Source organism: Castor canadensis, chromosome 17, assembly GCF_047511655.1.
Source record: "Castor canadensis chromosome 17, mCasCan1.hap1v2, whole genome shotgun sequence".
Classification (NCBI taxonomy): Eukaryota; Metazoa; Chordata; class Mammalia; order Rodentia; family Castoridae; genus Castor; species Castor canadensis.
This window is the reverse complement of record NC_133402.1, coordinates 26,749,625-26,821,713: the sequence shown is the minus strand read 5'-3', so window position 1 is coordinate 26,821,713 and position 72,089 is coordinate 26,749,625.

Sequence of the window (72,089 nt, the reverse complement as noted above, 5' to 3'; positions counted from 1 at the left end):
CACAGGGAATCAACATGCTAGGTGTTGCACATTCTAACATAGAAGGTTTTCTTCGGACAGACACATGTGCTTCATGAACTGAGAAGAATACGCCTAAATGGAAAAAAAAGAGAGCCTATCTGAGCCTTGGAAAACCTAAGTTGCAGGAGGTATTTTTTTCAAAAACTATCTCAATTCTCACAGGGAATCAATGTCCTAGATACTCCTGCTTCTAACACAGACGGATTTCTTTCCAAAGACATGGGTGTGTCTTCCACTCCTCTGAATAGTCCTATTGGAAGAAAGAGAGCCCATCTCCACCTTGAACAGCGTAAGTTGCAGGAAGTATTCCTTTCAAGAACTCACTCAGATCTCACAGGGAAACAAGGTGCTAGACCCTCCTTCTTCCAACGTACATGGTTTTCTTTGGAGAGATATATGTGTTCAAATTAGCTTGATAGGCCTACTTGGGACAAAACGAGCCTTTCTCCACCTTGAAAACTCTGATTGTGAGAAGGTTTTCCTTAGTAAAACCAACTCAGTTCTCAAAAGGAACCAACGTGCTCGATGCTCCTGCTTCTAACACGCATGGTTTTCGATCGAGATACACATGGGTTTCTTCAACTTAGCTGAATAAGTCTATTGGTCACAAACTGAGGCTTTGTCCACCTGGAACACCCTGACTCACAGGAAGTATTTCTATGACAACTCATTCATTTCTAAAAGGGGAACAATGTGCTGGATGATGAAGTTTGCAACATAGTTGGTTTTCTCTAAGAGATACATGTGTTTTTTCAACTCAGCTGAACAGTACTAGTTTGAAAACAGAGAGCATAAATCCACCTGCAAAAACCGAATTACCCGAAGTAAGCCTTGTAAAAACTAACTCAATTCTCAAAGAAAACACTGTGCGAGATGCTGCAGCTTCTAACATAGATGCTATCGTGTAGAGATAAATGTGTTTCTTCAAGTGAGCTGAAAGGGCCTATTTGGAAGAAAGTGATTCCATCTCACCCTAAAGAAGCCTAAGTTGCAGGAGGGAGTCTTTGAAAAACACTTCTTCAATTCCAACAGGGAAACAATGTGCTAGATGGTCGTGCTTCTAACCTGGATAGTTTTCTTTCAGGAGATACCGGTATTTGTTCAAGTAAGCTCAAGATGTCTACTAGAAGCAAAAGGAGCCGATCTCCACCTTGAAAAGCCAATGCTGGAGGATGTATTCCTTTCAAAAACTAACACGATCTCCACCTTGAAAAGCCAATGCTGGAGGATGTATTCCTTTCAAAAACTAACTCAGTTCCCCCAGAAAAGCAATGTGTCTGATGCGACTGCTTCAGACACAAATGGTTTCCTTTTCAGCATTGCATGTGTTTCTTCAACTCTGCTGAAAAGGCCTGTTTGGAAGGAATATAGCCTCTCTACCCCTTGGAAATCCAAAGTTCCAGGAACAATTCCGTCCAAAAGCAAATAAATTCTCACAGGAAATATGTGTGCTGAGTGCTGCACGTTCTCACACAGATGGTTTTCTTTGGACAGACACATATGCTTCATCAGCTGAGCAGAATAGGCCTAATTGGACAAAAGAGAGCCTAACATATCCTTGAAAAACCTAAGTTGCAGGAGATATTTCTTTCCAAAACTACCTCAATTTTCACAGGGAATCAAGGTCCTAGATACTCCTGCTTCGCACACAGATGGATTTCTTTCAAAAGATATGTGTGGGTCTTCTGCTCTGCTGAATAGGCCTGTTTGGAACAGAGAGAGCCCATCTCCACCTTGAACAACCTAAGTTGCAGGGAAGTATTCTTTCAAAAACTTACTCAGATCTCAAAGGGAAAGCATGTGCTAGACCCTTCTGCTTCTAACATACATGCTTTTCTTTGGAGAGATATATGTGCTTCTTCAAATTAGCTGGATAGGCCCATTTGGAAGAAAACGAGTTTCTCCATCTTGAAAACTATGATTGGCAGGAAGATATTCTTCCAAACGCTGTCTCCATTCTACCTGGGATGCAATCTGCTAGATGTTCCTACTTGTAATGGGGAATGTTTTCTTGTAGAGATACATGTGTTTCTTCAACTCAGCAGAATAGGCCTATTTAGAAGAAAGAGGGCCTAAGTCCACTTGGAAAAAGCAAAGTTGCCGGCTGTCTTCTAGCTAATAGGAACTCAATTCTCACATGGAAGCAATGTGCTAGATACTCCTGCTTCAAGGCCAGATGGTGTGCTTGTGAGAGACACATGTGTTTCTTCAACTCAGCTGGACAGGTCTATTTGGACGAAAGGGAGCCGCTCTCAACCTTGAAAACCTAAATTGTAGGAAATAGTCCTCTGAAAAACGAAGTCATTTCTCCCTGGGAGAAAATGTGCTAGGTACTGCAGCTTCTAACATAGATGGTTCTCTTGGAGACATAACTGTGTTTTTCACCTCATCTGAAAGGACATATTTGGAAGAAAGAGATTCTCACTTGATAATGGAAAGCCAAAGCTGCAGGAGGTATTTCATTCAAAAACTAACTCAATTTCAGAGGGAAACAATGTGCTAGATACTCCTACTTCTATGATTCATGGTTTTCTTTGGAGAGATACATGTTTTTCTTCAAATCAGCTGAATAGGCCGACATGAAACAAAGAGGACATATCTCCCTTTGGAAAACTCTGAATGGCAGGACACTTTCCTTTCAAAAACTAATGCAGTTCTCACTTGGAAACATGTGGTAGTTGCTCCTGCTTCTAAACCCGATGGTGTTCTTTCAAGAGACACATGTGTTTCTTCAACTCAGCTGGAAGAAAGGGAGCCTATCTTCTCCTTGAAAAACCTAAATTGACTGAAGTGTTCTTTTTAAGAAGTTGCTCCATTCTCAGAGGGAATCAATGTGCTACATACTGGAGCTTCTAACATACATGGTTTTCTTTTAGAGATACATGTGTTTCTTCAACTAACATGAATGTGCCCACGATAAACAAAGGAAGCCTACCTCATCGTTGATAATCCTAAATTGTACGAATTATTCCTTTGACAAATACACGCAATTCTCACTGTTAAAAATTATGCTGAATGCTCCTGCTTCTAACACACATGCTTTTCTGTCGACATATACATGTGTTCCTTCAACTTGCTGAATAGGCCAATTTTGAACAATATGACCTTTCTCCACCTTGAAATCTCTGATTGTGGGAAGGTTTTCCTTGGTGAAACCTGCTCAGTTTCAAAAGGAAACAATGTGCTCTGTGCTCATGCTTCTAACACACGTGATTTACTTTCGAGATTTACATGGGTTTCTTCAACGTTGCTGGATAAGCCTATTTGTGAGAAAACGAGGCTTTCTCCACCTTGTACACTCTCATTGGCAGGAAGTATTTCTGGGAAAACCCACTCACTTCTAAAAGGGAAACAATGTGCTAGATGCTGAAGTTTGCAACATTAATGGTTTTCTTTAAGACATAAATGTGTTTTTTCAACTCAGCTGAACAGCCCTAGTGGGAAAAGAGAGAACCTAAATCCACCTTGAAAAACCGAATTACCCGAAGTGTACCTTTTAGAAACTAACTCAATTCTCAAAGAAAACAATGTTTTAGATGTGGCAGTTTCCAACACAGATGGTTTCCTGTAGAGATCAATGTGTTTCTTCAAAGTAGCTGAAAAGGCCTATGAGGAAGGAAGTGATTTCATCTCACCCTCAAAAATTCGAACTTGCAGGAAGTAGTCTGTTAAAACACCTATTCAGTTCTCACAGGGATACAATGCGCTAGATGTTCCTCCTTCTAACGTGGATGGTTTTCTTTCAGGAGATACTTGTGTTTGTTCAAATAACCTGAATATGTCTACTAGAAATAAAAAGAGCTAAAGTCCACGGTGAAAAACCAAGGCTGGAGGATGTATTCCTTTCATAAACTAACTCAGTTCTCACAGAAAATCAATATGCCTGATGCCTCTGCTTCAGACACAAATGGTTTTCTTTTGAGAATTGCATGTGTTTCTTCATCTCTGCTGAAAAGGCCTATTTGGAAGGACAATATCCGATCTACCCCTTGGAAACCCTAAGTTCCAGGAACAATTCCTTTCAGAAATTAAGTAAATTCTCACAGGGAATCAACATGCTAGGTGTTGCACATTCTAACATAGAAGGTTTTCTTCGGACAGACACATGTGCTTCATCAACTGAGAAGAATACGCCTAAATGGAAAAAAAAGAGAGCCTATCTGAGCCTTGGAAAACCTAAGTTGCAGGAGGTATTTTTTTCAAAAACTATCTCAATTCTCACAGAGAATCAATGTCCTAGATACTCCTGCTTCTAACACAGACGGATTTCTTTCCAAAGACATGGGTGTGTCTTCCACTCCTCGGAATAGTCCTATTGGAAGAAAGAGAGCCCATCTCCACCTTGAACAACGTAAGTTGCAGGAAGTATTCCTTTCAAGAACTCACTCAGATCTCACAGGGAAACAACGTGCTAGACCCTCCTTCTTCCAACGTACATGGTTTTCTTTGGAGAGATATATGTGTTCAAATTAGCTTGATAGGCCTACTTGGGACAAAACGAGCCTTTCTCCACCTTGAAAACTCTGATTGTGAGAAGGTTTTCCTTAGTAAAACCAACTCAGTTCTCAAAAGGAACCAACGTGCTCGATGCTCCTGCTTCTAACACGCATGGTTTTCGATCGAGACACACATGGGTTTCTTCAACTTAGCTGGATAAGTCTATTGGTCAAAAACTGAGGCTTTGTCCACCTGGAACACCCTGACTCACAGGAAGTATTTCTATGACAACTCATTCATTTCTAAAAGGGGAACAATGTGCTGGATGATGAAGTTTGCAACATAGTTGGTTTTCTCTAAGAGATACATGTGTTTTTTCAACTCAGCTGAACAGTACTAGTTGGAAAACAGAGAGCATAAATCCACCTGCAAAAACCGAATTACCCGAAGTAAGCCTTGTAAAAACTAACTCAATTCTCAAAGAAAACACTGTGTGAGATGCTGCAGCTTCTAACATAGATGCTATCGTGTAGAGATACATGTGTTTCTTCAAGTGAGCTGAAAGGGCCTATTTGGAAGAAAGTGATTCCATCTCACCCTAAAGAAGCCTAAGTTGCAGGAGGGAGTCTTTGAAAAACACTTCTTCAATTCCAACAGGGAAACAATGTGCTAGATGGTCGTGCTTCTAACCTGGATAGTTTTCTTTCAGGAGATACCGGTATTTGTTCAAGTAAGCTCAAGATGTCTACTAGAAGCAAAAGGAGCCGATCTCCACCTTGAAAAGCCAATGCTGGAGGATGTATTCCTTTCAAAAACTAACACGATCTCCACCTTGAAAAGCCAATGCTGGAGGATGTATTCCTTTCAAAAACTAACTCAGTTCCCCCAGAAAAGCAATGTGTCTGATGCTACTGCTTCAGACACAAATGGTTTCCTTTTCAGCATTGCATGTGTTTCTTCAACTCTGCTGAAAAGGCCTGTTTGGAAGGAATATAGCCTCTCTACCCCTTGGAAATCCAAAGTTCCAGGAACAATTCCTTCCAAAAGCAAATAAATTCTCACAGGAAATATGTGTGCTGAGTGCTGCACGTTCTCACACAGATGGTTTTCTTTGGACAGACACATATGCTTCATCAGCTGAGCAGAATAGGCCTAATTGGACAAAAGAGAGCCTAACATATCCTTGAAAAACCTAAGTTGCAGGAGATATTTCTTTCCAAAACTACCTCAATTCTCACGGGGAATCAAGGTCCTAGATACTCCTGCTTCGCACACAGATGGATTTCTTTCAAAAGATACGTGTGGGTCTTCTGCTCTGCTGAATAGGCCTGTTTGGAACAGAGAGAGCCCATCTCCACCTTGAACAACCTAAGTTGCAGGGAAGTATTCTTTCAAAAACTTACTCAGATCTCAAAGGGAAGGCATGTGCTAGACCCTTCTGCTTCTAACATACATGCTTTTCTTTGGAGAGATATATGTGCTTCTTCAAATTAGCTGGATAGGCCCATTTGGAAGAAAACGAGTTTCTCCATCTTGAAAACTATGATTGGCAGGAAGATATTCTTCCAAACGCTGTCTCCATTCTCCCTGGGATGCAATCTGCTAGATGTTCCTACTTGTAATGGGGAATGTTTTCTTGTAGAGATACATGTGTTTCTTCAACTCAGCAGAATAGGCCTATTTAGAAGAAAGAGGGCCTAAGTCCACTTGGAAAAAGCAAAGTTGCCGGCTGTCTTCTAGCTAATAGGAACTCAATTCTCACATGGAAGCAATGTGCTAGATACTCCTGCTTCAAGGCCAGATGGTGTGCTTGTGAGAGACACATGTGTTTCTTCAACTCAGCTGGACAGGTCTATTTGGACGAAAGGGAGCCTCTCTGAACCTTGAAAACCTGAATTGTAGGAAATAGTCCTCTGAAAAACGAAGTCATTTCTCCCTGGGAGAAAATGTGCTAGGTACTGCAGCTTCTAACATAGATGGTTCTCTTGGAGACATAACTGTGTTTTTCACCTCATCTGAAAGGACATATTTGGAAGAAAGAGATTCTCACTTGATAATGGAAAACCAAAGCTGCATGAGGTATTTCATTCAAAAACTAACTCAATTTCAGAGGGAAACAATGTGCTAGATAATCCTACTTCTATGATTCATGGTTTTCTTTGGAGAGATACATGATTTTCTTCAAATCAGCTGAATAGGCCTACATGAAACAAAGAGGACCTATCTCCCTTTGCAAAACTCTGAATGGCAGGACATTTTCCTTTCAAAAACTAATGCAGTTCTCACTTGGAAACATGTGGTAGTTGCTCCTGCTTCTAAACCCGATGGTGTTCTTTCAAGAGACACATGTGTTTCTTCAACTCAGCTGGAAGAAAGGGAGCCTATCTTCTCCTTGAAAAACCTAAATTGACTGAAGTGTTCTTTTTAAGAAGTTGCTCCATTCTCAGAGGGAATCAATGTGCTACATACTGGAGCTTCTAACATACATGGTTTTCTTTTAGAGATACATGTGTTTCTTCAACTAACATGAATGTGCCCACGATAAACAAAGGAAGCCTACCTCATCGTTGATAATCCAAAGTTGTACGAATTATTCCTTTGACAAATACACCCAATTCTCACTGTTAAAAATTATGCTGAATGCTCCTGCTTCTAACACACATGCTTGTCTGTCGACATATACATGTGTTCCTTCAACTTGCTGAATACGCCAATTTTGAACAATATGACCTTTCTCCACCTTGAAATCTCTGATTGTGGGATGGTTTTCCTTGGTGAAACCTGCTCAGTTTCAAAAGGAAACAATGTGCTCTGTGCTCATGCTTCTAACACACGTGATTTACTTTCGAGATTTACGTGGGTTTCTTCATCGTTGCTGGATAAGCCTATTTGTGACAAAACGAGGCTTTCTCCACCTTGTACACTCTCATTGGCAGGAAGTATTTCTGGGGAAACCCACTCACTTCTAAAAGGGAAACAATGTGCTAGATGCTGAAGTTTGCAACATTAATGGTTTTCTTTAAGACATAAATGTGTTTTTTCAACTCGGCTGAACAGCCCTAGTGGGAAAACAAAGAACCTAAATCCACCTTGAAAAACCGAATTACCCGAAGTGTACCTTTTAGAAACTAACTCAATTCTCAAAGAAAACAATGTTTTAGATGTGGCAGTTTCCAACACAGATGGTTTCCTGTAGAGATCAATGTGTTTCTTCAAAGTAGCTGAAAAGGCCTATGAGGAAGGAAGTGATTTCATCTCACCCTCAAAAATTCGAACTTGCAGGAAGTAGTCTGTTAAAACACCTATTCAGTTCTCACAGGGATACAATGCGCTAGATGTTCCTCCTTCTAACGTGGATGGTTTTCTTTCAGGAGATACTTGTGTTTGTTCAAATAACCTGAATATGTCTACTAGAAATAAAAAGAGCTAAAGTCCACGGTGAAAAACCAAGGCTGGAGGATGTATTCCTTTCATAAACTAACTCAGTTCTCACAGAAAATCAATATGCCTGATGCTTCTGCTTCAGACACAAATGGTTTTCTTTTGAGAATTGCATGTGTTTCTTCATCTCTGCTGAAAAGGCCTATTTGGAAGGACAATATCCGATCTACCCCTTGGAAACCCTTTGTTCCAGGAACAATTCCTTTCAGAAATTAAGTAAATTCTCACAGGGAATCAACATGCTAGGTGTTGCACATTCTAACATAGAAGGTTTTCTTCGGACAGACACATGTGCTTCATCAACTGAGAAGAATACGCCTAAATGGAAAAAAATGAGAGCCTATCTGAGCCTTGGAAAACCTAAGTTGCAGGAGGTATTTTTTTCAAAAACTATCTCAATTCTCACAGGGAATCAATGTCCTAGATACTCCTGCTTCTAACACAGACGGATTTCTTTCCAAAGACATGGGTGTGTCTTCCACTCCTCTGAATAGTCCTATTGGAAGAAAGAGAGCCCATCTCCACCTTGAACAACGTAAGTTGCAGGAAGTATTCCTTTCAAGAACTCACTCAGATCTCACAGGGAAACAACGTGCTAGACCCTCCTCCTTCCAACGTACATGGTTTTCTTTGGAGAGATATATGTGTTCAAATTAGCTTGATAGGCCTACTTGGGACAAAACGAGCCTTTCTCCACCTTGAAAACTCTGATTGTGAGAAGGTTTTCCTTAGTAAAACCAACTCAGTTCTCAAAAGGAACCAACGTGCTCGATGCTCCTGCTTCTAACACGCATGGTTTTCGATCGAGATATACATGGGTTTCTTCAACTTAGCTGGATAAGTCTATTGGTCACAAACTGAGGCTTTGTCCACCTGGAACACCCTGACTCACAGGAAGTATTTCTATGACAACTCATTCATTTCTAAAAGGGGAACAATGTGCTGGATGATGAAGTTTGCAACATAGTTGGTTTTCTCTAAGAGATACATGTGTTTTTTCAACTCAGCTGAACACTACTAGTTGGAAAACAGAGAGCATAAATCCACCTGCAAAAACCGAATTACCCGAAGTAAGCCTTGTAAAAACTAACTCAATTCTCAAAGAAAACACTGTGTGAGATGCTGCAGCTTCTAACATAGATGCTATCGTGTAGAGATACATGTGTTTCTTCAAGTGAGATGAAAGGGCCTATTTGGAAGAAAGTGATTCCATCTCACCCTAAAGAAGCCTAAGTTGCAGGAGGGAGTCTTTGAAAAACACTTCTTCAATTCCAACAGGGAAACAATGTGCTAGATGGTCGTGCTTCTAACCTGGATAGTTTTCTTTCAGGAGATAACGGTATTTGTTCAAGTAAGCTCAAGATGTCTACTAGAAGCAAAAGGAGCCGATCTCCACCTTGAAAAGCCAATGCTGGAGGATGTATTCCTTTCAAAAACTAACACGATCTCCACCTTGAAAAGCCAATGCTGGAGGATGTATTCCTTTCAAAAACTAACTCAGGTCCCCCAGAAAAGCAATGTGTCTGATGCTACGGCTTCAGACACAAATGGTTTCCTTTTCAGCATTGCATGTGTTTCTTCAACTCTGCTGAAAAGGCCTGTTTGGAAGGAATATAGCCTCTCTACCCCTTGGAAATCCTAAGTTCCAGGAACAATTCCTTCCAAAAGCAAATAAATTCTCACAGGAAATATGTGTGCTGAGTGCTGCACGTTCTCACACAGATGGTTTTCTTTGGACAGACACATATGCTTCATCAGCTGAGCAGAATAGGCCTAATTGGACAAAAGAGAGCCTAACATATCCTTGAAAAACCTAAGTTGCAGGAGATATTTCTTTCCAAAACTACCTCAATTCTCACGGGGAATCAAGGTCCTAGATACTCCTGCTTCGCACACAGATGGATTTCTTTCAAAAGATACGTGTGGGTCTTCTGCTCTGCTGAATAGGCCTGTTTGGAACAGAGAGAGCCCATCTCCACCTTGAACAACCTAAGTTGCAGGGAAGTATTCTTTCAAAAACTTACTCAGATCTCAAAGGGAAAGCATGTGCTAGACCCTTCTGCTTCTAACATACATGCTTTTCTTTGGAGAGATATATGTGCTTCTTCAAATTAGCTGGATAGGCCCATTTGGAAGAAAACGAGTTTCTCCATCTTGAAAACTATGATTGGCAGGAAGATATTCTTCCAAACGCTGTCTCCATTCTCCCTGGGATGCAATCTGCTAGATGTTCCTACTTGTAATGGGGAATGTTTTCTTGTAGAGATACATGTGTTTCTTCAACTCAGCAGAATAGGCCTATTTAGAAGAAAGAGGGCCTAAGTCCACTTGGAAAAAGCAAAGTTGCCGGCTGTCTTCTAGCTAATAGGAACTCAATTCTCACATGGAAGCAATGTGCTAGATACTCCTGCTTCAAGGCCAGATGGTGTGCTTGTGAGAGACACATGTGTTTCTTCAACTCAGCTGGACAGGTCTATTTGGACGAAAGGGAGCCTCTCTGAACCTTGAAAACCTGAATTGTAGGAAATAGTCCTCTGAAAAACGAAGTCATTTCTCCCTGGGAGAAAATGTGCTAGGTACTGCAGCTTCTAACATAGATGGTTCTCTTGGAGACATAACTGTGTTTTTCACCTCATCTGAAAGGACATATTTGGAAGAAAGAGATTCTCACTTGATAATGGAAAACCAAAGCTGCATGAGGTATTTCATTCAAAAACTAACTCAATTTCAGAGGGAAACAATGTGCTAGATAATCCTACTTCTATGATTCATGGTTTTCTTTGGAGAGATACATGATTTTCTTCAAATCAGCTGAATAGGCCTACATGAAACAAAGAGGACCTATCTCCCTTTGCAAAACTCTGAATGGCAGGACATTTTCCTTTCAAAAACTAATGCAGTTCTCACTTGGAAACATGTGGTAGTTGCTCCTGCTTCTAAACCCGATGGTGTTCTTTCAAGAGACACATGTGTTTCTTCAACTCAGCTGGAAGAAAGGGAGCCTATCTTCTCCTTGAAAAACCTAAATTGACTGAAGTGTTCTTTTTAAGAAGTTGCTCCATTCTCAGAGGGAATCAATGTGCTACATACTGGAGCTTCTAACATACATGGTTTTCTTTTAGAGATACATGTGTTTCTTCAACTAACATGAATGTGCCCACGATAAACAAAGGAAGCCTACCTCATCGTTGATAATCCAAAGTTGTACGAATTATTCCTTTGACAAATACACCCAATTCTCACTGTTAAAAATTATGCTGAATGCTCCTGCTTCTAACACACATGCTTGTCTGTCGACATATACATGTGTTCCTTCAACTTGCTGAATACGCCAATTTTGAACAATATGACCTTTCTCCACCTTGAAATCTCTGATTGTGGGAAGGTTTTCCTTGGTGAAACCTGCTCAGTTTCAAAAGGAAACAATGTGCTCTGTGCTCATGCTTCTAACACACGTGATTTACTTTCGAGATTTACGTGGGTTTCTTCATCGTTGCTGGATAAGCCTATTTGTGACAAAACGAGGCTTTCTCCACCTTGTACACTCTCATTGGCAGGAAGTATTTCTGGGGAAACCCACTCACTTCTAAAAGGGAAACAATGTGCTAGATGCTGAAGTTTGCAACATTAATGGTTTTCTTTAAGACATAAATGTGTTTTTTCAACTCGGCTGAACAGCCCTAGTGGGAAAACAAAGAACCTAAATCCACCTTGAAAAACCGAATTACCCGAAGTGTACCTTTTAGAAACTAACTCAATTCTCAAAGAAAACAATGTTTTAGATGTGGCAGTTTCCAACACAGATGGTTTCCTGTAGAGATCAATGTGTTTCTTCAAAGTAGCTGAAAAGGCCTATGAGGAAGGAAGTGATTTCATCTCACCCTCAAAAATTCGAACTTGCAGGAAGTAGTCTGTTAAAACACCTATTCAGTTCTCACAGGGATACAATGCGCTAGATGTTCCTCCTTCTAACGTGGATGGTTTTCTTTCAGGAGATACTTGTGTTTGTTCAAATAACCTGAATATGTCTACTAGAAATAAAAAGAGCTAAAGTCCACGGTGAAAAACCAAGGCTGGAGGATGTATTCCTTTCATAAACTAACTCAGTTCTCACAGAAAATCAATATGCCTGATGCTTCTGCTTCAGACACAAATGGTTTTCTTTTGAGAATTGCATGTGTTTCTTCATCTCTGCTGAAAAGGCCTATTTGGAAGGACAATATCCGATCTACCCCTTGGAAACCCTTTGTTCCAGGAACAATTCCTTTCAGAAATTAAGTAAATTCTCACAGGGAATCAACATGCTAGGTGTTGCACATTCTAACATAGAAGGTTTTCTTCGGACAGACACATGTGCTTCATCAACTGAGAAGAATACGCCTAAATGGAAAAAAATGAGAGCCTATCTGAGCCTTGGAAAACCTAAGTTGCAGGAGGTATTTTTTTCAAAAACTATCTCAATTCTCACAGGGAATCAATGTCCTAGATACTCCTGCTTCTAACACAGACGGATTTCTTTCCAAAGACATGGGTGTGTCTTCCACTCCTCTGAATAGTCCTATTGGAAGAAAGAGAGCCCATCTCCACCTTGAACAACGTAAGTTGCAGGAAGTATTCCTTTCAAGAACTCACTCAGATCTCACAGGGAAACAACGTGCTAGACCCTCCTCCTTCCAACGTACATGGTTTTCTTTGGAGAGATATATGTGTTCAAATTAGCTTGATAGGCCTACTTGGGACAAAACGAGCCTTTCTCCACCTTGAAAACTCTGATTGTGAGAAGGTTTTCCTTAGTAAAACCAACTCAGTTCTCAAAAGGAACCAACGTGCTCGATGCTCCTGCTTCTAACACGCATGGTTTTCGATCGAGATATACATGGGTTTCTTCAACTTAGCTGGATAAGTCTATTGGTCACAAACTGAGGCTTTGTCCACCTGGAACACCCTGACTCACAGGAAGTATTTCTATGACAACTCATTCATTTCTAAAAGGGGAACAATGTGCTGGATGATGAAGTTTGCAACATAGTTGGTTTTCTCTAAGAGATACATGTGTTTTTTCAACTCAGCTGAACACTACTAGTTGGAAAACAGAGAGCATAAATCCACCTGCAAAAACCGAATTACCCGAAGTAAGCCTTGTAAAAACTAACTCAATTCTCAAAGAAAACACTGTGTGAGATGCTGCAGCTTCTAACATAGATGCTATCGTGTAGAGATACATGTGTTTCTTCAAGTGAGATGAAAGGGCCTATTTGGAAGAAAGTGATTCCATCTCACCCTAAAGAAGCCTAAGTTGCAGGAGGGAGTCTTTGAAAAACACTTCTTCAATTCCAACAGGGAAACAATGTGCTAGATGGTCGTGCTTCTAACCTGGATAGTTTTCTTTCAGGAGATAACGGTATTTGTTCAAGTAAGCTCAAGATGTCTACTAGAAGCAAAAGGAGCCGATCTCCACCTTGAAAAGCCAATGCTGGAGGATGTATTCCTTTCAAAAACTAACACGATCTCCACCTTGAAAAGCCAATGCTGGAGGATGTATTCCTTTCAAAAACTAACTCAGGTCCCCCAGAAAAGCAATGTGTCTGATGCTACGGCTTCAGACACAAATGGTTTCCTTTTCAGCATTGCATGTGTTTCTTCAACTCTGCTGAAAAGGCCTGTTTGGAAGGAATATAGCCTCTCTACCCCTTGGAAATCCTAAGTTCCAGGAACAATTCCTTCCACAAGCAAATAAATTCTCACAGGAAATATGTGTGCTCAGTGCTGCACGTTCTCACACAGATGGTTTTCTTTGGGCAGACACATATGCTTCATCAGCTGAGCAGAATAGGCCTAATTGGACAAAAGAGAGCCTAACATATCCTTGAAAAACCTAAGTTGCAGGAGATATTTCTTTCCAAAACTACCTCAATTCTCACAGGGAATCAAGGTCCTAGATACTCCTGCTTCGCACACAGATGGATTTCTTTCAAAAGATACGTGTGGGTCTTCTGCTCTGCTGAATAGGCCTGTTTGGAACAGAGAGAGCCCATCTCCACCTTGAACAACCTAAGTTGCAGGGAAGTATTCTTTCAAAAACTTACTCAGATCTCAAAGGGAAAGCATGTGCTAGACCCTTCTGCTTCTAACATACATGCTTTTCTTTGGAGAGATATATGTGCTTCTTCAAATTAGCTGGATAGGCCCATTTGGAAGAAAACGAGTTTCTCCATCTTGAAAACTATGATTGGCAGGAAGATATTCTTCCAAACGCTGTCTCCATTCTCCCTGGGATGCAATCTGCAAGATGTTCCTACTTGTAATGGGGAATGTTTTCTTGTAGAGATACATGTGTTTCTTCAACTCAGCAGAATAGGCCTATTTAGAAGAAAGAGGGCCTAAGTCCACTTGGAAAAAGCAAAGTTGCCGGCTGTCTTCTAGCTAATAGGAACTCAATTCTCACATGGAAGCAATGTGCTAGATACTCCTGCTTCAAGGCCAGATGGTGTGCTTGTGAGAGACACATGTGTTTCTTCAACTCAGATGGACAGGTCTGTTTGGACCAAAGGGAGCCTCTCTCAACCTTGAAAACCTAAATTGTAGGAAATAGTCCTCTAAAAAACGAAGTCATTTCTCCCTGGGAGAAAATGTGCTAGGTACTGCATCTTCTAACATAGATGGTTCTCTTGGAGACATAACTGTGTTTTTCACCTCATCTGAAAGGACATATTTGGAAGAAAGAGATTCTCACTTGATAATGGAAAACCAAAGCTGCATGAGGTATTTCATTCAAAAACTAACTCAATTTCAGAGGGAAATAATGTGCTAGATAATCCTACTTCTATGATTCATGGTTTTCTTTGGAGAGATACATGTTTTTCTTCAAATCAGCTGAATAGGCCTACATGAAACAAAGAGGACCTATCTATCTTTGCAAAACTCTGAATGGCAGGACATTTTCCTTTCAAAAACTAATGCAGTTCTCACTTGGAAACATGTGGTAGTTGCTCCTGCTTCTAAACCCGATGGTGTTCTTTCAAGAGACACATGTGTTTCTTCAACTCAGCTGGAAGAAAGGGAGCCTATCTTCTCCTTGAAAAACCTAAATTGACTGAAGTGTTCTTTTTAAGAAGTTGCTCCATTCTCAGAGGGAATCAATGTGCTACATACTGGAGCTTCTAACATACATGGTTTTCTTTTAGAGATACATGTGTTTCTTCAACTAACATGAATTTGCCCACGATAAACAAAGGAAGCCTACCTCATCGTTGATAATCCTAAGTTGTACGAATTATTCCTTTGACAAATACACCCAATTCTCACTGTTAAAAATTATGCTGAATGCTCCTGCTTCTAACACACATGCTTGTCTGTCGACATATACATGTGTTCCTTCAACTTGCTGAATACGCCAATTTTGAACAATATGACCTTTCTCCACCTTGAAATCTCTGATTGTGGGAAGGTTTTCCTTGGTGAAACCTGCTCAGTTTCAAAAGGAAACAATGTGCTCTGTGCTCATGCTTCTAACACACGTGATTTACTTTCGAGATTTACATGGGTTTCTTCAACGTTGCTTGATAAGCCTATTTGTGACAAAACGAGGCTTTCTCCACCTTGTACACTCTCATTGGCAGGAAGTATTTCTGGGAAAACCCACTCACTTCTAAAAGGGAAACAATGTGCTAGATGCTGAAGTTTGCAACATTAATGGTTTTCTTTAAGACATAAATGTGTTTTTTCAACTCGGCTGAACAGCCCTAGTGGGAAAACAGAGAACCTAAATCCACCTTGAAAAACCGAATTACCCGAAGTGTACCTTTTAGAAACTAACTCAATTCTCAAAGAAAACAATGTTTTAGATGTGGCAGTTTCCAACACAGATGGTTTCCTGTAGAGATCAATGTGTTTCTTCAAAGTAGCTGAAAAGGCCTATGAGGAAGGAAGTGATTTCATCTCACCCTCAAAAATTCGAACTTGCAGGAAGTAGTCTGTTAAAACACCTATTCAGTTCTCACAGGGATGCAATGCGCTAGATGTTCCTCCTTCTAACGTGGATGGTTTTCTTTCAGGAGATACTTGTGTTTGTTCAAATAACCTGAATATGTCTACTAGAAATAAAAAGAGCTAAAGTCCACGGTGAAAAACCAAGGCTGGAGGATGTATTCCTTTCATAAACTAAGTCAGTTCTCACAGAAAATCAATATGCCTGATGCTTCTGCTTCAGACACAAATGGTTTTCTTTTGAGAATTGCATGTGTTTCTTCATCTCTGCTGAAAAGGCCTATTTGGAAGGACAATATCCGATCTACCCCTTGGAAACCCTAAGTTCCAGGAACAATTCCTTTCAGAAATTAAGTAAATTCTCACAGGGAATCAACATGCTAGGTGTTGCACATTCTAACATAGAAGGTTTTCTTCGGACAGACACATGTGCTTCATCAACTGAGAATACGCCTAAATGGAAAAAAAAGAGAGCCTATCTGAGCCTTGGAAAACCTAAGTTGCAGGAGGTATTTGTTTCGAAAACGATCTCAATTCTCACAGGGAATCAATGTCCTAGATACTCCTGCTTCTAACACAGACGGATTTCTTTCCAAAGACATGGGTGTGTCTTCCACCCCTCTGAATAGTCCTATTGGAAGAAAGAGAGCCCATCTCCACCTTGAACAACGTAAGTTGCAGGAAGTATTCCTTTCAAGAACTCACTCAGATCTCACAGGGAAACAACGTGCTAGACCCTCCTTCTTCCAACGTACATGGTTTTCTTTGGAGAGATATATGTGTTCAAATTAGCTTGATAGGCCTACTTGGGACAAAACGAGCCTTTCCCACCTTGAAAACTCTGATTGTGAGAAGGTTTTCCTTAGTAAAACCAACTCAGTTCTCAAAAGGAACCAACGTGCTCGATGCTCCTGCTTCTAACACGCATGGTTTTCGATCGAGATACACATGGGTTTCTTCAACTTAGCTGGATAAGTCTATTGGTCACAAACTGAGGCTTTGTCCAGCTGGAACACCCTGACTCCCAGGAAGTATTTCTATGACAACTCATTCATTTCTAAAAGGGGAACAATGTGCTGGATGATGAAGTTTGCAACATAGTTGGTTTTCTCTAAGAGATACATGTGTTTTTTCAACTCAGCTGAACAGTACTAGTTGGAAAACAGAGAGCATAAATCCACCTGCAAAAACCGAATTACCCGAAGTAAGCCTTGTAAAAACTAACTCAATTCTCAAAGAAAACACTGTGCTAGATGCTGCAGCTTCTAACATAGATGCTATCGTGTAGAGATACATGTGTTTCTTCAAGTGAGCTGAAAGGGCCTATTTGGAAGAAAGTGATTCCATCTCACCCTAAAGAAACCTAAGTTGCAGGAGGGAGTCTTTGAAAAACACTTCTTCAATTCCAACAGGGAAACAATGTGCTAGATGGTCGTGCTTCTAACCTGGATAGTTTTCTTTCAGGAGATACCGGTATTTGTTCAAGTAAGCTCAAGATGTCTACTAGAAGCAAAAGGAGCCGATCTCCACCTTGAAAAGCCAATGCTGGAGGATGTATTCCTTTCAAAAACTAACACGATCTCCACCTTGAAAAGCCAAAGCTGGAGGATGTATTCCTTTCAAAAACTAACTCAGTTCCCCCAGAAAAGCAATGTGTCTGATGCTACTGCTTCAGACACAAATGGTTTCATTTTCACCATTGCATGTGTTTCTTCAACTCTGCTGAAAAGGCCTGTTTGGAAGGAATATAGCCTCTCTACCCCTTGGAAATCCTAAGTTCCAGGAACAATTCCTTCCAAAAGCAAATAAATTCTCACAGGGAATATGTGTGCTGAGTGCTGCACGTTCTCACACAGATGGTTTTCTTTGGACAGACACATATGCTTCATCAGCTGAGCAGAATAGGCCTAATTGGACAAAAGAGAGCCTAACATATCCTTGAAAAACCTAAGTTGCAGGAGATATTTCTTTCCAAAACTAAATCAATTCTCACAGGGAATCAAGGTCCTAGATACTCCTGCTTCGCACACAGATGGATTTCTTTCAAAAGATACGTGTGGGTCTTCTGCTCTGCTGAATAGGCCTGTTTGGAACAGAGAGAGCCCATCTCCACCTTGAACAACCTAAGTTGCAGGGAAGTATTCTTTCAAAAACTTACTCAGATCTCAAAGGGAAAGCATGTGCTAGACCCTTCTGCTTCTATCATACATGCTTTTCTTTGGAGAGATATATGTGCTTCTTCAAATTAGCTGGATAGGCCCATTTGGAAGAAAACAAGTTTCTCAATCTTGAAAACTATGATTGCCAGGAAGATAGTCTTCCAAACACTATCTCCATTCTCCCCGGGATGCAATCTGCTAGATGTTCCTACTTGTAATGGGGAATGTTTTCTTGTAGAGATACATGTGTTTCTTCAACTCAGCAGAATAGGCCTATTTAGAAGAAAGAGGCCCTAAGTCCACTTGGAAAAAGCAAAGTTGCCGGCTGTCTTCTAGCTAATAGTAACTCAATTCTCACATGGAAGCAATGTGCTAGATACTCCTGCTTCAAGGCCAGATGGTGTGCTTGTGAGAGACACATGTGTTTCTTCAACTCAGCTGGACAGGTCTATTTGGACCAAAGGGAGCCTCTCTCAACCTTGAAAACCTAAATTGTAGGAAATAGTCCTCTGAAAAACGAAGTCATTTCTCTCTGGGAGAAAATGTGCTAGGTACTGCAGCTTCTAACATAGATGGTTCTCTTGGAGACATAACTGTGTTTTTCACCTCAACTGAAAGGACATATTTGGAAGAAAGAGATTCTCAGTTGATAATGGAAAACCAAAGCTGCAGGAGGTATTTCATTCAAAAACTAACTCAATTTCAGAGGGAAACAATGTGCTAGATACTCCTACTTCTATGATTCATGGTTTTCTTTGGAGAGATACATGTTTTTCTTCAAATCAGCTGAATAGGCCTACATGAAACAAAGAGGACCTATCTCCCTTTGGAAAACTCTGAATGGCAGGACACTTTCCTTTCAAAAACTAATGCAGTTCTCACTTGGAAACATGTGGTAGTTGCTCCTGCTTCTAAACCCGATGGTGTTCTTTCAAGAGACACATGTGTTTCTTCAACTCAGCTGGAAGAAAGGGAGCCTATCTTCTCCTTGAAAAACCTAAATTGACTGAAGTGTTCTTTTTTAAGAAGTTGCTCCATTCTCAGAGGGAATCAATGTGCTACATACTGGAGCTTCTAACATACATGGTTTTCTTTTAGAGATACATGTGTTTCTTCAACTAACATGAATGTGCCCACGATAAACAAAGGAAGCCTACCTCATCGTTGATAATCCTAAATTGTACGAATTATTCCTTTGACAAATACACGCAATTCTCACTGTTAAAAATTATGCTGAATGCTCCTGCTTCTAACACACATGCTTTTCTGTCGACATATACATGTGTTCCTTCAACTTGCTGAATAGGCCAATTTTGAACAATATGACTTTTCTCCACCTTGAAATCTCTGATTGTGGGAAGGTTTTCCTTGGTGAAACCTGCTCAGTTTCAAAAGGAAACAATGTGCTCTGTGCTCATGCTTCTAACACACGTGATTTACTTTCGAGATTTACATGGGTTTCTTCAACGTTGCTGGATAAGCCTATTTGTGACAAAACGAGGCTTTCTCCACCTTGTACACTCTCATTGGCAGGAAGTATTTCTGGGAAAACCCACTCACTTCTAAAAGGGAAACAATGTGCTAGATGCTGAAGTTTGCAACATTAATGGTTTTCTTTAAGACATAAATGTGTTTTTTCAACTCGGCTGAACAGCCCTAGTGGGAAAACAGAGAACCTAAATCCACCTTGAAAAACCGAATTACCCAAAGTGTACCTTTTAGAAACTAACTCAATTCTCAAAGAAAACAATGTTTTAGATGTGGCAGTTTCCAACACAGATGGTTTCCTGTAGAGATAAATGTGTTTCTACAAAGTAGCTGAAAAGGCCTATGAGGAAGGAAGTGATTTCATCTCACCCTCAAAAATTCGAACTTGCAGGAAGTAGTCTGTTAAAACACCTATTCAGTTCTCACAGGGATACAATGCGCTAGATGTTCCTCCTCCTAACGTGGATGGTTTTCTTTCAGGAGATACTTGTATTTGTTCAAATAACCTGAATATGTCTAGTAGATATAAAAAGAGCTAAAGTCCACGGTGAAAAACCAAGGCTGGAGGATGTATTCCTTTCATAAACTAACTCAGTTCTCACAGAAAATCAATATGCCTGATGCTTCTGCTTCAGACACAAATGGTTTTCTTTTGAGAATTGCATGTGTTTCTTCATCTCTGCTGAAAAGGCCTATTTGGAAGGACAATATCCGATCTACCCCTTGGAAACCCTAAGTTCCAGGAACAATTCCTTTCAGAAATTAAGTAAATTCTCACAGGGAATCAACATGCTAGGTGTTGCACATTCTAACATAGAAGGTTTTCTTCGGACAGACACATGTGCTTCATCAACTGAGAAGAATACGCCTAAATGGAAAAAAAAAGAGAGCCTATCTGAGCCTTGGAAAACCTAAGTTGCAGGAGGTATTTGTTTCGAAAACTATCTCAATTCTCACAGGGAATCAATGTCCTAGATACTCCTGCTTCTAACACAGACGGATTTCTTTCCAAAGACATGGGTGTGTCTTCCACCCCTCTGAATAGTCCTATTGGAAGAAAGAGAGCCCATCTCCACCTTGAACAACGTAAGTTGCAGGAAGTATTCCTTTCAAGAACTCACTCAGATCTCACAGGGAAACAACGTGCTAGACCCTCCTTCTTCCAACGTACATGGTTTTCTTTGGAGAGATATATGTGTTCAAATTAGCTTGATAGGCCTACTTGGGACAAAACGAGCCTTTCCCACCTTGAAAACTCTGATTGTGAGAAGGTTTTCCTTAGTAAAACCAACTCAGTTCTCAAAAGGAACCAACGTGCTCGATGCTCCTGCTTCTAACACGCATGGTTTTCGATCGAGATACACATGGGTTTCTTCAACTTAGCTGGATAAGTCTATTGGTCACAAACTGAGGCTTTGTCCAGCTGGAACACCCTGACTCCCAGGAAGTATTTCTATGACAACTCATTCATTTCTAAAAGGGGAACAATGTGCTGGATGATGAAGTTTGCAACATAGTTGGTTTTCTCTAAGAGATACATGTGTTTTTTCAACTCAGCTGAACACTACTAGTTGGAAAACAGAGAGCATAAATCCACCTGCAAAAACCGAATTACCCGAAGTAAGCCTTGTAAAAACTAACTCAATTCTCAAAGAAAACACTGTGCTAGATGCTGCAGCTTCTAACATAGATGCTATCGTGTAGAGATACATGTGTTTCTTCAAGTGAGCTGAAAGGGCCTATTTGGAAGAAAGTGATTCCATCTCACCCTAAAGAAACCTAAGTTGCAGGAGGGAGTCTTTGAAAAACACTTCTTCAATTCCAACAGGGAAACAATGTGCTAGATGGTCGTGCTTCTAACCTGGATAGTTTTCTTTCAGGAGATACCGGTATTTGTTCAAGTAAGCTCAAGATGTCTACTAGAAGCAAAAGGAGCCGATCTCCACCTTGAAAAGCCAATGCTGGAGGATGTATTCCTTTCAAAAACTAACACGATCTCCACCTTGAAAAGCCAAAGCTGGAGGATGTATTCCTTTCAAAAACTAACTCAGTTCCCCCAGAAAAGCAATGTGTCTGATGCTACTGCTTCAGACACAAATGGTTTCATTTTCACCATTGCATGTGTTTCTTCAACTCTGCTGAAAAGGCCTGTTTGGAAGGAATATAGCCTCTCTACCCCTTGGAAATCCTAAGTTCCAGGAACAATTCCTTCCAAAAGCAAATAAATTCTCACAGGGAATATGTGTGCTGAGTGCTGCACGTTCTCACACAGATGGTTTTCTTTGGACAGACACATAGGCTTCATCAGCTGAGCAGAATAGGCCTAATTGGACAAAAGAGAGCCTAACATATCCTTGAAAAACCTAAGTTGCAGGAGATATTTCTTTCCAAAACTAAATCAATTCTCACAGGGAATCAAGGTCCTAGATACTCCTGCTTCGCACACAGATGGATTTCTTTCAAAAGATACGTGTGGGTCTTCTGCTCTGCTGAATAGGCCTGTTTGGAACAGAGAGAGCCCATCTCCACCTTGAACAACCTAAGTTGCAGGGAAGTATTCTTTCAAAAACTTACTCAGATCTCAAAGGGAAAGCATGTGCTAGACCCTTCTGCTTCTATCATACATGCTTTTCTTTGGAGAGATATATGTGCTTCTTCAAATTAGCTGGATAGGCCCATTTGGAAGAAAACAAGTTTCTCAATCTTGAAAACTATGATTGCCAGGAAGATAGTCTTCCAAACACTATCTCCATTCTCCCCGGGATGCAATCTGCTAGATGTTCCTACTTGTAATGGGGAATGTTTTCTTGTAGAGATACATGTGTTTCTTCAACTCAGCAGAATAGGCCTATTTAGAAGAAAGAGGCCCTAAGTCCACTTGGAAAAAGCAAAGTTGCCGGCTGTCTTCTAGCTAATAGGAACTCAATTCTCACATGGAAGCAATGTGCTAGATACTCCTGCTTCAAGGCCAGATGGTGTGCTTGTGAGAGACACATGTGTTTCTTCAACTCAGCTGGACAGGTCTATTTGGACGAAAGGGAGCCTCTCTGAACCTTGAAAACCTGAATTGTAGGAAATAGTCCTCTGAAAAACGAAGTCATTTCTCCCTGGGAGAAAATGTGCTAGGTACTGCAGCTTCTAACATAGATGGTTCTCTTGGAGACATAACTGTGTTTTTCACCTCATCTGAAAGGACATATTTGGAAGAAAGAGATTCTCACTTGATAATGGAAAACCAAAGCTGCATGAGGTATTTCATTCAAAAACTAACTCAATTTCAGAGGGAAACAATGTGCTAGATAATCCTACTTCTATGATTCATGGTTTTCTTTGGAGAGATACATGATTTTCTTCAAATCAGCTGAATAGGCCTACATGAAACAAAGAGGACCTATCTCCCTTTGCAAAACTCTGAATGGCAGGACATTTTCCTTTCAAAAACTAATGCAGTTCTCACTTGGAAACATGTGGTAGTTGCTCCTGCTTCTAAACCCGATGGTGTTCTTTCAAGAGACACATGTGTTTCTTCAACTCAGCTGGAAGAAAGGGAGCCTATCTTCTCCTTGAAAAACCTAAATTGACTGAAGTGTTCTTTTTAAGAAGTTGCTCCATTCTCAGAGGGAATCAATGTGCTACATACTGGAGCTTCTAACATACATGGTTTTCTTTTAGAGATACATGTGTTTCTTCAACTAACATGAATGTGCCCACGATAAACAAAGGAAGCCTACCTCATCGTTGATAATCCAAAGTTGTACGAATTATTCCTTTGACAAATACACCCAATTCTCACTGTTAAAAATTATGCTGAATGCTCCTGCTTCTAACACACATGCTTGTCTGTCGACATATACATGTGTTCCTTCAACTTGCTGAATACGCCAATTTTGAACAATATGACCTTTCTCCACCTTGAAATCTCTGATTGTGGGATGGTTTTCCTTGGTGAAACCTGCTCAGTTTCAAAAGGAAACAATGTGCTCTGTGCTCATGCTTCTAACACACGTGATTTACTTTCGAGATTTACGTGGGTTTCTTCATCGTTGCTGGATAAGCCTATTTGTGACAAAACGAGGCTTTCTCCACCTTGTACACTCTCATTGGCAGGAAGTATTTCTGGGGAAACCCACTCACTTCTAAAAGGGAAACAATGTGCTAGATGCTGAAGTTTGCAACATTAATGGTTTTCTTTAAGACATAAATGTGTTTTTTCAACTCGGCTGAACAGCCCTAGTGGGAAAACAAAGAACCTAAATCCACCTTGAAAAACCGAATTACCCGAAGTGTACCTTTTAGAAACTAACTCAATTCTCAAAGAAAACAATGTTTTAGATGTGGCAGTTTCCAACACAGATGGTTTCCTGTAGAGATCAATGTGTTTCTTCAAAGTAGCTGAAAAGGCCTATGAGGAAGGAAGTGATTTCATCTCACCCTCAAAAATTCGAACTTGCAGGAAGTAGTCTGTTAAAACACCTATTCAGTTCTCACAGGGATACAATGCGCTAGATGTTCCTCCTTCTAACGTGGATGGTTTTCTTTCAGGAGATACTTGTGTTTGTTCAAATAACCTGAATATGTCTACTAGAAATAAAAAGAGCTAAAGTCCACGGTGAAAAACCAAGGCTGGAGGATGTATTCCTTTCATAAACTAACTCAGTTCTCACAGAAAATCAATATGCCTGATGCTTCTGCTTCAGACACAAATGGTTTTCTTTTGAGAATTGCATGTGTTTCTTCATCTCTGCTGAAAAGGCCTATTTGGAAGGACAATATCCGATCTACCCCTTGGAAACCCTTTGTTCCAGGAACAATTCCTTTCAGAAATTAAGTAAATTCTCACAGGGAATCAACATGCTAGGTGTTGCACATTCTAACATAGAAGGTTTTCTTCGGACAGACACATGTGCTTCATCAACTGAGAAGAATACGCCTAAATGGAAAAAAATGAGAGCCTATCTGAGCCTTGGAAAACCTAAGTTGCAGGAGGTATTTTTTTCAAAAACTATCTCAATTCTCACAGGGAATCAATGTCCTAGATACTCCTGCTTCTAACACAGACGGATTTCTTTCCAAAGACATGGGTGTGTCTTCCACTCCTCTGAATAGTCCTATTGGAAGAAAGAGAGCCCATCTCCACCTTGAACAACGTAAGTTGCAGGAAGTATTCCTTTCAAGAACTCACTCAGATCTCACAGGGAAACAACGTGCTAGACCCTCCTCCTTCCAACGTACATGGTTTTCTTTGGAGAGATATATGTGTTCAAATTAGCTTGATAGGCCTACTTGGGACAAAACGAGCCTTTCTCCACCTTGAAAACTCTGATTGTGAGAAGGTTTTCCTTAGTAAAACCAACTCAGTTCTCAAAAGGAACCAACGTGCTCGATGCTCCTGCTTCTAACACGCATGGTTTTCGATCGAGATATACATGGGTTTCTTCAACTTAGCTGGATAAGTCTATTGGTCACAAACTGAGGCTTTGTCCACCTGGAACACCCTGACTCACAGGAAGTATTTCTATGACAACTCATTCATTTCTAAAAGGGGAACAATGTGCTGGATGATGAAGTTTGCAACATAGTTGGTTTTCTCTAAGAGATACATGTGTTTTTTCAACTCAGCTGAACACTACTAGTTGGAAAACAGAGAGCATAAATCCACCTGCAAAAACCGAATTACCCGAAGTAAGCCTTGTAAAAACTAACTCAATTCTCAAAGAAAACACTGTGTGAGATGCTGCAGCTTCTAACATAGATGCTATCGTGTAGAGATACATGTGTTTCTTCAAGTGAGATGAAAGGGCCTATTTGGAAGAAAGTGATTCCATCTCACCCTAAAGAAGCCTAAGTTGCAGGAGGGAGTCTTTGAAAAACACTTCTTCAATTCCAACAGGGAAACAATGTGCTAGATGGTCGTGCTTCTAACCTGGATAGTTTTCTTTCAGGAGATAACGGTATTTGTTCAAGTAAGCTCAAGATGTCTACTAGAAGCAAAAGGAGCCGATCTCCACCTTGAAAAGCCAATGCTGGAGGATGTATTCCTTTCAAAAACTAACACGATCTCCACCTTGAAAAGCCAATGCTGGAGGATGTATTCCTTTCAAAAACTAACTCAGGTCCCCCAGAAAAGCAATGTGTCTGATGCTACGGCTTCAGACACAAATGGTTTCCTTTTCAGCATTGCATGTGTTTCTTCAACTCTGCTGAAAAGGCCTGTTTGGAAGGAATATAGCCTCTCTACCCCTTGGAAATCCTAAGTTCCAGGAACAATTCCTTCCAAAAGCAAATAAATTCTCACAGGAAATATGTGTGCTGAGTGCTGCACGTTCTCACACAGATGGTTTTCTTTGGACAGACACATATGCTTCATCAGCTGAGCAGAATAGGCCTAATTGGACAAAAGAGAGCCTAACATATCCTTGAAAAACCTAAGTTGCAGGAGATATTTCTTTCCAAAACTACCTCAATTCTCACGGGGAATCAAGGTCCTAGATACTCCTGCTTCGCACACAGATGGATTTCTTTCAAAAGATACGTGTGGGTCTTCTGCTCTGCTGAATAGGCCTGTTTGGAACAGAGAGAGCCCATCTCCACCTTGAACAACCTAAGTTGCAGGGAAGTATTCTTTCAAAAACTTACTCAGATCTCAAAGGGAAAGCATGTGCTAGACCCTTCTGCTTCTAACATACATGCTTTTCTTTGGAGAGATATATGTGCTTCTTCAAATTAGCTGGATAGGCCCATTTGGAAGAAAACGAGTTTCTCCATCTTGAAAACTATGATTGGCAGGAAGATATTCTTCCAAACGCTGTCTCCATTCTCCCTGGGATGCAATCTGCTAGATGTTCCTACTTGTAATGGGGAATGTTTTCTTGTAGAGATACATGTGTTTCTTCAACTCAGCAGAATAGGCCTATTTAGAAGAAAGAGGGCCTAAGTCCACTTGGAAAAAGCAAAGTTGCCGGCTGTCTTCTAGCTAATAGGAACTCAATTCTCACATGGAAGCAATGTGCTAGATACTCCTGCTTCAAGGCCAGATGGTGTGCTTGTGAGAGACACATGTGTTTCTTCAACTCAGCTGGACAGGTCTATTTGGACGAAAGGGAGCCTCTCTGAACCTTGAAAACCTGAATTGTAGGAAATAGTCCTCTGAAAAACGAAGTCATTTCTCCCTGGGAGAAAATGTGCTAGGTACTGCAGCTTCTAACATAGATGGTTCTCTTGGAGACATAACTGTGTTTTTCACCTCATCTGAAAGGACATATTTGGAAGAAAGAGATTCTCACTTGATAATGGAAAACCAAAGCTGCATGAGGTATTTCATTCAAAAACTAACTCAATTTCAGAGGGAAACAATGTGCTAGATAATCCTACTTCTATGATTCATGGTTTTCTTTGGAGAGATACATGATTTTCTTCAAATCAGCTGAATAGGCCTACATGAAACAAAGAGGACCTATCTCCCTTTGCAAAACTCTGAATGGCAGGACATTTTCCTTTCAAAAACTAATGCAGTTCTCACTTGGAAACATGTGGTAGTTGCTCCTGCTTCTAAACCCGATGGTGTTCTTTCAAGAGACACATGTGTTTCTTCAACTCAGCTGGAAGAAAGGGAGCCTATCTTCTCCTTGAAAAACCTAAATTGACTGAAGTGTTCTTTTTAAGAAGTTGCTCCATTCTCAGAGGGAATCAATGTGCTACATACTGGAGCTTCTAACATACATGGTTTTCTTTTAGAGATACATGTGTTTCTTCAACTAACATGAATGTGCCCACGATAAACAAAGGAAGCCTACCTCATCGTTGATAATCCAAAGTTGTACGAATTATTCCTTTGACAAATACACCCAATTCTCACTGTTAAAAATTATGCTGAATGCTCCTGCTTCTAACACACATGCTTGTCTGTCGACATATACATGTGTTCCTTCAACTTGCTGAATACGCCAATTTTGAACAATATGACCTTTCTCCACCTTGAAATCTCTGATTGTGGGAAGGTTTTCCTTGGTGAAACCTGCTCAGTTTCAAAAGGAAACAATGTGCTCTGTGCTCATGCTTCTAACACACGTGATTTACTTTCGAGATTTACGTGGGTTTCTTCATCGTTGCTGGATAAGCCTATTTGTGACAAAACGAGGCTTTCTCCACCTTGTACACTCTCATTGGCAGGAAGTATTTCTGGGGAAACCCACTCACTTCTAAAAGGGAAACAATGTGCTAGATGCTGAAGTTTGCAACATTAATGGTTTTCTTTAAGACATAAATGTGTTTTTTCAACTCGGCTGAACAGCCCTAGTGGGAAAACAAAGAACCTAAATCCACCTTGAAAAACCGAATTACCCGAAGTGTACCTTTTAGAAACTAACTCAATTCTCAAAGAAAACAATGTTTTAGATGTGGCAGTTTCCAACACAGATGGTTTCCTGTAGAGATCAATGTGTTTCTTCAAAGTAGCTGAAAAGGCCTATGAGGAAGGAAGTGATTTCATCTCACCCTCAAAAATTCGAACTTGCAGGAAGTAGTCTGTTAAAACACCTATTCAGTTCTCACAGGGATACAATGCGCTAGATGTTCCTCCTTCTAACGTGGATGGTTTTCTTTCAGGAGATACTTGTGTTTGTTCAAATAACCTGAATATGTCTACTAGAAATAAAAAGAGCTAAAGTCCACGGTGAAAAACCAAGGCTGGAGGATGTATTCCTTTCATAAACTAACTCAGTTCTCACAGAAAATCAATATGCCTGATGCTTCTGCTTCAGACACAAATGGTTTTCTTTTGAGAATTGCATGTGTTTCTTCATCTCTGCTGAAAAGGCCTATTTGGAAGGACAATATCCGATCTACCCCTTGGAAACCCTTTGTTCCAGGAACAATTCCTTTCAGAAATTAAGTAAATTCTCACAGGGAATCAACATGCTAGGTGTTGCACATTCTAACATAGAAGGTTTTCTTCGGACAGACACATGTGCTTCATCAACTGAGAAGAATACGCCTAAATGGAAAAAAATGAGAGCCTATCTGAGCCTTGGAAAACCTAAGTTGCAGGAGGTATTTTTTTCAAAAACTATCTCAATTCTCACAGGGAATCAATGTCCTAGATACTCCTGCTTCTAACACAGACGGATTTCTTTCCAAAGACATGGGTGTGTCTTCCACTCCTCTGAATAGTCCTATTGGAAGAAAGAGAGCCCATCTCCACCTTGAACAACGTAAGTTGCAGGAAGTATTCCTTTCAAGAACTCACTCAGATCTCACAGGGAAACAACGTGCTAGACCCTCCTCCTTCCAACGTACATGGTTTTCTTTGGAGAGATATATGTGTTCAAATTAGCTTGATAGGCCTACTTGGGACAAAACGAGCCTTTCTCCACCTTGAAAACTCTGATTGTGAGAAGGTTTTCCTTAGTAAAACCAACTCAGTTCTCAAAAGGAACCAACGTGCTCGATGCTCCTGCTTCTAACACGCATGGTTTTCGATCGAGATATACATGGGTTTCTTCAACTTAGCTGGATAAGTCTATTGGTCACAAACTGAGGCTTTGTCCACCTGGAACACCCTGACTCACAGGAAGTATTTCTATGACAACTCATTCATTTCTAAAAGGGGAACAATGTGCTGGATGATGAAGTTTGCAACATAGTTGGTTTTCTCTAAGAGATACATGTGTTTTTTCAACTCAGCTGAACACTACTAGTTGGAAAACAGAGAGCATAAATCCACCTGCAAAAACCGAATTACCCGAAGTAAGCCTTGTAAAAACTAACTCAATTCTCAAAGAAAACACTGTGTGAGATGCTGCAGCTTCTAACATAGATGCTATCGTGTAGAGATACATGTGTTTCTTCAAGTGAGATGAAAGGGCCTATTTGGAAGAAAGTGATTCCATCTCACCCTAAAGAAGCCTAAGTTGCAGGAGGGAGTCTTTGAAAAACACTTCTTCAATTCCAACAGGGAAACAATGTGCTAGATGGTCGTGCTTCTAACCTGGATAGTTTTCTTTCAGGAGATAACGGTATTTGTTCAAGTAAGCTCAAGATGTCTACTAGAAGCAAAAGGAGCCGATCTCCACCTTGAAAAGCCAATGCTGGAGGATGTATTCCTTTCAAAAACTAACACGATCTCCACCTTGAAAAGCCAATGCTGGAGGATGTATTCCTTTCAAAAACTAACTCAGGTCCCCCAGAAAAGCAATGTGTCTGATGCTACGGCTTCAGACACAAATGGTTTCCTTTTCAGCATTGCATGTGTTTCTTCAACTCTGCTGAAAAGGCCTGTTTGGAAGGAATATAGCCTCTCTACCCCTTGGAAATCCTAAGTTCCAGGAACAATTCCTTCCACAAGCAAATAAATTCTCACAGGAAATATGTGTGCTCAGTGCTGCACGTTCTCACACAGATGGTTTTCTTTGGGCAGACACATATGCTTCATCAGCTGAGCAGAATAGGCCTAATTGGACAAAAGAGAGCCTAACATATCCTTGAAAAACCTAAGTTGCAGGAGATATTTCTTTCCAAAACTACCTCAATTCTCACAGGGAATCAAGGTCCTAGATACTCCTGCTTCGCACACAGATGGATTTCTTTCAAAAGATACGTGTGGGTCTTCTGCTCTGCTGAATAGGCCTGTTTGGAACAGAGAGAGCCCATCTCCACCTTGAACAACCTAAGTTGCAGGGAAGTATTCTTTCAAAAACTTACTCAGATCTCAAAGGGAAAGCATGTGCTAGACCCTTCTGCTTCTAACATACATGCTTTTCTTTGGAGAGATATATGTGCTTCTTCAAATTAGCTGGATAGGCCCATTTGGAAGAAAACGAGTTTCTCCATCTTGAAAACTATGATTGGCAGGAAGATATTCTTCCAAACGCTGTCTCCATTCTCCCTGGGATGCAATCTGCAAGATGTTCCTACTTGTAATGGGGAATGTTTTCTTGTAGAGATACATGTGTTTCTTCAACTCAGCAGAATAGGCCTATTTAGAAGAAAGAGGGCCTAAGTCCACTTGGAAAAAGCAAAGTTGCCGGCTGTCTTCTAGCTAATAGGAACTCAATTCTCACATGGAAGCAATGTGCTAGATACTCCTGCTTCAAGGCCAGATGGTGTGCTTGTGAGAGACACATGTGTTTCTTCAACTCAGATGGACAGGTCTGTTTGGACCAAAGGGAGCCTCTCTCAACCTTGAAAACCTAAATTGTAGGAAATAGTCCTCTAAAAAACGAAGTCATTTCTCCCTGGGAGAAAATGTGCTAGGTACTGCATCTTCTAACATAGATGGTTCTCTTGGAGACATAACTGTGTTTTTCACCTCATCTGAAAGGACATATTTGGAAGAAAGAGATTCTCACTTGATAATGGAAAACCAAAGCTGCATGAGGTATTTCATTCAAAAACTAACTCAATTTCAGAGGGAAATAATGTGCTAGATAATCCTACTTCTATGATTCATGGTTTTCTTTGGAGAGATACATGTTTTTCTTCAAATCAGCTGAATAGGCCTACATGAAACAAAGAGGACCTATCTATCTTTGCAAAACTCTGAATGGCAGGACATTTTCCTTTCAAAAACTAATGCAGTTCTCACTTGGAAACATGTGGTAGTTGCTCCTGCTTCTAAACCCGATGGTGTTCTTTCAAGAGACACATGTGTTTCTTCAACTCAGCTGGAAGAAAGGGAGCCTATCTTCTCCTTGAAAAACCTAAATTGACTGAAGTGTTCTTTTTAAGAAGTTGCTCCATTCTCAGAGGGAATCAATGTGCTACATACTGGAGCTTCTAACATACATGGTTTTCTTTTAGAGATACATGTGTTTCTTCAACTAACATGAATTTGCCCACGATAAACAAAGGAAGCCTACCTCATCGTTGATAATCCTAAGTTGTACGAATTATTCCTTTGACAAATACACCCAATTCTCACTGTTAAAAATTATGCTGAATGCTCCTGCTTCTAACACACATGCTTGTCTGTCGACATATACATGTGTTCCTTCAACTTGCTGAATACGCCAATTTTGAACAATATGACCTTTCTCCACCTTGAAATCTCTGATTGTGGGAAGGTTTTCCTTGGTGAAACCTGCTCAGTTTCAAAAGGAAACAATGTGCTCTGTGCTCATGCTTCTAACACACGTGATTTACTTTCGAGATTTACATGGGTTTCTTCAACGTTGCTTGATAAGCCTATTTGTGACAAAACGAGGCTTTCTCCACCTTGTACACTCTCATTGGCAGGAAGTATTTCTGGGAAAACCCACTCACTTCTAAAAGGGAAACAATGTGCTAGATGCTGAAGTTTGCAACATTAATGGTTTTCTTTAAGACATAAATGTGTTTTTTCAACTCGGCTGAACAGCCCTAGTGGGAAAACAGAGAACCTAAATCCACCTTGAAAAACCGAATTACCCGAAGTGTACCTTTTAGAAACTAACTCAATTCTCAAAGAAAACAATGTTTTAGATGTGGCAGTTTCCAACACAGATGGTTTCCTGTAGAGATCAATGTGTTTCTTCAAAGTAGCTGAAAAGGCCTATGAGGAAGGAAGTGATTTCATCTCACCCTCAAAAATTCGAACTTGCAGGAAGTAGTCTGTTAAAACACCTATTCAGTTCTCACAGGGATGCAATGCGCTAGATGTTCCTCCTTCTAACGTGGATGGTTTTCTTTCAGGAGATACTTGTGTTTGTTCAAATAACCTGAATATGTCTACTAGAAATAAAAAGAGCTAAAGTCCACGGTGAAAAACCAAGGCTGGAGGATGTATTCCTTTCATAAACTAAGTCAGTTCTCACAGAAAATCAATATGCCTGATGCTTCTGCTTCAGACACAAATGGTTTTCTTTTGAGAATTGCATGTGTTTCTTCATCTCTGCTGAAAAGGCCTATTTGGAAGGACAATATCCGATCTACCCCTTGGAAACCCTAAGTTCCAGGAACAATTCCTTTCAGAAATTAAGTAAATTCTCACAGGGAATCAACATGCTAGGTGTTGCACATTCTAACATAGAAGGTTTTCTTCGGACAGACACATGTGCTTCATCAACTGAGAATACGCCTAAATGGAAAAAAAAGAGAGCCTATCTGAGCCTTGGAAAACCTAAGTTGCAGGAGGTATTTGTTTCGAAAACGATCTCAATTCTCACAGGGAATCAATGTCCTAGATACTCCTGCTTCTAACACAGACGGATTTCTTTCCAAAGACATGGGTGTGTCTTCCACCCCTCTGAATAGTCCTATTGGAAGAAAGAGAGCCCATCTCCACCTTGAACAACGTAAGTTGCAGGAAGTATTCCTTTCAAGAACTCACTCAGATCTCACAGGGAAACAACGTGCTAGACCCTCCTTCTTCCAACGTACATGGTTTTCTTTGGAGAGATATATGTGTTCAAATTAGCTTGATAGGCCTACTTGGGACAAAACGAGCCTTTCCCACCTTGAAAACTCTGATTGTGAGAAGGTTTTCCTTAGTAAAACCAACTCAGTTCTCAAAAGGAACCAACGTGCTCGATGCTCCTGCTTCTAACACGCATGGTTTTCGATCGAGATACACATGGGTTTCTTCAACTTAGCTGGATAAGTCTATTGGTCACAAACTGAGGCTTTGTCCAGCTGGAACACCCTGACTCCCAGGAAGTATTTCTATGACAACTCATTCATTTCTAAAAGGGGAACAATGTGCTGGATGATGAAGTTTGCAACATAGTTGGTTTTCTCTAAGAGATACATGTGTTTTTTCAACTCAGCTGAACAGTACTAGTTGGAAAACAGAGAGCATAAATCCACCTGCAAAAACCGAATAACCCGAAGTAAGCCTTGTAAAAACTAACTCAATTCTCAAAGAAAACACTGTGCTAGATGCTGCAGCTTCTAACATAGATGCTATCGTGTAGAGATACATGTGTTTCTTCAAGTGAGCTGAAAGGGCCTATTTGGAAGAAAGTGATTCCATCTCACCCTAAAGAAACCTAAGTTGCAGGAGGGAGTCTTTGAAAAACACTTCTTCAATTCCAACAGGGAAACAATGTGCTAGATGGTCGTGCTTCTAACCTGGATAGTTTTCTTTCAGGAGATACCGGTATTTGTTCAAGTAAGCTCAAGATGTCTACTAGAAGCAAAAGGAGCCGATCTCCACCTTGAAAAGCCAATGCTGGAGGATGTATTCCTTTCAAAAACTAACACGATCTCCACCTTGAAAAGCCAAAGCTGGAGGATGTATTCCTTTCAAAAACTAACTCAGTTCCCCCAGAAAAGCAATGTGTCTGATGCTACTGCTTCAGACACAAATGGTTTCATTTTCACCATTGCATGTGTTTCTTCAACTCTGCTGAAAAGGCCTGTTTGGAAGGAATATAGCCTCTCTACCCCTTGGAAATCCTAAGTTCCAGGAACAATTCCTTCCAAAAGCAAATAAATTCTCACAGGGAATATGTGTGCTGAGTGCTGCACGTTCTCACACAGATGGTTTTCTTTGGACAGACACATAGGCTTCATCAGCTGAGCAGAATAGGCCTAATTGGACAAAAGAGAGCCTAACATATCCTTGAAAAACCTAAGTTGCAGGAGATATTTCTTTCCAAAACTAAATCAATTCTCACAGGGAATCAAGGTCCTAGATACTCCTGCTTCGCACACAGATGGATTTCTTTCAAAAGATACGTGTGGGTCTTCTGCTCTGCTGAATAGGCCTGTTTGGAACAGAGAGAGCCCATCTCCACCTTGAACAACCTAAGTTGCAGGGAAGTATTCTTTCAAAAACTTACTCAGATCTCAAAGGGAAAGCATGTGCTAGACCCTTCTGCTTCTATCATACATGCTTTTCTTTGGAGAGATATATGTGCTTCTTCAAATTAGCTGGATAGGCCCATTTGGAAGAAAACAAGTTTCTCAATCTTGAAAACTATGATTGCCAGGAAGATAGTCTTCCAAACACTATCTCCATTCTCCCCGGGATGCAATCTGCTAGATGTTCCTACTTGTAATGGGGAATGTTTTCTTGTAGAGATACATGTGTTTCTTCAACTCAGCAGAATAGGCCTATTTAGAAGAAAGAGGCCCTAAGTCCACTTGGAAAAAGCAAAGTTGCCGGCTGTCTTCTAGCTAATAGTAACTCAATTCTCACATGGAAGCAATGTGCTAGATACTCCTGCTTCAAGGCCAGATGGTGTGCTTGTGAGAGACACATGTGTTTCTTCAACTCAGCTGGACAGGTCTATTTGGACCAAAGGGAGCCTCTCTCAACCTTGAAAACCTAAATTGTAGGAAATAGTCCTCTGAAAAACGAAGTCATTTCTCTCTGGGAGAAAATGTGCTAGGTACTGCAGCTTCTAACATAGATGGTTCTCTTGGAGACATAACTGTGTTTTTCACCTCAACTGAAAGGACATATTTGGAAGAAAGAGATTCTCAGTTGATAATGGAAAACCAAAGCTGCAGGAGGTATTTCATTCAAAAACTAACTCAATTTCAGAGGGAAACAATGTGCTAGATACTCCTACTTCTATGATTCATGGTTTTCTTTGGAGAGATACATGTTTTTCTTCAAATCAGCTGAATAGGCCTACATGAAACAAAGAGGACCTATCTCCCTTTGGAAAACTCTGAATGGCAGGACACTTTCCTTTCAAAAACTAATGCAGTTCTCACTTGGAAACATGTGGTAGTTGCTCCTGCTTCTAAACCCGATGGTGTTCTTTCAAGAGACACATGTGTTTCTTCAACTCAGCTGGAAGAAAGGGAGCCTATCTTCTCCTTGAAAAACCTAAATTGACTGAAGTGTTCTTTTTTAAGAAGTTGCTCCATTCTCAGAGGGAATCAATGTGCTACATACTGGAGCTTCTAACATACATGGTTTTCTTTTAGAGATACATGTGTTTCTTCAACTAACATGAATGTGCCCACGATAAACAAAGGAAGCCTACCTCATCGTTGATAATCCTAAATTGTACGAATTATTCCTTTGACAAATACACGCAATTCTCACTGTTAAAAATTATGCTGAATGCTCCTGCTTCTAACACACATGCTTTTCTGTCGACATATACATGTGTTCCTTCAACTTGCTGAATAGGCCAATTTTGAACAATATGACTTTTCTCCACCTTGAAATCTCTGATTGTGGGAAGGTTTTCCTTGGTGAAACCTGCTCAGTTTCAAAAGGAAACAATGTGCTCTGTGCTCATGCTTCTAACACACGTGATTTACTTTCGAGATTTACATGGGTTTCTTCAACGTTGCTGGATAAGCCTATTTGTGACAAAACGAGGCTTTCTCCACCTTGTACACTCTCATTGGCAGGAAGTATTTCTGGGAAAACCCACTCACTTCTAAAAGGGAAACAATGTGCTAGATGCTGAAGTTTGCAACATTAATGGTTTTCTTTAAGACATAAATGTGTTTTTTCAACTCGGCTGAACAGCCCTAGTGGGAAAACAGATAACCTAAATCCACCTTGAAAAACCGAATTACCCAAAGTGTACCTTTTAGAAACTAACTCAATTCTCAAAGAAAACAATGTTTTAGATGTGGCAGTTTCCAACACAGATGGTTTCCTGTAGAGATAAATGTGTTTCTACAAAGTAGCTGAAAAGGCCTATGAGGAAGGAAGTGATTTCATCTCACCCTCAAAAATTCGAACTTGCAGGAAGTAGTCTGTTAAAACACCTATTCAGTTCTCACAGGGATACAATGCGCTAGATGTTCCTCCTCCTAACGTGGATGGTTTTCTTTCAGGAGATACTTGTATTTGTTCAAATAACCTGAATATGTCTAGTAGATATAAAAAGAGCTAAAGTCCACGGTGAAAAACCAAGGCTGGAGGATGTATTCCTTTCATAAACTAACTCAGTTCTCACAGAAAATCAATATGCCTGATGCTTCTGCTTCAGACACAAATGGTTTTCTTTTGAGAATTGCATGTGTTTCTTCATCTCTGCTGAAAAGGCCTATTTGGAAGGACAATATCCGATCTACCCCTTGGAAACCCTAAGTTCCAGGAACAATTCCTTTCAGAAATTAAGTAAATTCTCACAGGGAATCAACATGCTAGGTGTTGCACATTCTAACATAGAAGGTTTTCTTCGGACAGACACATGTGCTTCATCAACTGAGAAGAATACGCCTAAATGGAAAAAAAAAGAGAGCCTTTCTGAGCCTTGGAAAACCTAAGTTGCAGGAGGTATTTGTTTCGAAAACTATCTCAATTCTCACAGGGAATCAATGTCCTAGATACTCCTGCTTCTAACACAGACGGATTTCTTTCCAAAGACATGGGTGTGTCTTCCACCCCTCTGAATAGTCCTATTGGAAGAAAGAGAGCCCATCTCCACCTTGAACAACGTAAGTTGCAGGAAGTATTCCTTTCAAGAACTCACTCAGATCTCACAGGGAAACAACGTGCTAGACCCTCCTTCTTCCAACGTACATGGTTTTCTTTGGAGAGATATATGTGTTCAAATTAGCTTGATAGGCCTACTTGGGACAAAACGAGCCTTTCCCACCTTGAAAACTCTGATTGTGAGAAGGTTTTCCTTAGTAAAACCAACTCAGTTCTCAAAAGGAACCAACGTGCTCGATGCTCCTGCTTCTAACACGCATGGTTTTCGATCGAGATACACATGGGTTTCTTCAACTTAGCTGGATAAGTCTATTGGTCACAAACTGAGGCTTTGTCCAGCTGGAACACCCTGACTCCCAGGAAGTATTTCTATGACAACTCATTCATTTCTAAAAGGGGAACAATGTGCTGGATGATGAAGTTTGCAACATAGTTGGTTTTCTCTAAGAGATACATGTGTTTTTTCAACTCAGCTGAACAGTACTAGTTGGAAAACAGAGAGCATAAATCCACCTGCAAAAACCGAATTACCCGAAGTAAGCCTTGTAAAAACTAACTCAATTCTCAAAGAAAACACTGTGCTAGATGCTGCAGCTTCTAACATAGATGCTATCGTGTAGAGATACATGTGTTTCTTCAAGTGAGCTGAAAGGGCCTATTTGGAAGAAAGTGATTCCATCTCACCCTAAAGAAACCTAAGTTGCAGGAGGGAGTCTTTGAAAAACACTTCTTCAATTCCAACAGGGAAACAATGTGCTAGATGGTCGTGCTTCTAACCTGGATAGTTTTCTTTCAGGAGATACCGGTATTTGTTCAAGTAAGCTCAAGATGTCTACTAGAAGCAAAAGGAGCCGATCTCCACCTTGAAAAGCCAATGCTGGAGGATGTATTCCTTTCAAAAACTAACAAGATCTCCACCTTGAAAAGCCAAAGCTGGAGGATGTATTCCTTTCAAAAACTAACTCAGTTCCCCCAGAAAAGCAATGTGTCTGATGCTACTGCTTCAGACACAAATGGTTTCCTTTTCAGCATTGCATGTGTTTCTTCAACTCTGCTGAAAAGGCCTGTTTGGAAGGAATATAGCCTCTCTACCCCTTGGAAATCCTAAGTTCCAGGAACAATTCCTTCCAAAAGCAAATAAATTCTCACAGGGAATATGTGTGCTGAGTGCTGCACGTTCTCACACAGATGGTTTTCTTTGGACAGACACATAGGCTTCATCAGCTGAGCAGAATAGGCCTAATTGGACAAAAGAGAGCCTAACATATCCTTGAAAAACCTAAGTTGCAGGAGATATTTCTTTCCAAAACTAAATCAATTCTCACAGGGAATCAAGGTCCTAGATACTCCTGCTTCGCACACAGATGGATTTCTTTCAAAAGATACGTGTGGGTCTTCTGCTCTGCTGAATAGGCCTGTTTGGAACAGAGAGAGCCCATCTCCACCTTGAACAACCTAAGTTGCAGGGAAGTATTCTTTCAAAAACTTACTCAGATCTCAAAGGGAAAGCATGTGCTAGACCCTTCTGCTTCTATCATACATGCTTTTCTTTGGAGAGATATATGTGCTTCTTCAAATTAGCTGGATAGGCCCATTTGGAAGAAAACAAGTTTCTCCATCTTGAAAACTATGATTGGCAGGAAGATAGTCTTCCAAACACTATCTCCATTCTCCCCGGGATGCAATCTGCTAGATGTTCCTACTTGTAATGGGGAATGTTTTCTTGTAGAGATACATGTGTTTCTTCAACTCAGCAGAATAGGCCTATTTAGAAGAAAGAGGCCCTAAGTCCACTTGGAAAAAGCAAAGTTGCCGGCTGTCTTCTAGCTAATAGTAACTCAATTCTCACATGGAAGCAATGTGCTAGATACTCCTGCTTCAAGGCCAGATGGTGTGCTTGTGAGAGACACATGTGTTTCTTCAACTCAGCTGGACAGGTCTATTTGGACCAAAGGGAGCCTCTCTCAACCTTGAAAACCTAAATTGTAGGAAATAGTCCTCTGAAAAACGAAGTCATTTCTCTCTGGGAGAAAATGTGCTAGGTACTGCAGCTTCTAACATAGATGGTTCTCTTGGAGACATAACTGTGTTTTTCACCTCCTCTGAAAGGACATATTTGGAAGAAAGAGATTCTCAGTTGATAATGGAAAACCAAAGCTGCAGGAGGTATTTCATTCAAAAACTAACTCAATTTCAGAGGGAAACAATGTGCTAGATACTCCTACTTCTATGATTCATGGTTTTCTTTGGAGAGATACATGTTTTTCTTCAAATCAGCTGAATAGGCCTACATGAAACAAAGAGGACCTATCTCCCTTTGGAAAACTCTGAATGGCAGGACACTTTCCTTTCAAAAACTAATGCAGTTCTCACTTGGAAACATGTGGTAGTTGCTCCTGCTTCTAAACCCGATGGTGTTCTTTCAAGAGACACATGTGTTTCTTCAACTCAGCTGGAAGAAAGGGAGCCTATCTTCTCCTTGAAAAACCTAAATTGACTGAAGTGTTCTTTTTTAAGAAGTTGCTCCATTCTCAGAGGGAATCAATGTGCTACATACTGGAGCTTCTAACATACATGGTTTTCTTTTAGAGATACATGTGTTTCTTCAACTAACATGAATGTGCCCACGATAAACAAAGGAAGCCTACCTCATCGTTGATAATCCTAAATTGTACGAATTATTCCTTTGACAAATACACGCAATTCTCACTGTTAAAAATTATGCTGAATGCTCCTGCTTCTAACACACATGCTTTTCTGTCGACATATACATGTGTTCCTTCAACTTGCTGAATAGGCCAATTTTGAACAATATGACTTTTCTCCACCTTGAAATCTCTGATTGTGGGAAGGTTTTCCTTGGTGAAACCTGCTCAGTTTCAAAAGGAAACAATGTGCTCTGTGCTCATGCTTCTAACACACGTGATTTACTTTCGAGATTTACATGGGTTTCTTCAACGTTGCTGGATAAGCCTATTTGTGACAAAACGAGGCTTTCTCCACCTTGTACACTCTCATTGGCAGGAAGTATTTCTGGGAAAACCCACTCACTTCTAAAAGGGAAACAATGTGCTAGATGCTGAAGTTTGCAACATTAATGGTTTTCTTTAAGACATAAATGTGTTTTTTCAACTCGGCTGAACAGCCCTAGTGGGAAAACAGAGAACCTAAATCCACCTTGAAAAACCGAATTACCCAAAGTGTACCTTTTAGAAACTAACTCAATTCTCAAAGAAAACAATGTTTTAGATGTGGCAGTTTCCAACACAGATGGTTTCCTGTAGAGATAAATGTGTTTCTACAAAGTAGCTGAAAAGGCCTATGAGGAAGGAAGTGATTTCATCTCACCCTCAAAAATTCGAACTTGCAGGAAGTAGTCTGTTAAAACACCTATTCAGTTCTCACAGGGATACAATGCGCTAGATGTTCCTCCTCCTAACGTGGATGGTTTTCTTTCAGGAGATACTTGTATTTGTTCAAATAACCTGAATATGTCTAGTAGATATAAAAAGAGCTAAAGTCCACGGTGAAAAACCAAGGCTGGAGGATGTATTCCTTTCATAAACTAACTCAGTTCTCACAGAAAATCAATATGCCTGATGCTTCTGCTTCAGACACAAATGGTTTTCTTTTGAGAATTGCATGTGTTTCTTCATCTCTGCTGAAAAGGCCTATTTGGAAGGACAATATCCGATCTACCCCTTGGAAACCCTAAGTTCCAGGAACAATTCCTTTCAGAAATTAAGTAAATTCTCACAGGGAATCAACATGCTAGGTGTTGCACATTCTAACATAGAAGGTTTTCTTCGGACAGACACATGTGCTTCATCAACTGAGAAGAATACGCCTAAATGGAAAAAAAAAGAGAGCCTATCTGAGCCTTGGAAAACCTAAGTTGCAGGAGGTATTTGTTTCGAAAACTATCTCAATTCTCACAGGGAATCAATGTCCTAGATACTCCTGCTTCTAACACAGACGGATTTCTTTCCAAAGACATGGGTGTGTCTTCCACCCCTCTGAATAGTCCTATTGGAAGAAAGAGAGCCCATCTCCACCTTGAACAACGTAAGTTGCAGGAAGTATTCCTTTCAAGAACTCACTCAGATCTCACAGGGAAACAACGTGCTAGACCCTCCTTCTTCCAACGTACATGGTTTTCTTTGGAGAGATATATGTGTTCAAATTAGCTTGATAGGCCTACTTGGGACAAAACGAGCCTTTCCCACCTTGAAAACTCTGATTGTGAGAAGGTTTTCCTTAGTAAAACCAACTCAGTTCTCAAAAGGAACCAACGTGCTCGATGCTCCTGCTTCTAACACGCATGGTTTTCGATCGAGATACACATGGGTTTCTTCAACTTAGCTGGATAAGTCTATTGGTCACAAACTGAGGCTTTGTCCAGCTGGAACACCCTGACTCCCAGGAAGTATTTCTATGACAACTCATTCATTTCTAAAAGGGGAACAATGTGCTGGATGATGAAGTTTGCAACATAGTTGGTTTTCTCTAAGAGATACATGTGTTTTTTCAACTCAGCTGAACAGTACTAGTTGGAAAACAGAGAGCATAAATCCACCTGCAAAAACCGAATTACCCGAAGTAAGCCTTGTAAAAACTAACTCAATTCTCAAAGAAAACACTGTGCTAGATGCTGCAGCTTCTAACATAGATGCTATCGTGTAGAGATACATGTGTTTCTTCAAGTGAGCTGAAAGGGCCTATTTGGAAGAAAGTGATTCCATCTCACCCTAAAGAAACCTAAGTTGCAGGAGGGAGTCTTTGAAAAACACTTCTTCAATTCCAACAGGGAAACAATGTGCTAGATGGTCGTGCTTCTAACCTGGATAGTTTTCTTTCAGGAGATACCGGTATTTGTTCAAGTAAGCTCAAGATGTCTACTAGAAGCAAAAGGAGCCGATCTCCACCTTGAAAAGCCAATGCTGGAGGATGTATTCCTTTCAAAAACTAACAAGATCTCCACCTTGAAAAGCCAAAGCTGGAGGATGTATTCCTTTCAAAAACTAACTCAGTTCCCCCAGAAAAGCAATGTGTCTGATGCTACTGCTTCAGACACAAATGGTTTCCTTTTCAGCATTGCATGTGTTTCTTCAACTCTGCTGAAAAGGCCTGTTTGGAAGGAATATAGCCTCTCTACCCCTTGGAAATCCTAAGTTCCAGGAACAATTCCTTCCAAAAGCAAATAAATTCTCACAGGGAATATGTGTGCTGAGTGCTGCACGTTCTCACACAGATGGTTTTCTTTGGACAGACACATAGGCTTCATCAGCTGAGCAGAATAGGCCTAATTGGACAAAAGAGAGCCTAACATATCCTTGAAAAACCTAAGTTGCAGGAGATATTTCTTTCCAAAACTAAATCAATTCTCACAGGGAATCAAGGTCCTAGATACTCCTGCTTCGCACACAGATGGATTTCTTTCAAAAGATACGTGTGGGTCTTCTGCTCTGCTGAATAGGCCTGTTTGGAACAGAGAGAGCCCATCTCCACCTTGAACAACCTAAGTTGCAGGGAAGTATTCTTTCAAAAACTTACTCAGATCTCAAAGGGAAAGCATGTGCTAGACCCTTCTGCTTCTATCATACATGCTTTTCTTTGGAGAGATATATGTGCTTCTTCAAATTAGCTGGATAGGCCCATTTGGAAGAAAACAAGTTTCTCCATCTTGAAAACTATGATTGGCAGGAAGATAGTCTTCCAAACACTATCTCCATTCTCCCCGGGATGCAATCTGCTAGATGTTCCTACTTGTAATGGGGAATGTTTTCTTGTAGAGATACATGTGTTTCTTCAACTCAGCAGAATAGGCCTATTTAGAAGAAAGAGGCCCTAAGTCCACTTGGAAAAAGCAAAGTTGCCGGCTGTCTTCTAGCTAATAGTAACTCAATTCTCACATGGAAGCAATGTGCTAGATACTCCTGCTTCAAGGCCAGATGGTGTGCTTGTGAGAGACACATGTGTTTCTTCAACTCAGCTGGACAGGTCTATTTGGACCAAAGGGAGCCTCTCTCAACCTTGAAAACCTAAATTGTAGGAAATAGTCCTCTGAAAAACGAAGTCATTTCTCTCTGGGAGAAAATGTGCTAGGTACTGCAGCTTCTAACATAGATGGTTCTCTTGGAGACATAACTGTGTTTTTCACCTCCTCTGAAAGGACATATTTGGAAGAAAGAGATTCTCAGTTGATAATGGAAAACCAAAGCTGCAGGAGGTATTTCATTCAAAAACTAACTCAATTTCAGAGGGAAACAATGTGCTAGATACTCCTACTTCTATGATTCATGGTTTTCTTTGGAGAGATACATGTTTTTCTTCAAATCAGCTGAATAGGCCTACATGAAACAAAGAGGACCTATCTCCCTTTGGAAAACTCTGAATGGCAGGACACTTTCCTTTCAAAAACTAATGCAGTTCTCACTTGGAAACATGTGGTAGTTGCTCCTGCTTCTAAACCCGATGGTGTTCTTTCAAGAGACACATGTGTTTCTTCAACTCAGCTGGAAGAAAGGGAGCCTATCTTCTCCTTGAAAAACCTAAATTGACTGAAGTGTTCTTTTTTAAGAAGTTGCTCCATTCTCAGAGGGAATCAATGTGCTACATACTGGAGCTTCTAACATACATGGTTTTCTTTTAGAGATACATGTGTTTCTTCAACTAACATGAATGTGCCCACGATAAACAAAGGAAGCCTACCTCATCGTTGATAATCCTAAATTGTACGAATTATTCCTTTGACAAATACACGCAATTCTCACTGTTAAAAATTATGCTGAATGCTCCTGCTTCTAACACACATGCTTTTCTGTCGACATATACATGTGTTCCTTCAACTTGCTGAATAGGCCAATTTTGAACAATATGACTTTTCTCCACCTTGAAATCTCTGATTGTGGGAAGGTTTTCCTTGGTGAAACCTGCTCAGTTTCAAAAGGAAACAATGTGCTCTGTGCTCATGCTTCTAACACACGTGATTTACTTTCGAGATTTACATGGGTTTCTTCAACGTTGCTGGATAAGCCTATTTGTGACAAAACGAGGCTTTCTCCACCTTGTACACTCTCATTGGCAGGAAGTATTTCTGGGAAAACCCACTCACTTCTAAAAGGGAAACAATGTGCTAGATGCTGAAGTTTGCAACATTAATGGTTTTCTTTAAGACATAAATGTGTTTTTTCAACTCGGCTGAACAGCCCTAGTGGGAAAACAGAGAACCTAAATCCACCTTGAAAAACCGAATTACCCAAAGTGTACCTTTTAGAAACTAACTCAATTCTCAAAGAAAACAATGTTTTAGATGTGGCAGTTTCCAACACAGATGGTTTCCTGTAGAGATAAATGTGTTTCTACAAAGTAGCTGAAAAGGCCTATGAGGAAGGAAGTGATTTCATCTCACCCTCAAAAATTCGAACTTGCAGGAAGTAGTCTGTTAAAACACCTATTCAGTTCTCACAGGGATACAATGCGCTAGATGTTCCTCCTCCTAACGTGGATGGTTTTCTTTCAGGAGATACTTGTATTTGTTCAAATAACCTGAATATGTCTAGTAGATATAAAAAGAGCTAAAGTCCACGGTGAAAAACCAAGGCTGGAGGATGTATTCCTTTCATAAACTAACTCAGTTCTCACAGAAAATCAATATGCCTGATGCTTCTGCTTCAGACACAAATGGTTTTCTTTTGAGAATTGCATGTGTTTCTTCATCTCTGCTGAAAAGGCCTATTTGGAAGGACAATATCCGATCTACCCCTTGGAAACCCTAAGTTCCAGGAACAATTCCTTTCAGAAATTAAGTAAATTCTCACAGGGAATCAACATGCTAGGTGTTGCACATTCTAACATAGAAGGTTTTCTTCGGACAGACACATGTGCTTCATCAACTGAGAAGAATACGCCTAAATGGAAAAAAAAAGAGAGCCTATCTGAGCCTTGGAAAACCTAAGTTGCAGGAGGTATTTGTTTCGAAAACTATCTCAATTCTCACAGGGAATCAATGTCCTAGATACTCCTGCTTCTAACACAGACGGATTTCTTTCCAAAGACATGGGTGTGTCTTCCACCCCTCTGAATAGTCCTATTGGAAGAAAGAGAGCCCATCTCCACCTTGAACAACGTAAGTTGCAGGAAGTATTCCTTTCAAGAACTCACTCAGATCTCACAGGGAAACAACGTGCTAGACCCTCCTTCTTCCAACGTACATGGTTTTCTTTGGAGAGATATATGTGTTCAAATTAGCTTGATAGGCCTACTTGGGACAAAACGAGCCTTTCTCCACCTTGAAAACTCTGATTGTGAGAAGGTTTTCCTTAGTAAAACCAACTCAGTTCTCAAAAGGAACCAACGTGCTCGATGCTCCTGCTTCTAACACGCATGGTTTTCGATCGAGATACACATGGGTTTCTTCAACTTAGCTGGATAAGTCTATTGGTCACAAACTGAGGCTTTGTCCAGCTGGAACACCCTGACTCCCAGGAAGTATTTCTATGACAACTCATTCATTTCTAAAAGGGGAACAATGTGCTGGATGATGAAGTTTGCAACATAGTTGGTTTTCTCTAAGAGATACATGTGTTTTTTCAACTCAGCTGAACAGTACTAGTTGGAAAACAGAGAGCATAAATCCACCTGCAAAAACCGAATAACCCGAAGTAAGCCTTGTAAAAACTAACTCAATTCTCAAAGAAAACACTGTGCTAGATGCTGCAGCTTCTAACATAGATGCTATCGTGTAGAGATACATGTGTTTCTTCAAGTGAGCTGAAAGGGCCTATTTGGAAGAAAGTGATTCCATCTCACCCTAAAGAAACCTAAGTTGCAGGAGGGAGTCTTTGAAAAACACTTCTTCAATTCCAACAGGGAAACAATGTGCTAGATGGTCGTGCTTCTAACCTGGATAGTTTTCTTTCAGGAGATACCGGTATTTGTTCAAGTAAGCTCAAGATGTCTACTAGAAGCAAAAGGAGCCGATCTCCACCTTGAAAAGCCAATGCTGGAGGATGTATTCCTTTCAAAAACTAACACGATCTCCACCTTGAAAAGCCAAAGCTGGAGGATGTATTCCTTTCAAAAACTAACTCAGTTCCCCCAGAAAAGCAATGTGTCTGATGCTACTGCTTCAGACACAAATGGTTTCATTTTCACCATTGCATGTGTTTCTTCAACTCTGCTGAAAAGGCCTGTTTGGAAGGAATATAGCCTCTCTACCCCTTGGAAATCCTAAGTTCCAGGAACAATTCCTTCCAAAAGGAAATAAATTCTCACAGGGAATATGTGTGCTGAGTGCTGCACGTTCTCACACAGATGGTTTTCTTTGGACAGACACATAGGCTTCATCAGCTGAGCAGAATAGGCCTAATTGGACAAAAGAGAGCCTAACATATCCTTGAAAAACCTAAGTTGCAGGAGATATTTCTTTCCAAAACTAAATCAATTCTCACAGGGAATCAAGGTCCTAGATACTCCTGCTTCGCACACAGATGGATTTCTTTCAAAAGATACGTGTGGGTCTTCTGCTCTGCTGAATAGGCCTGTTTGGAACAGAGAGAGCCCATCTCCACCTTGAACAACCTAAGTTGCAGGGAAGTATTCTTTCAAAAACTTACTCAGATCTCAAAGGGAAAGCATGTGCTAGACCCTTCTGCTTCTATCATACATGCTTTTCTTTGGAGAGATATATGTGCTTCTTCAAATTAGCTGGATAGGCCCATTTGGAAGAAAACAAGTTTCTCCATCTTGAAAACTATGATTGGCAGGAAGATAGTCTTCCAAACACTATCTCCATTCTCCCCGGGATGCAATCTGCTAGATGTTCCTACTTGTAATGGGGAATGTTTTCTTGTAGAGATACATGTGTTTCTTCAACTCAGCAGAATAGGCCTATTTAGAAGAAAGAGGCCCTAAGTCCACTTGGAAAAAGCAAAGTTGCCGGCTGTCTTCTAGCTAATAGTAACTCAATTCTCACATGGAAGCAATGTGCTAGATACTCCTGCTTCAAGGCCAGATGGTGTGCTTGTGAGAGACACATGTGTTTCTTCAACTCAGCTGGACAGGTCTATTTGGACCAAAGGGAGCCTCTCTCAACCTTGAAAACCTAAATTGTAGGAAATAGTCCTCTGAAAAACGAAGTCATTTCTCCCTGGGAGAAAATGTGCTAGGTACTGCAGCTTCTAACATAGATGGTTCTCTTGGAGACATAACTGTGTTTTTCACCTCAACTGAAAGGACATATTTGGAAGAAAGAGATTCTCAGTTGATAATGGAAAACCAAAGCTGCAGGAGGTATTTCATTCAAAAACTAACTCAATTTCAGAGGGAAACAATGTGCTAGATACTCCTACTTCTATGATTCATGGTTTTCTTTGGAGAGATACATGTTTTTCTTCAAATCAGCTGAATAGGCCTACATGAAACAAAGAGGACCTATCTCCCTTTGGAAAACTCTGAATGGCAGGACACTTTCCTTTCAAAAACTAATGCAGTTCTCACTTGGAAACATGTGGTAGTTGCTCCTGCTTCTAAACCCGATGGTGTTCTTTCAAGAGACACATGTGTTTCTTCAACTCAGCTGGAAGAAAGGGAGCCTATCTTCTCCTTGAAAAACCTAAATTGACTGAAGTGTTCTTTTTGAAGAAGTTGCTCCATTCTCAGAGGGAATCAATGTGCTACATACTGGAGCTTCTAACATACATGGTTTTCTTTTAGAGATACATGTGTTTCTTCAACTAACATGAATGTGCCCACGATAAACAAAGGAAGCCTACCTCATCGTTGATAATCCTAAATTGTACGAATTATTCCTTTGACAAATACACGCAATTCTCACTGTTAAAAATTATGCTGAATGCTCCTGCTTCTAACACACATGCTTTTCTGTCGACATATACATGTGTTCCTTCAACTTGCTGAATAGGCCAATTTTGAACAATATGACTTTTCTCCACCTTGAAATCTCTGATTGTGGGAAGGTTTTCCTTGGTGAAACCTGCTCAGTTTCAAAAGGAAACAATGTGCTCTGTGCTCATGCTTCTAACACACGTGATTTACTTTCGAGATTTACATGGGTTTCTTCAACGTTGCTGGATAAGCCTATTTGTGACAAAACGAGGCTTTCTCCACCTTGTACACTCTCATTGGCAGGAAGTATTTCTGGGAAAACCCACTCACTTCTAAAAGGGAAACAATGTGCTAGATGCTGAAGTTTGCAACATTAATGGTTTTCTTTAAGACATAAATGTGTTTTTTCAACTCGGCTGAACAGCCCTAGTGGGAAAACAGAGAACCTAAATCCACCTTGAAAAACCGAATTACCCAAAGTGTACCTTTTAGAAACTAACTCAATTCTCAAAGAAAACAATGTTTTAGATGTGCCAGTTTCCAACACAGATGATTTCCTGTAGAGATAAATGTGTTTCTTCAAAGTAGCTGAAAAGGCCTATGAGGAAGGAAGTGATTTCATCTCACCCTCAAAAATTCGAACTTGCAGGAAGTATTCTGTTAAAACACCTATTCAGTTCTCACAGGTATACAATGCGCTAGATGTTCCTCCTCCTAACGTGGATGGTTTTCTTTCAGGAGATACTTGTATTTGTTCAAATAACCTGAATATGTCTAGTAGATATAAAAAGAGCTAAAGTCCACGGTGAAAAACCAAGGCTGGAGGATGTATTCCTTTCATAAACTAACTCAGTTCTCACAGAAAATCAATATGCCTGATGCTTCTGCTTCAGACACAAATGGTTTTCTTTTGAGAATTGCATGTGTTTCTTCATCTCTGCTGAAAAGGCCTATTTGGAAGGACAATATCCGATCTACCCCTTGGAAACCCTAAGTTCCAGGAACAATTCCTTTCAGAAATTAAGTAAATTCTCACAGGGAATCAACATGCTAGGTGTTGCACATTCTAACATAGAAGGTTTTCTTCGGACAGACACATGTGCTTCATCAACTGAGAAGAATACGCCTAAATGGAAAAAAAAGAGAGCCTATCAGAGCCTTGGAAAACCTAAGTTGCAGGAGGTATTTTTTTCAAAAACGATCTCAATTCTCAGAGGGAATCAATGTCCTAGATACTCCTGCTTCTAACACAGACGGATTTCTTTCCAAAGACATGGGTGTGTCTTCCACTCCTCTGAATAGTCCTATTGGAAGAAAGAGAGCCCATCTCCACCTTGAACAACGTAAGTTGCAGGAAGTATTCCTTTCAAGAACTCACTCAGATCTCACAGGGAAACAACGTGCTAGACCCTCCTCCTTCCAACGTACATGGTTTTCTTTGGAGAGATATATGTGTTCAAATTAGCTTGATAGGCCTACTTGGGACAAAACGAGCCTTTCTCCACCTTGAAAACTCTGATTGTGAGAAGCTTTTCCTTAGTAAAACCAACTCAGTTCTCAAAAGGAACCAACGTGCTCGATGCTCCTGCTTCTAACACGCATGGTTTTCGATCGAGATACACATGGGTTTCTTCAACTTAGCTGGATAAGTTTATTGGTCACAAACTGAGGCTTTGTCCAGCTGGAACACCCTGACTCACAGGAAGTATTTCTATGACAACTCATTCATTTCTAAAAGGGGAACAATGTGCTGGATGATGAAGCTTGCAACATAGTTGGTTTTCTCTAAGAGATACATGTGTTTTTTCAACTCAGCTGAACAGTACTAGTTGGAAAACAGAGAGCATAAATCCACCTGCAAAAACCGAATTACCCGAAGTAAGCCTTGTAAAAACTAACTCAATTCTCAAAGAAAACACTGTACTAGATGCTGCAGCTTCTAACATAGATGCTATCGTGTAGAGATACATGTGTTTCTTCAAGTGAGCTGAAAGGGCCTATTTGGAAGAAAGTGATTCCATATCACCCTAAAGAAACCTAAGTTGCAGGAGGGAGTCTTTGAAAAACACTTCTTCAATTCCAATAGGGAAACAATGTGCTAGATGGTCGTGCTTCTAACCTGGATAGTTTTCTTTCAGGAGATACCGGTATTTGTTCAAGTAAGCTCAAGATGTCTACTAGAAGCAAAAGGAGCCGATCTCCACCTTGAAAAGCCAATGCTGGAGGATGTATTCCTTTCAAAAACTAACACGATCTCCACCTTGAAAAGCCAAAGCTGGAGGATGTATTCCTTTCAAAAACTAACTCAGTTCCCCCAGAAAAGCTATGTGTCTGATGCTACTGCTTCAGACACAAATGGTTTCATTTTCAGCATTGCATGTGTTTCTTCAACTCTGCTGAAAAGGCCTGTTTGGAAGGAATATAGCCTCTCTACCCCTTGGAAATCCTAAGTTCCAGGTACAATTCCTTCCAAAAGCAAATAAATTCTCACAGGGAATATGTGCGCTGAGTGCTGCACGTTCTCACACAGATGGTTTTCTTTGGACAGACACATGTGCTTCATCAGCTGGGCAGAATAGGCCTAATTGGACAAAAGAGAGCCTAACATATCCTTGAAAAACCTAAGTTGCAGGAGATATTTCTTTCCAAAACTACCTCAATTCTCACAGGGAATCAAGGTCCTAGATACTCCTGCTTCGCACACAGATGGATTTCTTTCAAAAGATACGTGTGGGTCTTCTGCTTTGCTGAATAGGCCTGTTTGGAACAGAGAGAGCCCATCTCCACCTTGAACAACCTAAGTTGCAGGGAAGTATTCTTTCAAAAACTTACTCAGATCTCAAAGGGAAAGCATGTGCTAGACCCTTCTGCTTCTAACATACATGCTTTTCTTTGGAGAGATATATGTGCTTCTTCAAATTAGCTGGATAGGCCCATTTGGAAGAAAACGAGTTTCTCCATCTTGAAAACTATGATTGCCAGGAAGATATTCTTCCAAACACTATCTCCATTCTCCCTGGGATGCAATCTGCTAGATGTTCCTACTTGTAATGGGGAATGTTTTCTTGTAGAGATACATGTGTTTCTTCAACTGAGCAGAATAGGCCTATTTAGAAGAAAGAGGGCCTAAGTCCACTTGGAAAAAGCAAAGTTGCCGGCTGTCTTCTAGCTAATAGAAACTCAATTCTCACATGGAAGCAATGTGCTAGATACTCCTGCTTCAAGGCCAGATGGTGTGCTTGTGAGAGACACATGTGTTTCTTCAACTCAGCTGGACTGGTCTATTTGGACGAAAGGGAGCCGCTCTCAACCTTAAAAACCTAAATTATAGGAAATAGTCCTCTGAAAAACGAAGTCATTTCTCCCTGGGAGAAAATGTGCTAGGTACTGCAGCTTCTAACATAGATGGTTCTCTTGGAGACATAACTGTGTTTTTCACCTCATCTGAAAGGACATATTTGGAAGAAAGAGATTCTCACTTGATAATGGAAAACCAAAGCTGCAGGAGGTATTTCATTCAAAAACTAACTCAATTTCAGAGGGAAACAATGTGCTAGATACTCCTACTTCTATGATTCATGGTTTTCTTTGGAGAGATACATGTTTTTCTTCAAATCAGCTGAATAGGCCTACATGAAACAAAGAGAACCTATCTCCCTTTGGAAAACTCTGAATGGCAGGACACTTTTCTTTCAAAAACTAATGCAGTTCTCACTTGGAAACATGTGGTAGTTGCTCCTGCTTCTAAACCCGATGGTGTTCTTTCAAGAGACACATGTGTTTCTTCAACTCAGCTGGAAGAAAGGGAGCCTATCTTCTCCTTGAAAAACCTAAATTGACTGAAGTGTTCTTTTTAAGAAGTTGCTCCATTCTCAGAGGGAATCAATGTGCTACATACTGGAGCTTCTAACATACATGGTTTTCTTTTAGAGATACATGTGTTTCTTCAACTAACATGAATGTGCCCACGATAAACAAAGGAAGCCTACCTCATCGTTGATAATCCTAAATTGTACGAATTATTCCTTTGACAAATACACGCAATTCTCACTGTTAAAAATTATGCTGAATGCTCCTGCTTCTAACACACATGCTTTTCTGTCGACATATACATGTGTTCCTTCAACTTGCTGAATAGGCCAATTTTGAACAATATGACCTTTCTCCACCTTGAAATCTCTGATTGTGGGAAGGTTTTCCTTGGTGAAACCTGCTCAGTTTCAAAAGGAAACAATGTGCTCTGTGCTCATGCTTCTAACACACGTGATTAACTCTGGAGATTTACATGGGTTTCTTCAACGTTGCTGGATAAGCCTATAGGTGACAAAACGAGGCTTTCTCCACCTTGTACACTCTCATTGGCAGGAAGTATTTCTGGGAAAACCCACTCACTTCTAAAAGGGAAACAATGTGCTAGATGCTGAAGTTTGCAACATTAATGGTTTTCTTTAAGACATAAATGTGTTTTTTCAACTCGGCTGAACAGCCCTAGTGGGAGAACAGAGAACCTAAATCCACCTTGAAAAACCGAATTACCCGAAGTGTAAATTGAGAAACTAACTCAATTCTCAAAGAAAACAATGTTTTAGATGTGGCAGTTTCCAACACAGATGGTTTCCTGTAGAGATAAATGTGTTTCTTCAAAGTAGCTGAAAAGGCCTATGAGGAAGGAAGTGATTTCATCTCACCCTCAAAAAATCGAACTTGCAGGAAGTAGTCTGTTAAAACACCTATACAGTTATCACAGGGATACAATTCACTAGATGTTCCTCCTTCTAACGTGGATGGTTTTCTTTCAGGAGATACTTGTATTTGTTCAAATAACCTGAATATGTCTACCAGAAATAAAAAGAGCTAAACTCCACTGTGAAAAACCAAGGCCGGAGTATGTATTCCTTTCATAAACTAACTCAGTTCTCACAGAAAATCAATATGCCTGATGCCTCTGCTTCAGACACAAATGGTTTTCTTTTGAGAATTGCATGTGTTTCTTCATCTCTGCTGAAAAGGCCTATTTGGAAGGACAATATCCGATCTACCCCTTGGAAACCCTTTGTTCCAGGAACAATTCCTTTCAGAAATTAAGTAAATTCTCACAGGGAATCAACATGCTAGGTGTTGCACATTCTAACATAGAAGGTTTTCTTCGGACAGACACATGTGCTTCATCAACTGAGAAGAATACGCCTAAATGGAAAAAAAAGAGAGCCTATCTGAGCCTTGGAAAACCTAAGTTGCAGGAGGTATTTTTTTCAAAAACTATCTCAATTCTCACAGAGAATCAATGTCCTAGATACTCCTGCTTCTAACACAGACGGATTTCTTTCCAAAGACATGGGTGTGTCTTCCACTCCTCGGAATAGTCCTATTGGAAGAAAGAGAGCCCATCTCCACCTTGAACAACGTAAGTTGCAGGAAGTATTCCTTTCAAGAACTCACTCAGATCTCACAGGGAAACAACGTGCTAGACCCTCCTTCTTCCAACGTACATGGTTTTCTTTGGAGAGATATATGTGTTCAAATTAGCTTGATAGGCCTACTTGGGACAAAACGAGCCTTTCTCCACCTTGAAAACTCTGATTGTGAGAAGGTTTTCCTTAGTAAAACCAACTCAGTTCTCAAAAGGAACCAACGTGCTCAATGCTCCTGCTTCTAACATGCATGGTTTTCGATCGAGACACACATGGGTTTCTTCAACTTAGCTGGATAAGTCTATTGGTCAAAAACTGAGGCTTTGTCCACCTGGAACACCCTGACTCACAGGAAGTATTTCTATGACAACTCATTCATTTCTAAAAGGGGAACAATGTGCTGGATGATGAAGTTTGCAACATAGTTGGTTTTCTCTAAGAGATACATGTGTTTTTTCAACTCAGCTGAACAGTACTAGTTGGAAAACAGAGAGCATAAATCCACCTGCAAAAACCGAATTACCCGAAGTAAGCCTTGTAAAAACTAACTCAATTCTCAAAGAAAACACTGTGTGAGATGCTGCAGCTTCTAACATAGATGCTATCATGTAGAGATACATGTGTTTCTTCAAGTGAGCTGAAAGGGCCTATTTGGAAGAAAGTGATTCCATCTCACCCTAAAGAAGCCTAAGTTGCAGGAGGGAGTCTTTGAAAAACACTTCTTCAATTCCAACAGGGAAACAATGTGCTAGATGGTCGTGCTTCTAACCTGGATAGTTTTCTTTCAGGAGATACCGGTATTTGTTCAAGTAAGCTCAAGATGTCTACTAGAAGCAAAAGGAGCCGATCTCCACCTTGAAAAGCCAATGCTGGAGGATGTATTCCTTTCAAAAACTAACACGATCTCCACCTTGAAAAGCCAATGCTGGAGGATGTATTCCTTTCAAAAACTAACTCAGTTCCCCCAGAAAAGCAATGTGTCTGATGCTACTGCTTCAGACACAAATGGTTTCCTTTTCAGCATTGCATGTGTTTCTTCAACTCTGCTGAAAAGGCCTGTTTGGAAGGAATATAGCCTCTCTACCCCTTGGAAATCCTAAGTTCCAGGAACAATTCCTTCCAAAAGCAAATAAATTCTCACAGGAAATATGTGTGCTGAGTGCTGCACGTTCTCACACAGATGGTTTTCTTTGGACAGACACATATGCTTCATCAGCTGAGCAGAATAGGCCTAATTGGACAAAAGAGAGCCTAACATATCCTTGAAAAACCTAAGTTGCAGGACATATTTCTTTCCAAAACTACCTCAATTCTCACGGGGAATCAAGGTCCTAGATACTCCTGCTTCGCACACAGATGGATTTCTTTCAAAAGATACGTGTGGGTCTTCTGCTCTGCTGAATAGGCCTGTTTGGAACAGAGAGAGCCCATCTCCACCTTGAACAACCTAAGTTGCAGGGAAGTATTCTTTCAAAAACTTACTCAGATCTCAAAGGGAAAGCATGTGCTAGACCCTTCTGCTTCTAACATACATGCTTTTCTTTGGAGAGATATATGTGCTTCTTCAAATTAGCTGGATAGGCCCATTTGGAAGAAAACGAGTTTCTCCATCTTGAAAACTATGATTGGCAGGAAGATATTCTTCCAAACGCTGTCTCCATTCTCCCTGGGATGCAATCTGCTAGATGTTCCTACTTGTAATGGGGAATGTTTTCTTGTAGAGATACATGTGTTTCTTCAACTCAGCAGAATAGGCCTATTTAGAAGAAAGAGGGCCTAAGTCCCCTGAAAAAGCAAAGTTGCCGGCTGTCTTCTAGCTAATAGGAACTCAATTCTCACATGGAAGCAATGTGCTAGATACTCCTGCTTCAAGGCCAGATGGTGTGCTTGTGAGAGACACATGTGTTTCTTCAACTCAGCTGGACAGGTCTATTTGGACGAAAGGGAGCCTCTCTGAACCTTGAAAACCTGAATTGTAGGAAATAGTCCTCTGAAAAACGAAGTCATTTCTCCCTGGGAGAAAATGTGCTAGGTACTGCAGCTTCTAACATAGATGGTTCTCTTGGAGACATAACTGTGTTTTTCACCTCATCTGAAAGGACATATTTGGAAGAAAGAGATTCTCACTTGATAATGGAAAACCAAAGCTGCAGGAGGTATTTCATTCAAAAACTAACTCAATTTCAGAGGGAAATAATGTGCTAGATAATCCTACTTCTATGATTCATGGTTTTCTTTGGAGAGATACATGTTTTTCTTCAAATCAGCTGAATAGGCCTACATGAAACAAAGAGGACCTATCTCCCTTTGCAAAACTCTGAATGGCAGGACATTTTCCTTTCAAAAACTAATGCAGTTCTCACTTGGAAGCATGTGGTAGTTGCTCCTGCTTCTAAACCCGATGGTGTTCTTTCAAGAGACACATGTGTTTCTTCAACTCAGCTGGAAGAAAGGGAGCCTATCTTCTCCTTGAAAAACCTAAATTGACTGAAGTGTTCTTTTTAAGAAGTTGCTCCATTCTCAGAGGGAATCAATGTGCTACATACTGGAGCTTCTAACATACATGGTTTTCTTTTAGAGATACATGTGTTTCTTCAACTAACATGAATGTGCCCACGATAAACAAAGGAAGCCTACCTCATCGTTGATAATCCTAAGTTGTACGAATTATTCCTTTGACAAATACACCCAATTCTCACTGTTAAAAATTATGCTGAATGCTCCTGCTTCTAACACACATGCTTGTCTGTCGACATATACATGTGTTCCTTCAACTTGCTGAATACGCCAATTTTGAACAATATGACCTTTCTCCACCTTGAAATCTCTGATTGTGGGAAGGTTTTCCTTGGTGAAACCTGCTCAGTTTCAAAAGGAAACAATGTGCTCTGTGCTCATGCTTCTAACACACGTGATTTTCTTTCGAGATTTACATGGGTTTCTTCAACGTTGTGGATAAGCCTATTTGTGACAAAACGAGGCTTTCTCCACCTTGTACACTCTCATTGGCAGGAAGTATTTCTGGGAAAACCCACTCACTTCTAAAAGGGAAACAATGTGCTAGATGCTGAAGTTTGCAACATTAATGGTTTTCTTTAAGACATAAATGTGTTTTTTCAACTCGGCTGAACAGCCCTAGTGGGAAAACAGAGAACCTAAATCCACCTTGAAAAACCGAATTACCCGAAGTGTACCTTTTAGAAACTAACTCAATTCTCAAAGAAAACAATGTTTTAGATGTGGCAGTTTCCAACACAGATGGTTTCCTGTAGAGATCAATGTGTTTCTTCAAAGTAGCTGAAAAGGCCTATGAGGAAGGAAGTGATTTCATCTCACCCTCAAAAATTCGAACTTGCAGGAAGTAGTCTGTTAAAACACCTATTCAGTTCTCACAGGGATGCAATGCGCTAGATGTTCCTCCTTCTAACGTGGATGGTTTTCTTTCAGGAGATACTTGTGTTTGTTCAAATAACCTGAATATGTCTACTAGAAATAAAAAGAGCTAAAGTCCACGGTGAAAAACCAAGGCTGGAGGATGTATTCCTTTCATAAACTAAGTCAGTTCTCACAGAAAATCAATATGCCTGATGCTTCTGCTTCAGACACAAATGGTTTTCTTTTGAGAATTGCATGTGTTTCTTCATCTCTGCTGAAAAGGCCTATTTGGAAGGACAATATCCGATCTACCCCTTGGAAACCCTAAGTTCCAGGAACAATTCCTTTCAGAAATTAAGTAAATTCTCACAGGGAATCAACATGCTAGGTGTTGCACATTCTAACATAGAAGGTTTTCTTCGGACAGACACATGTGCTTCATCAACTGAGAAGAATACGCCTAAATGGAAAAAAAAAAGAGAGCCTATCTGAGCCTTGGAAAACCTAAGTTGCAGGAGGTATTTTTTTCAAAAACTATCTCAATTCTCACAGGGAATCAATGTCCTAGATACTCCTGCTTCTAACACAGACGGATTTCTTTCCAAAGACATGGGTGTGTCTTCCACTCCTCTGAACAGTCCTATTGGAAGAAAGAGAGCCCATCTCCACCTTGAACAACGTAAGTTGCAGGAAGTATTCCTTTCAAGAACTCACTCAGATCTCACAGGGAAACAACGTGCTAGACCCTCCTCCTTCCAACGTACATGGTTTTCTTTGGAGAGATATATGTGCTTCTTCAAATTAGCTGGATAGGCCCATTTGGAAGAAAACGAGTTTCTCCATCTTGAAAACTATGATTGGCAGGAAGATATTCTTCCAAACGCTGTCTCCATTCTCCCTGGGATGCAATCTGCTAGATGTTCCTACTTGTAATGGGGAATGTTTTCTTGTAGAGATACATGTGTTTCTTCAACTCAGCAGAATAGGCCTATTTAGAAGAAAGAGGGCCTAAGTCCACTTGGAAAAAGCAAAGTTGCCGGCTGTCTTCTAGCTAATAGGAACTCAATTCTCACATGGAAGCAATGTGCTAGATACTCCTGCTTCAAGGCCAGATGGTGTGCTTGTGAGAGACACATGTGTTTCTTCCACTCAGCTGGACAGGTCTGTTTGGACCAAAGGGAGCCTCTCTGAACCTTGAAAACCTAAATTGTAGGAAATAGTCCTCTAAAAAACGAAGTCATTTCTCCCTGGGGAAAATGTGCTAGGTACTGCAGCTTCTAACATAGATGGTTCTCTTGGAGACATAACTGTGTTTTTCACCTCATCTGAAAGGACATATTTGGAAGAAAGAGATTCTCACTTGATAATGGAAAACCAAAGCTGCATGACGTATTTCATTCAAAAACTAACTCAATTTCAGAGGGAAATAATGTGCTAGATAATCCTACTTCTATGATTCATGGTTTTCTTTGGAGAGATACATGTTTTTCTTCAAATCAGCTGAATAGGCCTACATGAAACAAAGAGGACCTATCTCCCTTTGCAAAACTCTGAATGGCAGGACATTTTCCTTTCAAAAACTAATGCAGTTCTCACTTGGAAACATGTGGTAGTTGCTCCTGCTTCTAAACCCGATGGTGTTCTTTCAAGAGACACATGTGTTTCTTCAACTCAGCTGGAAGAAAGGGAGCCTATCTTCTCCTTGAAAAACCTAAATTGACTGAAGTGTTCTTTTTAAGAAGTTGCTCCATTCTCAGAGGGAATTAATGTGCTACATACTGGAGCTTCTAACATACATGGTTTTCTTTTAGAGATACATGTGTTTCTTCAACTAACATGAATGTGCCCATGATAAACAAAGGAAGCCTACCTCATCGTTGATAATCCTAAGTTGTACGAATTATTCCTTTGACAAATACACCCAATTCTTACTGTTAAAAATTATGCTGAATGCTCCTGCTTCTAACACACATGCTTGTCTGTCGACATATACATGTGTTCCTTCAACTTGCTGAATACGCCAATTTTGAACAATATGACCTTTCTCCACCTTGAAATCTCTGATTGTGGGAAGGTTTTCCTTGGTGAAACCTGCTCAGTTTCAAAAGGAAACAATGTGCTCTGTGCTCATGCTTCTAACACACGTGATTTACTTTCGAGATTTACATGGGTTTCTTCAACGTTGCTGGATAAGCCTATTTGTGACAAAACGAGGCTTTCTCCACCTTGTACACTCTCATTGGCAGGAAGTATTTCTGGGAAAACCCACTCACTTCTAAAAGGGAAACAATGTGCTAGATGCTGAAGTTTGCAACATTAATGGTTTTCTTTAAGACATAAATGTGTTTTTTCAACTCGGCTGAACAGCCCTAGTGGGAAAACAGAGAACCTAAATCCACCTTGAAAAACCGAATTACCCGAAGTGTACCTTTTAGAAACTAACTCAATTCTCAAAGAAAACAATGTTTTAGATATGGTAGTTTCCAACACAGATGGTTTCCTGTAGAGATCAATGTGTTTCTTCAAAGTAGCTGAAAAGGCCTATGAGGAAAGAAGTGATTTCATCTCACCCTCAAAAAATCGAACTTGCAGGAAGTAGTCTGTTAAAACACCTATTCAGTTCTCACAGGGATACAATGCGCTAGATGTTCCTCCTTCTAACGTGGATGGTTTTCTTTCAGGAGATACTTGTGTTTGTTCAAATAACCTGAATATGTCTACTAGAAATAAAAAGAGCTAAAGTCCACGGTGAAAAACCAAGGCTGGAGGATGTATTCCTTTCATAAACTAACTCAGTTCTCACAGAAAATCAATATGCCTGATGCTTCTGCTTCAGACACAAATGGTTTTCTTTTGAGAATTGCATGTGTTTCTTCATCTCTGCTGAAAAGGCCTATTTGGAAGGACAATATCCGATCTACCCCTTGGAAACCCTAAGTTCCAGGAACAATTCCTTTCAGAAATTAAGTAAATTCTCACAGGGAATCAACATGCTAGGTGTTGCACATTCTAACATAGAAGGTTTTCTTCGGACAGACACATGTGCTTCATCAACTGAGAAGAATACGCCTAAATGGAAAAAAAAGAGAGCCTATCTGAGCCTTGGAAAACCTAAGTTGCAGGAGGTATTTTTTTCAAAAACTATCTCAATTCTCACAGGGAATCAATGTCCTAGATACTCCTGCTTCTAACACAGACGGATTTCTTTCCAAAGACATGGGTGTGTCTTCCACTCCTCTGAATAGTCCTATTGGAAGAAAGAGAGCCCATCTCCACCTTGAACAACGTAAGTTGCAGGAAGTATTCCTTTCAAGAACTCACTCAGATCTCACAGGGAAACAACGTGCTAGACCCTCCTCCTTCCAACGTACATGGTTTTCTTTGGAGAGATATATGTGTTCAAATTAGCTTGATAGGCCTACTTGGGACAAAACGAGCCTTTCTCCACCTTGAAAACTCTGATTGTGAGAAGGTTTTCCTTAGTAAAACCAACTCAGTTCTCAAAAGGAACCAACGTGCTCGATGCTCCTGCTTCTAACACGCATGGTTTTCGATCGAGATACACATGGGTTTCTTCAACTTAGCTGGATAAGTCTATTGGTCACAAACTGAGGCTTTGTCCACCTGGAACACCCTGACTCACAGGAAGTATTTCTATGACAACTCATTCAATTCTAAAAGGGGAACAATGTGCTGGATGATGAAGTTTGCAACATAGTTGGTTTTCTCTAAGAGATACATGTGTTTTTTCAACTCAGCTGAACAGTACTAGTTGGAAAACAGAGAGCATAAATCCACCTGCAAAAACCGAATTACCCGAAGTAAGCCTTGTCAAAACTAACTCAATTCTCAAAGAAAACACTGTGCGAGATGCTGCAGCTTCTAACATAGATGCTATCGTGTAGAGATACATGTGTTTCTTCAAGTGAGCTGAAAGGGCCTATTTGGAAGAAAGTGATTCCATCTCACCCTAAAGAAGCCTAAGTTGCAGGAGGGAGTCTTTGAAAAACACTTCTTCAATTCCAACAGGGAAACAATGTGCTAGATGGTCGTGCTTCTAACCTGGATAGTTTTCTTTCAGGAGATACCGGTATTTGTTCAAGTAAGCTCAAGATGTCTACTAGAAGCAAAAGGAGCCGATCTCCACCTTGAAAAGCCAATGCTGGAGGATGTATTCCTTTCAAAAACTAACACGATCTCCACCTTGAAAAGCCAATGTTGGAGGATGTATTCCTTTCAAAAACTAACTCAGTTCCCCCAGAAAAGCAATGTGTCTGATGCTACTGCTTCAGACACAAATGGTTTCCTTTTCAGCATTGCATGTGTTTCTTCAACTCTGCTGAAAAGGCCTGTTTGGAAGGAATATAGCCTCTCTACCCCTTGGAAATCCTAAGTTCCAGGAACAATTCCTTCCAAAAGCAAATAAATTCTCACCGGAAATATGTGTGCTGAGTGCTGCACGTTCTCACACAGATGGTTTTCTTTGGACAGACACATATGCTTCATCAGCTGAGCAGAATAGGCCTAATTGGACAAAAGAGAGCCTAACATATGATTGAAAAACCTAAGGTGCAGGAGATATTTCTTTCCAAAACTACCTCAATTCTCACAGGGAATCAAGGTCCTAGATACTCCTGCTTCGCACACAGATGGATTTCTTTCAAAAGATACGTGTGGGTCTTCTGCTCTGCTGAATAGGCCTGTTTGGAAAAGAGAGAGCCCATCTCCACCTTGAACAACCTAAGTTGCAGGGAAGTATTCTTTCAAAAACTTACTCAGATCTCAAAGGGAATGCATGTGCTAGACCCTTCTGCTTCTAACATACATGCTTTTCTTTGGAGAGATATATGTGCTTCTTCAAATTATCTGGATAGGCCCATTTGGAAGAAAACGAGTTTCTCCATCTTGAAAACTATGATTGGCAGGAAGATATTCTTCCAAACGCTGTCTCCATTCTCCCTGGGATGCAATCTGCTAGATGTTCCTACTTGTAATGGGGAATGTTTTCTTGTAGAGATACATGTGTTTCTTCAACTCAGCAGAATAGGCTTATTTAGAAGAAAGAGGGCCTAAGTCCACTTGGAAAAAGCAAAGTTGCCGGCTGTCTTCTAGCTAATAGTAACTCAATTCTCACATGGAAGCAATGTGCTAGATACTCCTGCTTCAAGGCCAGATGGTGTGCTTGTGAGAGACACATGTGTTTCTTCAACTCAGCTGGACAGGTCTATTTGGACCAAAGGGAGCCTCTCTCAACCTTGAAAACCTAAATTGTAGGAAATAGTCCTCTGAAAAACGAAGTCATTTATCCCTGGGAGAAAATGTGCTAGGTACTGCAGCTTCTAACATAGATGGTTCTCTTGGAGACATAACTGTGTTTTTCACCTCATCTGAAAGGACATATTTGGAAGAAAGAGATTCTCACTTGATAATGGAAAACCAAAGCTGCATGAGGTATTTCATTCAAAAACTAACTCAATTTCAGAGGGAAACAATGTGCTAGATAATCCTACTTCTATGATTCATGGTTTTCTTTGGAGAGATACATGTTTTTCTTCAAATCAGCTGAATAGGCCTACATGAAACAAAGAGGACCTATCTCCCTTTGGAAAACTCTGAATGGCAGGACATTTTCCTTTCAAAAACTAATGCAGTTCTCACTTGGAAACATGTGGTAGTTGCTCCTGCTTCTAAACCCGATGGTGTTCTTTCAAGAGACACATGTGTTTCTTCAACTCAGCTGGAAGAAAGGGAGCCTATCTTCTCCTTGAAAAACCTAAATTGACTGAAGTGTTCTTTTTAAGAAGTTGCTCCATTCTCAGAGGGAATCAATGTGCTACATACTGGAGCTTCTAACATACATGGTTTTCTTTTAGAGATACATGTGTTTCTTCAACTAACATGAATGTGCCCACGATAAACAAAGGAAGCCTACCTCATCGTTGATAATCCTAAGTTGTACGAATTATTCCTTTGACAAATACACCCAATTCTCACTGTTAAAAATTATGCTGAATGCTCCTGCTTCTAACACACATGCTTGTCTGTCGACATATACATGTTTTCCTTCAACTTGCTGAATACGCCAATTTTGACCAATATGACCTTTCTCCACCTTGAAATCTCTGATTGTGGGAAGGTTTTCCTTGGTGAAACCTGCTCAGTTTCAAAAGGAAACAATGTGCTCTGTGCTCATGCTTCTAACACACGTGATTTACTTTCGAGATTTACATGGGTTTCTTCAACGTTGTGGATAAGCCTATTTGTGACAAAATGAAGCTTTCTCCACCTTGTACACTCTCATTGGCAGGAAGTATTTCTGGGAAAACCCACTCACTTCTAAAAGGGAAACAATGTGCTAGATGCTGAAGTTTGCAACATTAATGGTTTTCTTTAAGACATAAATGTGTTTTTTCAACTCGGTTGAACAGCCCTAGTGGGAAAAGAGGGAACCTAAATCCACCTTGAAAAACCGAATTACCCGAAGTGTACCTTTTAGAAACTAACTCAATTCTCAAAGAAAACAATGTTTTAGATGTGGCAGTTTCCAACACAGATGGTTTCCTGTAGAGATCAATGTGTTTCTTCAAAGTAGCTGAAAAGGCCTATGAGGAAGGAAGTGATTTCATCTCACCCTCAAAAATTCGAACTTGCAGGAAGTAGTCTGTTAAAACACCTATTCAGTTCTCATAGGGATGCAATGCGCTAGATGTTCCTCCTTCTAACGTGGATGGTTTTCTTTCAGGAGATACTTGTGTTTGTTCAAATAACCTGAATATGTCTACTAGAAATAAAAAGAGCTAAAGTCCACGGTGAAAAACCAAGGCTGGAGGATGTATTCCTTTCATAAACTAACTCAGTTCTCACAGAAAATCAATATGCCTGATGCTTCTGCTTCAGACACAAATGGTTTTCTTTTGAGAATTGCATGTGTTTCTTCATCTCTGCTGAAAAGGCCTATTTGGAAGGACAATATCCGATCTACCCCTTGGAAACCCTAAGTTCCAGGAACAATTCCTTTCAGAAATTAAGTAAATTCTCACAGGGAATCAACATGCTAGGTGTTGCACATTCTAACATAGAAGGTTTTCTTTGGACAGACACATGTGCTTCATCAATTGAGAAGAATACGCCTAAATGGAAAAAAAAGAGAGCCTATCTGAGCCTTGGAAAACCTAAGTTGCAGGAGGTATTTTTTTCAAAAACTATCTCAATTCTCACAGGGAATCAATGTCCTAGATACTCCTGCTTCTAACACAGACGGATTTCTTTCCAAAGACATGGGTGTGTCTTCCACTCCTCTGAATAGTCCTATTGGAAGAAAGAGAGCCCATCTCCACCTTGAACAACGTAAGTTGCAGGAAGTATTAATTTCAAGAACTCACTCAGATCTCACAGGGAAACAACGTGCTAGACCCTCCTCCTTCCAACGTACATGGTTTTCTTTGGAGAGATATATGTGTTCAAATTAGCTTGACAGGCCTACTTGGGACAAAACGAGCCTTTCTCCACCTTGAAAACTCTGATTGTGAGAAGGTTTTCCTTAGTAAAACCAACTCAGTTCTCAAAAGGAACCAACGTGCTCGATGCTCCTGCTTCTAAAACGCATGGTTTTCGATCGAGATACACATGGGTTTCTTCAACTTAGCTGGATAAGTCTATTGGTCACAAACGGAGGCTTTGTCCACCTGGAACACCCTGACTCACAGGAAGTATTTCTATGACAACCCATTCATTTCTAAAAGGGGAACAATGTGCTGGATGATGAAGTTTGCAACATAGTTGGTTTTCTCTAAGAGATACATGTGTTTTTTCAACTCAGCTGAACAGTACTAGTTGGAAAACAGAGAGCATAAATCCACCTGCAAAAACCGAATTACCCAAAGTAAGCCTTGTAAAAACTAACTCAATTCTCAAAGAAAACACTGTGCGAGATGCTGCAGCTTCTAACATAGATGCTATCATGTAGAGATACATGTGTTTCTTCAAGTGAGCTGAAAGGGCCTATTTGGAAGAAAGTGATTCCATCTCACCCTAAAGAAGCCTAAGTTGCAGGAGGGAGTCTTTGAAAAACACTTCTTCAATTCCAACAGGGAAACAATGTGCTAGATGGTCGTGCTTCTAACCTGGATAGTTTTCTTTCAGGAGATACCGGTATTTGTTCAAGTAAGCTCAAGATGTCTACTAGAAGCAAAAGGAGCCGATCTCCACCTTGAAAAGCCAATGCTGGAGGATGTATTCCTTTCAAAAACTAACACGATCTCCACCTTGAAAAGCCAAAGTTGGAGGATGTATTTCTTTCAAAAACTAACTCAGTTCCCCTAGAAAAGCAATGTGTCTGATGCTACTGATTCAGACACAAATGGTTTCCTTTTCAGCATTGCATGTGTTTCTTCAACTCTGCTGAAAAGGCCTGTTTGGAAGGAATATAGCCTCTCTACCCCTGGGAAATCCTAAGTTCCAGGAACAATTCCTTCCAAAAGCAAATAAATTCTCACAGGGAATATGTGTGCTGAGTGCTGCACGTTCTCACACAGATGGTTTTCTTTGGACAGACACATATGCTTCATCAGCTGAGCAGAATAGGCCTAATTGGACAAAAGAGAGCCTAACATATCCTTGAAAAACCTAAGTTGCAGGAGATATTTCTTTCCAAAACTACCTCAATTCTCACAGGGAATCAAGGTCCTAGATACTCCTGCTTCGCACACAGATGGATTTCTTTCAAAAGATACGTGTGGGTCTTCTGCTCTGCTGAATAGGCCTGTTTGGAACAGAGAGAGCCCATCTCCACCTTGAACAACCTAAGTTGCAGGGAAGTATTCTTTCAAAAACTTACTCAGATCTCAAAGGGAAAGCATGTGCTAGACCCTTCTGCTTCTAACATACATGCTTTTCTTTGGAGAGATATATGTGCTTCTTCAAATTAGCTGGATAGGCCCATTTGGAAGAAAACGAGTTTCTCCATCTTGAAAACTATGATTGGCAGGAAGATATTCTTCCAAACACTATCTCCATTCTCCCTGGGATGCAATCTGCCAGATGTTCCTACTTGTAATGGGGAATGTTTTCTTGTAGAGATACATGTGTTTCTTCAACTCAGCAGAATAGGCCTATTTAGAAGAAAGAGGGCCTAAGTCCACTTGGAAAAAGCAAAGTTGCCGGCTGTCTTCTAGCTAATAGTAACTCAATTCTCACATGGAAGCAATGTGCTAGATACTCCTGCTTCAAGGCCAGATGGTGTGCTTGTGAGAGACACATGTGTTTCTTCAACTCAGCTGGACAGGTCTATTTGGACCAAAGGGAGCCTCTCTCAACCTTGAAAACCTAAATTGTAGGAAATAGTCCTCTGAAAAACGAAGTCATTTCTCCCTGGGAGAAAATGTGCTAGGTACTGCAGCTTCTAACATAGATGGTTCTCTTGGAGACATAACTGTGTTTTTCACCTCATCTGAAAGGACATATTTGGAAGAAAGAGATTCTCACTTGATAATGGAAAACCAAAGCTGCATGAGGTATTTCATTCAAAAACTAACTCAATTTCAGAGGGAAACAATGTGCTAGATAATCCTACTTCTATGATTCATGGTTTTCTTTGGAGAGATACATGTTTTTCTTCAAATCAGCTGAATAGGCCTACATGAAACAAAGAGGACCTATCTCCCTTTGCAAAACTCTGAATGGCAGGACATTTTCCTTTCAAAAACTAATGCAGTTCTCACTTGGAAACATGTGGTAGTTGCTCCTGCTTCTAAACCCGATGGTGTTCTTTCAAGAGACACATGTGTTTCTTCAACTCAGCTGGAAGAAAGGGAGCCTATCTTCTCCTTGAAAAACCTAAATTGACTGAAGTGTTCTTTTTAAGAAGTTGCTCCATTCTCAGAGGGAATCAATGTGCTACATACTGGAGCTTCTAACATACATGGTTTTCTTTTAGAGATACATGTGTTTCTTCAACAAACATGAATGTGCCCACGATAAACAAAGGAAGCCTACCTCATCGTTGATAATCCTAAGTTGTACGAATTATTCCTTTGACAAATACACCCAATTCTCACTGTTAAAAATTATGCTGAATGCTCCTGCTTCTAACACACATGCTTGTCTGTCGACATATACATGTGTTCCTTCAACTTGCTGAATACGCCAATTTTGAACAATATGACCTTTCTCCACCTTGAAATCTCTGATTGTGGGAAGGTTTTCCTTGGTGAAACCTGCTCAGTTTCAAAAGGAAACAATGTGCTCTGTGCTCATGCTTCTAACACACGTGATTTACTTTCGAGATTTACATGGGTTTCTTCAACGTTGTGGATAAGCCTATTTGTGACAAAACGAGGCTTTCTCCACCTTGTACACTCTCATTGGCAGGAAGTATTTCTGGGAAAACCCACTCACTTCTAAAAGGGAAACAATGTGCTAGATGCTGAAGTTTGCAACATTAATGGTTTTCTTTAAGACATAAATGTGTTTTTTCAACTCGGCTGAACAGCCCTAGTGGGAAAACAGAGAACCTAAATCCACCTTGAAAAACCGAATTACCCGAAGTGTACCTTTTAGAAACTAACTCAATTCTCAAAGAAAACAATGTTTTAGATGTGGCAGTTTCCAACACAGATGGTTTCCTGTAGAGATCAATGTGTTTCTTCAAAGTAGTTCAAAAGGCCTATGAGGAAGGAAGTGATTTCATCTCACCCTCAAAAATTCGAACTTGCAGGAAGTAGTCTGTTAAAACACCTATTCAGTTCTCACAGGGATACAATGTGCTAGATGTTCCTCCTTCTAACGTGGATGGTTTTCTTTCAGGAGATACTTGTGTTTGTTCAAATAACCTGAATATGTCTACTAGAAATAAAAAGAGCTAAAGTCCACGGTGAAAAACCAAGGCTGGAGGATGTATTCCTTTCATAAACTAACTCAGTTCTCACAGAAAATCAATATGCCTGATGCTTCTGCTTCAGACACAAATGGTTTTCTTTTGAGAATTGCATGTGTTTCTTCATCTCTGCTGAAAAGGCCTATTTGGAAGGACAATATCCGATCTACCCCTTGGAAACCCTAAGTTCCAGGAACAATTCCTTTCAGAAATTAAGTAAATTCTCACAGGGAATCAACATGCTAGGTGTTGCACATTCTAACATAGAAGGTTTTCTTCGGACAGACACATGTGCTTCATCAACTGAGAAGAATACGCCTAAATGGAAAAAAAAGAGAGCCTATCTGAGCCTTGGAAAACCTAAGTTGCAGGAGGTATTTTTTTCAAAAACTATCTCAATTCTCACAGGGAATCAATGTCCTAGATACTCCTGCTTCTAACACAGACGGATTTCTTTCCAAAGACATGGGTGTGTCTTCCACTCCTCTGAATAGTCCTATTGGAAGAAAGAGAGCCCATCTCCACCTTGAACAACGTAAGTTGCAGGAAGTATTCCTTTCAAGAACTCACTCAGATCTCACAGGGAAACAACGTGCTAGACCCTCCTCCTTCCAACGTACATGGTTTTCTTTGGAGAGATATATGTGTTCAAATTAGCTTGATAGGCCTACTTGGGACAAAACGAGCCTTTCTCCACCTTGAAAACTCTGATTGTGAGAAGGTTTTCCTTAGTAAAACCAACTCAGTTCTCAAAAGGAACCAACGTGCTCGATGCTCCTGCTTCTAACACGCATGGTTTTCGATCGAGATACACATGGGTTTCTTCAACTTAGCTGGATAAGTCTATTGGTCACAAACTGAGGCTTTGTCCACCTGGAACACCCTGACTCACAGGAAGTATTTCTATGACAACTCATTCATTTCTAAAAGGGGAACAATGTGCTGGATGATGAAGTTTGCAACATACTTGGTTTTCTCTAAGAGATACATGTGTTTTTTCAACTCAGCTGAACAGTACTAGTTGGAAAACAGAGAGCATAAATCCACCTGCAAAAACCGAATTACCCGAAGTAAGCCTTGTCAAAACTAACTCAATTCTCAAAGAAAACACTGTGCGAGATGCTGCAGCTTCTAACATAGATGCTATCGTGTAGAGATACATGTGTTTTTTCAAGTGAACTGAAAGGGCCTATTTGGAAGAAAGTGATTCCATCTCACCCTAAAGAAGCCTAAGTTGCAGGAGGGAGTCTTTGAAAAACACTTCTTCAATTCCAACAGGGAAACAATGTGCTAGATGGTCGTGCTTCTAACCTGGATAGTTTTCTTTCAGGAGATACCGGTATTTGTTCAAGTAAGCTCAAGATGTCTACTAGAAGCAAAAGGAGCCGATCTCCACCTTGAAAAGCCAATGCTGGAGGATGTATTCCTTTCAAAAACTAACACGATCTCCACCTTGAAAAGCCAATGTTGGAGGATGTATTCCTTTCAAAAACTAACTCAGTTCCCCTAGAAAAGCAATGTGTCTGATGCTACTGATTCAGACACAAATGGTTTCCTTTTCAGCATTGCATGTGTTTCTTCAACTCTGCTGAAAAGGCCTGTTTGGAAGGGATATAGACTCTCTACCCCTGGGAAATCCTAAGTTCCAGGAACAATTCCTTCCAAAAGCAAATAAATTCTCACAGGGAATATGTGTGCTGAGTGCTGCACGTTCTCACACAGATGGTTTTCTTTGGACAGACACATATGCTTCATCAGCTGAGCAGAATAGGCCTAATTGGACAAAAGAGAGCCTAACATATCCTTGAAAAACCTAAGTTGCAGGAGATATTTCTTTCCAAAACTACCTCAATTCTCACAGGGAATCAAGGTCCTAGATACTCCTGCTTCGCACACAGATGGATTTCTTTCAAAAGATACGTGTGGGTCTTCTGCTCTGCTGAATAGGCCTGTTTGGAACAGAGAGAGCCCATCTCCACCTTGAACAACCTAAGTTGCAGGGAAGTATTCTTTCAAAAACTTACACAGATCTCAAAGGGAAAGCATGTGCTAGACCCTTCTGCTTCTAACATACATGCTTTTCTTTGGAGAGATATATGTGCTTCTTCAAATTAGCTGGATAGGCCCATTTGGAAGAAAACGAGTTTCTCCATCTTGAAAACTATGATTGGCAGGAAGATATTCTTCCAAACACTATCTCCATTCTCCCTGGGATGCAATCTGCCAGATGTTCCTACTTGTAATGGGGAATGTTTTCTTGTAGAGATACATGTGTTTCTTCAACTCAGCAGAATAGGCCTATTTAGAAGAAAGAGGGCCTAAGTCCACTTGGAAAAAGCAAAGTTGCCGGCTGTCTTCTAGCTAATAGTAACTCAATTCTCACATGGAAGCAATGTGCTAGATACTCCTGCTTCAAGGCCAGATGGTGTGCTTGTGAGAGACACATGTGTTTCTTCAACTCAGCTGGACAGGTCTATTTGGACCAAAGGGAGCCTCTCTCAACCTTGAAAACCTAAATTGTAGGAAATAGTCCTCTGAAAAACGAAGTCATTTCTCCCTGGGAGAAAATGTGCTAGGTACTGCAGCTTCTAACATAGATGGTTCTCTTGGAGACATAACTGTGTTTTTCACCTCATCTGAAAGGACATATTTGGAAGAAAGAGATTCTCACTTGATAATGGAAAACCAAAGCTGCATGAGGTATTTCATTCAAAAACTAACTCAATTTCAGAGGGAAACAATGTGCTAGATAATCCTACTTCTATGATTCATGGTTTTCTTTGGAGAGATACATGTTTTTCTTCAAATCAGCTGAATAGGCCTACATGAAACAAAGAGGACCTATCTCCCTTTGCAAAACTCTGAATGGCAGGACATTTTCCTTTCAAAAACTAATGCAGTTCTCACTTGGAAACATGTGGTAGTTGCTCCTGCTTCTAAACCCGATGGTGTTCTTTCAAGAGACACATGTGTTTCTTCAACTCAGCTGGAAGAAAGGGAGCCTATCTTCTCCTTGAAAAACCTAAATTGACTGAAGTGTTCTTTTTAAGAAGTTGCTCCATTCTCAGAGGGAATCAATGTGCTACATACTGGAGCTTCTAACATACATGGTTTTCTTTTAGAGATACATGTGTTTCTTCAACAAACATGAATGTGCCCACGATAAACAAAGGAAGCCTACCTCATCGTTGATAATCCTAAGTTGTACGAATTATTCCTTTGACAAATACACCCAATTCTCACTGTTAAAAATTATGCTGAATGCTCCTGCTTCTAACACACATGCTTGTCTGTCGACATATACATGTGTTCCTTCAACTTGCTGAATACGCCAATTTTGAACAATATGACCTTTCTCCACCTTGAAATCTCTGATTGTGGGAAGGTTTTCCTTGGTGAAACCTGCTCAGTTTCAAAAGGAAACAATGTGCTCTGTGCTCATGCTTCTAACACACGTGATTTACTTTCGAGATTTACATGGGTTTCTTCAACGTTGTGGATAAGCCTATTTGTGACAAAACGAGGCTTTCTCCACCTTGTACACTCTCATTGGCAGGAAGTATTTCTGGGAAAACCCACTCACTTCTAAAAGGGAAACAATGTGCTAGATGCTGAAGTTTGCAACATTAATGGTTTTCTTTAAGACATAAATGTGTTTTTTCAACTCGGCTGAACAGCCCTAGTGGGAAAACAGAGAACCTAAATCCACCTTGAAAAACCGAATTACCCGAAGTGTACCTTTTAGAAACTAACTCAATTCTCAAAGAAAACAATGTTTTAGATGTGGCAGTTTCCAACACAGATGGTTTCCTGTAGAGATCAATGTGTTTCTTCAAAGTAGTTCAAAAGGCCTATGAGGAAGGAAGTGATTTCATCTCACCCTCAAAAATTCGAACTTGCAGGAAGTAGTCTGTTAAAACACCTATTCAGTTCTCACAGGGATACAATGTGCTAGATGTTCCTCCTTCTAACGTGGATGGTTTTCTTTCAGGAGATACTTGTGTTTGTTCAAATAACCTGAATATGTCTACTAGAAATAAAAAGAGCTAAAGTCCACGGTGAAAAACCAAGGCTGGAGGATGTATTCCTTTCATAAACTAACTCAGTTCTCACAGAAAATCAATATGCCTGATGCTTCTGCTTCAGACACAAATGGTTTTCTTTTGAGAATTGCATGTGTTTCTTCATCTCTGCTGAAAAGGCCTATTTGGAAGGACAATATCCGATCTACCCCTTGGAAACCCTAAGTTCCAGGAACAATTCCTTTCAGAAATTAAGTAAATTCTCACAGGGAATCAACATGCTAGGTGTTGCACATTCTAACATAGAAGGTTTTCTTCGGACAGACACATGTGCTTCATCAACTGAGAAGAATACGCCTAAATGGAAAAAAAAGAGAGCCTATCTGAGCCTTGGAAAACCTAAGTTGCAGGAGGTATTTTTTTCAAAAACTATCTCAATTCTCACAGGGAATCAATGTCCTAGATACTCCTGCTTCTAACACAGACGGATTTCTTTCCAAAGACATGGGTGTGTCTTCCACTCCTCTGAATAGTCCTATTGGAAGAAAGAGAGCCCATCTCCACCTTGAACAACGTAAGTTGCAGGAAGTATTCCTTTCAAGAACTCACTCAGATCTCACAGGGAAACAACGTGCTAGACCCTCCTCCTTCCAACGTACATGGTTTTCTTTGGAGAGATATATGTGTTCAAATTAGCTT